Below are 71,389 nucleotides of genomic sequence, written 5' to 3' on the forward strand. Positions count from 1 at the left end.
GGGGACACTGCTGCACACCCAGTTGAGGTGCTGAGCCTGTTTGGAGGCTGGTTGCACTGATGCAGCATCAGCATCTGTTTTTTATCACTTTTATAATATTCCCTGGCTGTGGTTTCTGCCTGTCCAGAGAAGGACAGCAGAGCTGGTGAGAAGGGTCTGGAGCACAAATGTGATGAGGAGCAGCTGAGGGATCTGGTGGTGTTTAACCTGGAGAAAAGGAGGCTCGGGGGGGAACTTCATCCCTCTACAACCACCTGAAAGGAGGATGCAGCCAGGCGGGGGTCTCTTCTCCCAAGTCACAAGTGACAGATGAAGACAGAGCCTCGTGTTGCACCTGAAGAGGTTTAAATTGGATATTAGGAGAAAAAATTCTACACTGAAAGGGTCGTCAGGCATTGGGATAGGCTGTTCAGGGAAGTTGTGGAATTGCTGTCTCTGGAAGTGTTCAAATAAACATGTGGCTGCAGCACTTAGGGTTATGGTTTAGTGGTGAACATGGTGAATGGGTAAACGATTAGATCCCATGATCTTAGAGGTCTTTTCCAACCATAACTTGTAATTCCGTGTTCCACAAAGCCGTGCCCGCTGCGAAGCTTTTTTCCAGGCACTTCCCTGCAGGAGCCGTGCCCGGCAGCGCAGAGAGGCCGCGGGATAACCAAGGGCCCAGGTACGCTCGGCAGCCCACAAACAAACCCGGGCAGCCCAGCCGAGCCGCGGGTGTCCCAGAGGCAGCACAAGGACCGGCTGCTTCCCTCTTCTTTCCCAAAATAAACTTCGGAACACGCAGCCGCTCCGAGGCGTGTGGCCGGGCTGCTGCGGGGGTGGCCGTGCCTCGCACCCGGCTGGCGCTGCCTCGGGAAGCAGCGCCGTCCCCATTGTGTCAGCGGGAGTGCGTGCGAGCTGTTTCCCGTGACGAGGAAGAGAAGTGCCCGGGCATTCACCGAGGTTTGGGGGAAATTGCGGGAAGTTCGGGTCCAGGAGGAAAAGGAATGGCGGGGTGAGTTAGTGGGGCTCACGTGGCAGCACTCTTGCCCGTCGGTGTAGTCGTGGCCGAGTGGTTAAGGCGATGGACTAGAAATCCATTGGGGTCTCCCCGCGCAGGTTCGAATCCTGCCGACTACGAGCCGCGCTCCTCTTTTCCTCCCCGTGCTGGACGTTTTTTTCTTTCATCCCCCCCGCTCCGTTTTGCACCGGAGCCGGCGGCGCCTGACATCCGGCAGGACGCGGGTCCGGCCCCGGGAAGAGAGGCGGGACCTCCTCCCGCGGCCATGGAGCAGCGCCGCGCGGCGCCCGCCGTGCTGGCCACCACCAGGTACCGTGAGGGGACGGGCCGGGCAGCGCCCCGCGCCCCCATCGGCCGCGGCGGGGCAGCCCGGGGGGAGCGGGCAAGGAGAAAGGGAAGGGGAAGCAAAGGAAGGAGCGGCGGAGGCTGAGAGGAAGCCGGGTGGTGCTGTGTGGATTTGCCCCGGGGCACGTCAGATGTTCACCAGTTTTCCTGCATTCCACAGCCGAGGGGATCCCTGGCCCGTCCTGTGTGCCCTCCCTCTCCTTTTGTGACTGCTCCGCGTCCTTTGCCGTCCGCTCCGGCGCAGCTTTGGGTGCTGTCGCCCACCGGACACATCCTTGCCTTGTCGGGGTTCGGAGATGGGTGGGCAGGAATAAGAATTTATCCTGCGGTGTGCGGCGGTGTCACAGTGCTTTGGCTGGTGCCCATGCCCGCTGCTGTGCCCTGTATTCCTGTATCCCCTCCCCGTGTCCCCGCTGGCCGGCAGCCCAGGGACGGGCAGAAAAAGAGTTTATTCTCCTTTCCCACCTCCTAGAAGCTGTCCCTGCGTGGTGCAGGGGCGCTCTCCTCCTTTGCGTTAAGTGTTTAAGCCCTGTTTCTTCCTAGGTGTGGTAAAGGAATCCGGATGAGAAATACCTCAAGAAGAAAATGCTTATGGCAATCTTTTATAGGGAAATTGATGGATCTCTTTCTCTCTCTCTTTTTTTTTTTTTTTTAATCTCTATGAGATATTTGAGACCACATGAAAGCAGTTTCCTATCAGATGAGACATGAGAAGCAGAAGTGTTGATTCAGCAAGGTCCTTACCTCCTAGGACATAAATAATGATTATTTCAGTCGATTTAACTTCAAAGTAATTATTTTAATCCTGAAATATTTGGCTGTATCAGCGATGGACTTTCCTTGAAGCAGTGGCCTTGAACCTTCAAATGTATCTAATGTGACTAACAGATGTTTTGTAGGACTGACTTTATATTAAAGTTTAGCCTTGGAAATGGAAATTGGAACACCTGGATTAATTTTACAGTTGTTAGATTGAAAGACTCACTTGCAAATTGTCCCACCGAAGTTGGAATGCTTTCAGTGATAAAATTGGGCATATATACGTGTGGGATTAAGACTTTAGCAAGTGGACATACTTTTTAGCTTCTGTGGTGAAATAGCTGTATAGTTATGACGTTTTCCACTATTTTTTCCACATACTTGTTTTGGGAATAGGATTCCTAGTTGCTGTGGTAATATAAATCATGGAATCACAGACAATGCTGAGTTGGATCATGGAGTCCAATTCCTGGCTCGGCTCAGGACATCCCAAGGATCACACCATGTGCCTGAGAGCATTGTCCAAACACTTCTTGAACCCTGTCAGGCTTGGTGCTGTGATCACTTCTCTGGGGAGCCTATAAAATCTGTGTGCTTGTAATTAGACCAGACAGAGAAATAAACTATTTGGTGAGTACTTTCCCTTCACCTAATAAATAAAACTAGTTGTACATTTTTTTTTCTCCTTCTGTGATGACCAGGAATGTCACAATTTGGTCCCCTCTGGAGAGAGGTTTTTGGAGCTGGGTGCTGCTGGCAAAGCTGAGTTTATCAAGGCAGGAAGCACACTCTGCTCTCCTGGCCATACAGATGCTGGAATAAATGTTTCTCTGGTCACAGCACTTGCATCTCTTGTTTTACTTTCTTTCTGGAGGTACCTATTAGCTATCCCCCATGTTGGCCTTTCAGCACAGAAAGCAGATTAATTAAAATACAATTAAATAATTATATGCAAATCAAAAATCCAGGAGTGAACACCCAGCTCTTCCATGGGCTGTGGAAGCTGCTCAGTTCAGCTGACCTTTGTAGTCTGCACTTCCTCTGTTCTGGGCCAGTCCTGCATGGTCTGATTGTGCAGTGCTCTGATTCACAGCAGTGCTGCTGGTATGAATGGCCTCCTTGTATTTGGGTGAAGTGATTCCTGTTAGGATGGTTATCCATGTGCCCAGGTCTCTGGTGAACTGTCTGTTTTGTAGACAGAAGTGTACACTGGAGATAAGCTAGATTCAAATCAAGAGTAGAAGCAATAAACCTGTGTGTCCAAGTTAAACAACCAGTTTTCTCCATTTGCTGCCTTTTTTTTTTTTAAGATACAAGTGCAAAAATAATTGATTTTATGTGAAAGATGCAGTGAAACTATATTCTGTCTTGGGGTTTGCAGGTGCTGATTCTGTTTGAATAACAATAACAGTATTTAATTAGTTAAAACATTAGGCTGCTTATTTTGAAGGCATTACAAGAACTAGGGAGCACTTTGGATAGTATGCTCTGTTTGTCTCAGCCTCCCTGATGGTTTCTGTTTGTTTAGAATCAGTTTTATATTTACAAAGAAATCCCATTGCTATAGAAGATAATAGGGTTGGGTTTCCTGTAGGAGATGATAATAAAAATGATCATAAAGCCTAAAGCAAACAAAAACTTAGCTATTCCCCTTCCCTCTAATAATTTTTCATGACATTTTAGCACAGACTTCTAACAACTTTAAAAGAAAAACCCTGGGTATAGATGAAGTACTTAGTTCATTGCAGTTTCAGAACTCTCTAATACAGCAGCTCTTGCAGTGAAGTTGTCATTGTGTCATCTCAGAACATCTGTACATGGTTGCTAAATGCCATTGAGGATGGTTCACTGGTCATTACTCCTTTTATTTATATTAGAGGTGAAAAGCAGGTTAATTAGTCATTTATACTCTGTGTTAACAGAAGTAGAATCACAGACCCATTTGAGATTGAAAAGACCTTTAACATCATCAACTCCAAGCAGTAACCCAGCACTGCCAGGTCCACACTAAACCCTGTTCCCAGGTGCCACATCCACACATGCTTTCAAGGACTGGTAATCACACACTTCCCTCAGTTTGTGGGTCATTTTTAGTATGAGTGACAGACCTTTGGCTGCCATAGCTGCAGTCACAACCTGAGTGACTGCACATCTGGAGAGCTGTTAAGATCTGATTATTGTGATTATTAGAGAGATACTTTACCCAAATTAACGTGCAAATGAGATCATATGCTAAAAACCAACAATGCAGATTTTATTAAGTGAAATGTGTGAGAGACAAAGACACAGGGTGGGGGGAAAGGCAGAGAGCGAACAATTAAGTAGAAAGATCATCACTAGCCTTGTGGATCCAGCGTTGTTTTGTTGGTCCTTCTTCACCCTTTTTGGTGGTAAGGGTCCCACAAAACATACAGTTTAATGGAATGGGTTAATATACATTCAGGTATAAATAGGTATGCCCAGGCACCTCCCCTTCAGGGTGAGGTTTTGCACTGTCTTTTGCTACACTGTGAATCATGTACAGTCCTCTGATGGAAAGACCCAGAAATAAATCTAGAGGTGCTTTGGGTGACTTTGCTGGTTTATGACACCTTTTAAGACATGGCAGCTGCCTCTCATGCCTGTGTAGTTGAGCCTGTTATGCCCCATCAGAAGAGATAAAAACCCTCAGGCCTCAGAGTGTGAGTGCTCTGTGCTCAGTGTGTCTCTTCTTTGGAGTCATTGGACTATGGTCTCCTGCAGTCCAGAGCTGACCTTCAGCACAGTTCTAGGCTGGCCTTCTCCATGGACTCCCTGCAGCATTACATTCTTCTCCCCCACTCTTGTTTACCTCTCCTTAGGTTTGAGATAACTTGGACAACAGTACTCCCTTTATCTTATCTCAAGTCTCCATCATGTGGCTTAATTTACTGTCCATATTTCCAGGAACTCACAGGGGCAGATTTGGGGTGGAGGCATTGGTGGTTGCACATGAGGAGTTGCTTCTTTGTTCAGTCTGCCAGAGCGGGCAAAGTCCTTTGGTGATCTTAATAGTGTTTAGGGCTACTGTGAGCTGTAAATCTCTTCTAAGAGCATATCCTCTGCTGCAGGTATATTCCAAAAAAGTCCAGATCCAGCTGATGTTACTGGCAGGTGCCCTTAGAGTAAGCATTTTGGCTGCTACTGAAAGAGGCAGAGTTCCAGCTGATGGTTGTTACTCCCAGGTCCCACGGGCTGCTGTGTGAAAGCCAGGCACCTGTGTATTCACACATGGTCCTGTGTTTTAGAGCCAACCACCTGTAACTGAGAACAGAGTTTGTCTGGATGTGTAGAGTGAAGTCCTTGACTGGCAGAGCATGGGAACAGAATCAGAGCAGACAGAATAGCATCATCAAATCACTGGAGATGGTAGATCTGTTGTTAAAGCCCTAATTCTTTAAATATGGCTTGCAAAGAGGGTTGGGTACAAAAGTGAGTCTGTGTCCTTTTTTATTGTTATCCTATTTATCAGGAGCTCTCAAGATATTCTCTTTAAAAGGCTTTTTATTCAAGCTTTGGATTAGAGATTCAGAGATTGTCTTGGGGAAACTCAAGTTTCATAAGAACTGATCAAGTTTTGACATGATGAGAGGAATCTTTTGAAATATTGTTTGAAACTGGATTGTTTAAGCCTCTTGAAAGTGTATATTAAGTTCTGTGCATTGTGTATCCTTAGGTGAAAGGGCACTTGTGTTAATGATTCTAAACTTCCTGTAGGAGTTTAACCTCCTCCTGTAGGAGGAGGTTAAGAATTCCACAAGAGTTCTGCAGTCTGCAGGAAATGCAGGGAAGATGGAACTTGATAATCCTTATGGTTAAAGTTTAAAAAGGCAGAAAAAATGTTTAATAATCCTAGTTCAGTTTTCTTTTAAGTGGTCCCTTCTTTTTTCTCTAAAAAACACTCACACATAGGAAGAATGTACTCAGAGATGTGTTCAGAGTGCTGTGGACAGTGAACTTCTGATTCTGGCAGAATACCCAGCGACAGCAAGTGGTCTGTGGCTTGGCATGGGGTAACTTTGGGGAAGGGATCTTTGATCAGTTTTGCTTTTCAGGCTGTTGAACCAGACTGTTTATTTCATTAAATGTACCGACCAATGCTCCAACAGCAACTGCTTGGTCTTACTCTTGATGTGTGAGCACTCTAATATGACCTGGCATTCCTCTTGAAAAACATGTTATAAATATTTTCAGGTGGTGCTCCAGGGGGAAGGTGGCACCACAGTTCTGTGGATCTGAAGTGGTCAGGAGGAAAAAAAAATGCATTGAGTAAACTGCAGCAGCAGCTCCCCTGTTGCATTTTCCTCCAGGAGAAGCCATGGGTGGTTATGACTGCTGGCAGCTCTCAGAGGTTAATGCTGTGGTTGTCTACTTTAACTGGGTATGAAAGGACTGGTAGTTTTCCTCAAAGACCTTCACAAGTGGAAACTGTGTTTGGCCCATCAGTCTGCTCCAGCACTTCCTTTGTATTCTGGCTTTAATCCATTTCCCTGGTTGGCTCTTCACAAACCTCAGGTTGTCTCTGTGCTCCACGGAGCTCCTTGTTTCTTTCGTGGCACTTTCAGGTATTTTCTCTGTCATTTCTAGGAATGTCCTTAGATAAAGGAGAGGTGGGTAGGACTCAGCATGAGTCACTATGAACAGACCTTTGTCTCAAAAAAACTTGATGAGAGATCAGGTTGATCCAATGATGAGAGATCACTCGGTCTTCTCACCTGCCATGCTGGGCTGAGAGCACTTTCAGCTCCTGCAGGTAAAGTCCCATCCTGAATGAATCCACATCTCTTCACAGAAATGTTGTGTTCCTGGCATGTTGCCTGCATGGCAGGTGCTTTGGGATGGAATATAGGAAACAGGCCATGTCCCAGTTAGTCTTGTTACAGAGTAGGAGGTGTTGAGGGCAGGGTCTGTGTGATGTCCTGTTCCAGTGAGAGCTTTTGCATTGATTTTCTTGGGATTGTAACTGGGAGAGGGACAGCTGAAAGTCTTTGTGCCAGTGCCTGAACTCTGTGTGTTTTCTCCCCTAGGCCAATACAGAATACACACACGGGGCTGGATTTGTCCGTGCCGGAATACCAGGAAATCCGTGGGAAGATGATGTCTGGCCATGTCGAATATCACATTGTCGTTGTTACCCGACTGGCTGCCTTCAAATCAGCAAAGCACAAGCCTGAAGATGTGGTTCAATTTATGGTAAATATTTCATCAGACCTGTGTTAGTGATCACTTTCTTAACCAGCTTTGGTTATTTCTGCCATGATGCGGCAGATACTTCATCATCAATCCCAGCCTCTCCAGGTCAAGGTCCTTGGTAGGACAACACTGTCTGTACCATTTCTGCAATTCCTATTCCATTTTGCATATTACATTATCCACACAGTAATTGAACTTTTTATTCCAGGAGCTAAAAGTGATGATGGCGGTTGTTGCCTTTAAGGCATTTTTCATTATGGATCAACAAATAGAAACCAATTAAACTTTTTGTAAGTTCTGCTACAAATTAGTTTCTCTGATATATGTATCAGTACTAGACTTTGTAGACAAACATGAAATAAATATATAGTAGCTCATTTGAATGGGTCTATTACCTGGACACAGATTTTAAAATCCTTTGTAAGAGAGGTTTACAAGGAAGCATCCATATAAAACATTATTTAGCTGGATTGTCTTTTTCACTGTACCTGCAGAGTAAAGGTTTGAAAGCACAGCACGTGACTTAAACCAGGTGAAATTAATCTCATCTGTGGCATGTGCACATCCACTTAAGCTGTTGCCCCTGGGACTGTCTGTCACGCTGATGGGAAAAGGTGCATTTAGGGTGTTCTGTTTGATCTTCTTTAGCTGCTTGCTGAAGCACTCCCAAGAAGTGCATTTCTCTGTCCATTGACTGTAAGGGGACACACCTTGTTGCATGCTGTGACCATCTGCTCTTTTCAGATGTTTTGGCAATAACTGTAATGTCAGAGTGATGTGAGTGTGTGGTTACCTTGTAGACCATGACCCTGTAGTGTAACTCACACTTCATGGAAGATAGCTGATAAAAGCCTGTTTAAACAGTCTGATTTGCAGATAAATATCTGGCAGTGTTGTAAAGAAATGCTTTACAACAAATGAGATCTCCTGCATTTATTCCACACCTTGTGCTATGTATAACCATGGTAAAAGCAGCAATGCTGGCATAGGAGTCTGTTCTGCTCACCTTGCTCATCCCTGACTGCTTGTTCTCACTCCTGCAGTGTTTCCTTTTGTGTGCCAGTGTTATGTGGCTATTCCATAATGTCAGCTGAGGAGCTGCTCCTGGCTAAAAATGGGTACTTTGGGGCTTGTTATTCAGTACTGATTTACACCTATTCCTTGAGCCTGTGACTTGGACAGTATCATTATAGTTTGTTTTAGGGCAGGGAAGGGCCAGACAGGGGCAGATAAGAGACAGGGATGTGCAGTTGCTTTTTTTCATGCAGCAGTGCCTGCTTATATTATGTAATTTTTCCACAAAGCTCTGTGGAAGAAAGACTCTGGCTACACCTGAGGTGTTAAACTGGGCTGTCGTCATCTAACTTCATTTTGTATCATTTCAGAAGAAGTTGATAAAATCAGCTTGTCTGTAAAGAGGAGAAACAGACTTTGTACTGCAACCCCTCTGCTTGCTGAGGTTGTCTGTTCCCATGTCTCTCTGGGAGGATTTTCAGCACTCAGTTGCTCTTCTCAAGTGAAATGAACCTTCCTGATTTCTCCTCTGGTGAAGTCTCCTGACATTTCATTCTTCATGAAGAAGATAACTGGTGGAGCCTGACGAGAATAATATTTATCTCATCAGTTACATTTTTTTCAGCTGACTAAATGTGATATATTATATAGTTTGTTGTGTGAGAGTAATTTAAAACTGTGAGCTGGGAGGTTGAGGATGGATGCTTTCCATCGATTCATTCCGATGAGTCTTGTCTGTGTGTATTACTGGAGGGAACAGAGGCATTCACCTGTCGTAACTTATCTCTCTGGAAGTTGGATATTTTAATCTGAGTCTGTCCATGCTTATATGGTCAGTGGGGAGGAGGGGAGTGATGTGACTCATCCTCTGGAAATGTCTCTCTTCTTTGACCATAAAGGGAAAGTATCTACATTGTAGACAGCTGCAGTGGGGGGCTTAAACTCCAGGCTGAAATGTGTGAGGGTCAGTAGAGTTGCACACAAATCACTGTGCACTTGGGCGTGCCCTGGCATTTTCCACCTGGCCTTCAGAAATTATGGGTTTCCTGTAAAATCTTCTGTGGTATTAGCCTGCTGCACACAAGCTCTTTGGATACTCCAGAGCATCTCAGATAGCATGGGATGCCTTTTTCTGGGCAGAACAGTCTGCAGATGTCTGTGTTTGGTTTTCTAAACTCCCATCCCCATCAGTGCAGTGCTGCTGAAAAGGATATAGGTGAGCATCTGTGGGGTGGGGGAACCCACTTTGCATAACATAAATGTCTTGCCCCATTTGAGAAACCCTAAATTACCGTAGGTGTGTGCTCAGGGCTGGCAGGAGTGACAGAGGACATAAAGGCATTGGCACTGCCCTGAAACAGCCAGGAGAATACATGCAGCATCCAAGGTGCCACTGGCTGCCTGTGTTCAGGCAAGTTGAGCTTCAGTCACATTTCACCAAAATGTCATTTTACAATGACTGTCATGGGAGCTGAGATAACTCATGCATGTAGGCAGATGGCTTAACCTGGAGAGGAGTGCCAGTCCTGTGGCTGCTGGGGAAGGCAGGTTGCACCCAGAGTGCCTGTGCAGTGCCCTGTTGTGCTGGATGCTGGAGCAGCAGGAACAAGAGCTGTCACCCTTCCCCAGAGTTGCAGGGAAGTGTAAGAGAGGTGGTACCTGAGGAGCAGCAGAGGAGAACGAGGCTGCAATGGGCAGCAGATCTAACACATCAAATTTGTACACAAAGCAGAGTGAGATGAGACATCTGAAGGAGGAAGAGGAAACTACTGTGTGCCTGTTCTGGAGCAGAATGGGAGAGGGGCATCTTTTTTTGCTTTTTTTGAAACTGCCAAATTGGAGGAAGGAGTCAGTGTCACGGCGCTGAGGTGACACGTAGTTTAGAGAAGGCAGGCAGGTGTGGCAGGATTTTCCTTGTCTCTGGATGCTGGTTTTTGGATTGTGTCTGTTTTGGCCAGCTGGGGAGCCAGGTCTGTGTTTTGTGGCTCCTTCTTACCCTGTTGCTGTCCCTGAGGCCTCAGAGGAGTGGCTGCTCCCACCCTGCCCTCGGGGCCTGCACCTGAGCGCTGGTCAGTGGGACCAGCGGCTCCAGCAGCTTCTCTTTTCCCTGGGAAAGGCTGGTGAGCAAGGCAGAAGCGTCCTCTAAGCTGGCTGTGGTCTCCAGGATCGAACCATGGGATCATTTGGGTGGGAAACAGCCTTTAAGGTCCTTGATCCAGCTTTTGACAGATCACCACCTTGTCAGCTACGCTGGAGCACCAAGTGCCATGTCCAGATGTTTCTTGAACACCTCCAGGAATGGTAACTCCAGCACTTCCCTGGGTAGTCCATTCCAATGTTTAATGACCATTTCCATGAAGAAATTATTTCTGATGTCCAACCTGGACCTCCCCTGGTGCAGCTTGAGGCTCTGTCCTCTCATGCTGTTAAGATCGAGAGATGTGTTAAGGGAATGACAAAAACCAGATGAACATCAGAAAGAGACTTCAGATCTGACCTGTGAGGCCTTTACTGTGGGGCTAAGCAATCCAGAGTGCCCTCTTCCCCAGCCTTAACAGGACTATGCAAAATCAGCATTGTGGCATCTCTAATTCAAATGTCTGTGAAGAATTAACAGAATAAGAAATTGACTTCTCTGATGACATTCTAAATTATTAGAAAGTGGAGGGATTTTTTAATTTCTAAAAAATGCTAATTGTAAAATAGGGCAAATGGGTTTTAGAACTGCATAACCTTAAGGTTATATTTGGTAATTAAAGGAAAAGTCAGTTGCATTTCTTTCAAAGGTCAGAATACTCTTGTACTATCGAAAGAGGGAAATTGGTTTTCTCTTTGGTACTGCTACCAAGGTGATGTTTAATTATTGCCTGTAGATTTGCCATTTTCTGTGATAAAAAGAAAAGGCTTTGCTTTTCTTAAAGGCATTTCTTCTAGCCACACCTTAGCTTTTTCAGCAATTAACTTCTCCCTTCCCAGCCTAATTAAAAATCCACCCAGCCTTTAGTGCCTTCTCTTTGTATCTGCATCCAGTTAGATTCTTCTGTACAAGTTATTTGTTAGTCAAGTTTTTTCCTTTTCAAAGCTGAACAAATAACTACTGGTGTTTGACAGGCATAGCACAATTTAGGGAGGCATTTACTATAGAACTGTCTTCCTCTCTTAAAATGAGGGAGTGTATGAATATGTGGGTGTGTATTCATTTATGTTTTCATCATTGCCTTTTTGCATATGTTGGCCTTCTTTTTTTTCTTTTTGGGCCTCAAAATCTGTGCATTGGGTTGCATTTTCCTGACTGTGCAGGTACGTTGTGAAGATAAATTCCTTCACCTTATGGCTTCTGTGATGTGAGAGGAGGGGAAAAAATTCATGCTCAGTGTAGTAATAGGTTTAGGAGCCACTAAGAATTCATGCTGATTAAAAAGAAATATTAGAGTTCTTGCTCTTCTGCTGGGCAAAACAGATGAGGCGAACAGCATGTGGTCATGTAATTAAAATCTACCATAATGCACACCCACGGGGTCACCAAGCAACATTAATTCTGGTATGACTTGAATTGGGAGTTTCCAAGCAAAAGCTTGGGTTGTGCTGCCTGGGAGAAGGGGTTTTGATTCCTGTACCCAAAGCTAGTGGTTGTTTAAAAGGACAGAGATGCTGGGTCTCCCTTTTCTGACAGTGTTAAGATGTGGGCTTTATAAGAAGAAAGTCACTGTAGCCCTGGTTTTCATGAAATACTGTAAAATCAAGTGTGCTCTTTGTTGGTGTGCTCTGGCTGGCAGAGGGCTCCAGTTAGCTCTGAGATCTCCATTTTGTTGAAATCCTTGCAGTAGATATAAAGCATATGAAGACAAGTTTGAGGTCACAAATGGGGCAGTAAAAGGAGCTTTGAAGGGAAAGGAGGCATTAAATAGCATTAATACTGAGCGAGATCAAATTCTGCACACAACTGCGAGTGCCAGGCTCGTATCTCACAGCCATTCTCATGTGTACTTTCCTGTGTGAGGCCCTTGGGAAGAGGGGGCAAGGCACATGCATGAGATTTGAAGGATTAGTAGCAAACTTCAGACTTTCACTTTGAACTTCATGGTGGTTTTCTTAACCTTCTAGCTATACTTGATCACATTCAACTTATTTATTTGTTCCCAGTGGGGAAAAAAAAAAATTCAACCTATCCCTGTCTGTCTTTTAAGTTCTGTGTTGGATGTTAATTGTTACAGGCAAATAAGGTCTTGACCTGGCAAATGTGCACATGCTTTGCTGTATTTGCATGATTAACTCTTTTGAAGTGAAGCAGATTGAGCCTTTGATATTGTGACTTGACAGAACTCCTTGAAGTGTGTGCACTCAGGCTGACTTACAGGTGGTGGGGTTTAGCTCCACAGTGTTCACAGAGTTCAGTTAGAGACATGAAGGGGGAGAGGAAAACTGCAGGATCAACACCTGGAAGAATTATAGGCACCAGAAGAAAAATATTTGAATATTAATCAAATCAGATTTTGTTTACTTAATAGGATTGGTAAAATGGGGTTTATAGCAGTGCTTATTTTCTATCCTGACATTTTGGGCCATAGGATCCGTTAAGGATTTTCAAAGCACTGTAAGTGATAACCAGGAAAGGCAAGATTTAATTTTTTTACATGCTGATACAGCTTTCTCCTGGAAGATTAACAGAGGATGTCAAATGGAAAGGGTCCAGAATTGTTGCAGCAGAGCAGTCCTTTCTAACTAGAAAGATGTGATAATGCTCTGCATCATGTCTGGGATTTGCTTGAAAAAATACACTCTGTGGAACCTGTCTGGCACTTGTGTAAGGCTTCTGTGCTGCTGCATCCAGCTCTGGGGTCCCAGGTACAGGAAAGACATGGACCTGTTGGAGCAGATCCAGAGGAAGGGTACAGAAGTGGTCATAGAGGTGGGACAGTGAGGACACAGGGAGGGGACAGCTGTTCAGCCTGGAGAAGGCTCCAGGGTGGCACTGGATTCCTTCCAGTACCTGAAGGGGCTGTAAGAAAGCAGGAGAGGGACTGGCTACAAGGGCCTGGAAGGGGGGCAAGGGGGAATGGCCTTAAGCTGAAGGAGGGAAGGTTTAGATTAGATGCAAGGAAAAACTCTTGACTGTGAGGCTGCTGAGCCACTGGCATAGGTTGCCCAGAGAGGCTGTGGCTGCCCCATCCCTGGAATTGTTCAAGGCCAGGGTGGATGGGGCTCTGAGCAGCCTGGTCCAGGGGAAAGTGTCCCTCCCATATTGAACAGGATGATCTTTAGGGTCCCTTCTAACCCAAACTATTTGGTGATTCTCAGCACACCAGTCTGGGGCTGCTGGGCTCAGCCAGCCTTACCACTGCATTTCCAGCACCAAACCCCAGGTAAACCTGGCAGCAGAGCTGAGTGAGGGGCTGGAGGCACAGGGACAGTGGGCAAGGAGCCTGGCTGGCAGTGGCCAGCACTGGGCTTGGGTAAGTGGGGAATGGTTCTGGCTGGAGGGCTGAGACCTCTCTGGTCAGCAGGGTGTTCTGCAGGGCTGACACTCTCTGGTATGGCTGGGTGTTCTGAAGAGCTGACACTCTCTGGTATAGCTGGGTGTTCTGCAGGGCTGACACCTCTCTGGTATGGCCGGCTGTTCCAGCAGAGGGCCGACACCTTGCTGGTAGAACAGGGTGTTCTGGGGGCTGACACCTCGCTGGTCAGCAGGGTTTTCTGGAGGGTTGACACCTCTGTTCTGCAGAGCTGACACCTCTCTGTACGGCACAGTGTTCTGCAGGGCTGACACCTCTCTGGTACAGCTGGGTGTTCTGGAGAGCTGACACTCTCTGGTACGGCCGGCTGTTCCAGCAGAGGGCATCCCGGCACCGCAGGATATCCATGGGCCGGCACGCTGTGCTGCGGGCGCTGGGAAGCACATTAGTATGCTTTGGGGACAGTGCTGTCACACTTGGTATTCCGTGTCGCCTGCGCGTTCCCGGCGTTGTTGTTCAAAGCTCACGCAGATCCACAAAGGCGCAATTAGCGATGGGATGCGAGGGTGTGCGTTTGCTTTAGGTTCAGTGTGTAATTAGACATAAATTGAGATTTATGAATAATTTACAGGCTTTGATAGAGGAGGAATGAAAATTAAGCGGGGAAAGAAATAAGTTCGTGTATCTCAGTTCAGTGTTGGAGTATTTTTAAGAAACTGTTTTGGCATAATCTTGATTGGCTGCTGTCTTGTAATGCTTTCAGAAATTAATTTGGTAGTTATTATTGAAATTAATTAGATGTTAAATGTTTTTTGCAAATCAGGTTTAATTTTTTTTCCTGGGTAGAGGGTAATGATGTTTATTTTTTTGAAAGAGCCCCAGTGAATTCCTTACTGCCCTTACATTTGTGCTTACATAGTGTTTTTGGGAGGGGCTCAGGCATTGTATCCTGCTCAGAGTGCTACTGGGACCTAGCAAATTAAAAATGTACAGCAGTTCAGAAGCTCTGGAATTGCTTTCCCCTCTCTCTTTGGGGGCTCTTTCAGAAGATTGTGATGTTCTGGAACATCTCTATTGCCCTCGCTTTAGTGCCTGGTTGCTGAATGTCATTTCAGACCCAGCATGTGGAGCACAGTGTTACGCACACTTTACCTTTGTTACTTTCACAAGACAAGTCTAAAATTCTTGGTTTTCATTCCCCTGTCGACTCAGGTTGGGTGTTGTGTTTCAGATCTTTGTTACAAAGCTGCTTGCCTTTTGTGCCTGGGCGCTGAACCCACAGTGAACATTGTACAGCTGAAATGCAAATGCTTTTCCAAATCATCTGGCTAGGTTGATAATTACTGCGAAAGGCAGGGAAGCGTGAAGCTGAGGTGGTTATTGCTCTTTGTGCCCACATCTGAATCAGTGAACTGGCTGAGGTGTGCCTGTTACTGCCAGGGCCTGTTCCCTGGCCTGGAGGGCAGCTCACACAGTCTGGCTGCATGCACAGCATTAAACTTCCTTACCATCTGCAGTGGGCCTCAGTGCCCAAACTGGCTGCTCTGGGGTCTCTCCACTGGGCCAGATTTTGGGCTGACGAGTTATCTGGGAGCATGGCAGCTGCCCAGATTGTAGAAACTTTGCCAGACATTGTCAGGTTCCAGTAGACACTGTAAATGAGATTTCTAGTAGGTGCTCTCAGGTTCCAGTGGCTGGGAATATGCCTGATACTGTTTAGTTTGCCTGCATAGATGCAGTGTAGGGATTCTGCATTGATCTATAACTCATTTCCCTTTTGTGCTTTTTGTTAGGTTGACTTTCTTTATCACTGTGTTGATGGGAGAACTCTGCATTACTCCACTCCAAGATGTGGTGCTTGAGTCTCTCCTTCTTCTATATCCATCTCAGTGTGTGCAATACTGCACATACTGCAGTGTTAATTACAATTCACTCCTCTAGACTTCAGCAACACATATTACAGGAGGATGAGAGCTGGACCCTAAAAGAGTATCTGTGCCCTATGCACTCCACTAGCACTGGTTTTGGAGTAGATTTTTATCTCTGTATTAATTGAAACAGTTTGGTAGATTATGGATCCACGGAGGGCCTTGACAAATATATTATCTGTATAACACCTGTCAGGATCCGTCCTAGTGGACAGATGACCTGATGATTTGTAGGAATGATCTCAGAGTGCAAAAACTAACACAGTACAAGGGGGTTTGCCGTGATAATGAAATCAAATGCAATTTTATTGAAATAACCACGGCAAAAATGTGATAGAGGGATTAAGGGAGTGAAAAAGATAGAGAGAGAGAGGGGGGATATAGCTACCAATGCAGAGACGAAGTCCTTTGGTCCAGTCCAGCTGAGGGTCCGCCTGCTATGCTGGGGAGATCTCAAAGGCTCTGGCTAACTCAGAGGATTTTATTACTGGAAATTGTGAGGGGGGGGAAACAGATACAATAGGGAACAGATGTAACAGGTAGTCTGTTCTCAGCAGTAAATGAGAGCCATTGTTTTCTTGCTCCAGTGGTCACAACCTGCAGGCAAACATCTCTCTTCGGTCAGCTTGCCTCCCCACACACCTCCCCCGGGCTGGGGGTTTCAGTCCCAGTCCTTGGAAGGAGCAGAGGGGCCTTTTAGGAGTTTTATGTCTCAGTCCTTAGTGGAGAGGCTTCTTACATCTCAGTCTGTCTGTCACGGTGGTTGTAAAACAGGCGAGGGTCTTCTGTGGGAGACCACCTGAAACTCAGGAGAAGTCCAGCCAGGCTGAGAGGTGGGACAGCTTCCAGAGCGGCTATTGTTGCACGGTGCCCCTTCTCAGCATACAGCAAACACACTTGTGAAAACAATAGCTTAACACTGAGCTTTCAGGTCTCAGGGCCTGTGGTGTGTGACTTTTCCTTCAGAGCCAGATATAGACGGCGGGGGTCTTCTCTTCAGTGGTCTCCCAGGGACGATCGTGAGGCAGATGAGGGAAAATTCTGACAGACTCTCACAACACCACAGAGCAGGGAAGTCACCCTCATTGCATCTGTAACATCACTTAGAGATAGTGTTTTGTTTGTGTGTGGGTTTTGTGTATTGGTTTAAGGTACTGAATTCAATACTTAATGTGGCGTAAAAGCCACACCTTTTCTAACCAACATTCCCATAGCTATTGCTTTCCTTGTAATATCTTGAGCCTTATTTCTTCTCAGGCTTCCTGTCTTTGTCCACAGAAGGAATGACTCCATTCACTGCTGGCATCTTCTCCCTGTATGAGAACCTTTTAGGCCATGGCCAAGTTGTTGATTTTTATTTTCTCATGGATGAACTGAATAGTCAGGGGTCAGCTGAGGTCTTTGCCCTCTAGGTTTTTTTGTCGTGTGCTCTTCAGGGCAGAAAACGTGACAGTTTTTTAGGCCTAAGCAGCCAAAGGGCACTGAAGCCACCAGGAGTGAGGAGTGGGACAGTGGTGCACAGATATGGGCAGCTTTCTCCACCATGTACCTACCAGGCAGGGCTTTTCTTCCCTCCTGTCTCTCAGGACTGGGCATCACTTCCAGTGGACAAGGATTCCTGCTGTCAGAAAAGTATCTGCAGCAGTGACCTTCCCAGTATTTCATTAGCTGATGAGTCAGACAAATGGATTCTGGCAATGAACTTTAATTCCATTAAGCAGTGGATTTTTAATAACAGAATTAGAAGACTAGCAACAATGCTTAAGGATTCACTGGGTACATACAGGCTTTTGCTATGTTATATGTAAAGCTCCTTGCTAATACATGGTTTTCCACTTCCACAGTTAATGTTTCACTGCTGCTTTGCTGCTCCTGTCTCACCTGTAAAGAAATGAGCCCAGACAATACATTTTCATTGCAGGTTTCCAAGAAGTACAGCGAGATCGAGGAGCTCTACCAGAGACTGACAGCACGGTATCCACAGGTGTCTCTGCCACTCCTGCCTAGAAAAGTTCTCTTTGTGGGAGAATCTGACATCTGTGAGCGAAGAGCTATGTTCAATGACATCATGAAATTCATCTCCAAAGATGAGGATCTAGCAACGAGTCCTGAGTTACTGGAATTTTTAGGTAACTAAAAGATGTGAGTGTCCCCTCTCCCAGGAATGTCTTTTATGGAAGTGTTAAGTTCTTGACTTGGGCAGCCAAAACCTAGAGAGTGCCAGAATAAAGGCTGTCCCTGAAAATGTCCTCATGTGCATTTATAGAGCTGCACAGTTGTGTTTGCTGGTGTTTCTCCCTCCTCTCAGTGGACACCTGCCTCATTTAGAGATGTTGATAGGTACATTCAAAGGAAGCATTGTGCTAGCCTGTCCCTGATTTCCTGCTGTACTTCAGAACATGTACATTTAGAAGGCTTAATAGTCATATGTTGTCAGTGGGGAGATGGACCCTAAAGGGACAGTGCAGGGTCTCCCTTAGTGAGCAACTCTTCCATGTTTTGTCTGATTTTCCTGCAAATTATTTACTCTGAGAAAGATTTAAATGGAAGACAGATTCTTTGTTAGTTAAACACATTCTATGGCTAGCTTTTTTTTCCTTTTTAGTTTAATTTTTTTTCTTAGTTTTCCTTAGCTTTATGTCCAGCTCTTGTTGTCTTGTCTAGTGATTCTTACAGTTCTTTTCTGCTGTCTCTTGGGCAAAGCAGCGAGTTACTGAATGAGTGGAACAAATGAGTTCTCTGCTTTTAATTCAGCTGACTGCTGCTGGGCAGGGAGTACTCCAGCCTGGTGCTGTGCAGGATTCTTAGTGGAGGGTTACTTTTAAGTGAAGTTGCAAGAAGCTAACAAGTGTAGACAGGCCATTTTGCAGAAGTTTCAGGTGTGTGCTAGATAAATTCTGTGAAATTGGGAGCTTCCTGAAGTCAAAGGGGGCAAAGCTGCTTAAATGCATGGCAAAATCCAGATAGTTAGGCTTTTGTTTAGGCTTTTTTTCCCTGGGCAGTATTCTCTTGGAAGCAGATCCCTTGCACAGAAAATCCAGAATTCATGTTGATTGATCTTTGCTTGCTGGTTAACCTAACCATGGTGCACATCTGTAGCTAAACTAGTCTGGACTCCATTCTGTGGGCAGTTTGGGTGCAAGTAATGTGAAATCAGAATTTGCATTAGAATAATGTCAGTCTTACCCTGATTTGGCAGATGCAGGCATGAAAAGCTAGGTGAGATGAGTCTCCCATGCCATGTTACTTCAATAGTCAAAGTGGTGTAGCCATGACTTTTATTCATCACAGTTTTCAGCAGCCTTTTTTTAGCTGATCTCATTATTTTAAATTGCTTCCCTGTACATTCAGAAACTCACCAACAAGGAACCATTTTCTCCTCATTCTGCTGCCCTTTGCATGAACAAGTGTGGTGTTAGTTTTATTTTTCAGTTGGCTGAATTTGCTGAGCTGATGCATCTTGCATACTGAAGGGTGTTAGAACTTCAGGCTTCATTTTTCAGTGTAAACTGAGGAGCTGTTGTAGAAACATGCTGTCCAATGCTCTAATTTTAACCCAAGTTAATTAAACTGTATCAAAAAGAAGATTTTATCTCTACTAGCTATGTGAAAGTTAGCTACCTACATCTGTGCAGAGTATTTACAGTGTCTCTGTAGCCGGCAGAAGAGAAATAGGCACTTCAAAGAGAAACTCACATGACTTTATTTGGATGGGATGAATCACCACGTGGAAATTCTATTGTTTCTGTTGACTGTAGAAGGAACACAAATAAGCAGATTTGACATGTGCTGCTGTGTCTCAGATAAAGTTCATTTCCTTTATCTTTCTCTACTTAACTACTTTGAATCAGTAAACAGATCAGACACATCATGACACATAGTGAATAACGGGAACAGTGGGAGTATTTTGAAAGAGTTTCACAAAAGCTAATCATGTCCTTCGTTCCTCACACAAAACTCTCAGCAACAAGTGCAAGGTACAAAAAACCTGTAGTTTTTATCTTGTACACTCAGTTTTGCCTCCATTACTATGTTTTGCAGGAACAAAATCTTCCAGTGCTGTTGACTTCAAGGGTAAAAACTTACCTGATGAAAGGGAGAAAGAAGATGAAGAAAATGAGACATTGGATTTTTTCAAAGAGGAGAAGACACCTGACTTAATTTCACAGCTTTTATCAGTGGAAGATGCCAACAAAGGGGAGAAAAAAGAAGGGGGAGATGAGGAAGAAGAAGAAGAAGAAATTTTAGACCCTCTTGGTATAATCAGGTATGGCTAAAATCCTGTAAATTAGGTATTTAGAATTCAGCCCTTCTGAATAAAGCTGTTGTAGGTCACTGTCCCCACACTGCTAAATTTCACAGAGGAGGAGCCTCTGCACTTTATGAATGAGGTGCTTTGATAGAGGGAAGAGACTTGGTGGTGCCTTTTCAGTGCATTCCTCAGGACATTGAAGTGACAGGGACATGATGAGTGCCTTGGTAGCAGTCCCACCTACAGAAGGTATTTGCTGAGCACTGCAGGGTTCCACCACAGAGCATCAGCCCTCCAGCATCCAGTGGATGTGCCTTCTGGAGTACACAGGACACTGATGACAGTGTCTGGAACTGCTTTTGAGCTCACTTGTGCCTTTTCTTTCCTTGTTCCTTTGTCTGAAGATGTCAGATGCTAAATGCCACTAAGGCATATGCAGTAATAGCTTGAGAAACAGTAATTGGGTCAAAGCTTCCTGATACTGGTATCTGTGTGTCCAGTAATTTTCAGCCAGTTACTTTCCTCCCTTCAAGGTGGAATTTCTCACTGAATCCCAAACTGATTTCTACTAAACTCTGGAAGCAAATTAAGCTTTTCTGTGCTGGGATCATGAGTATCAACTACTTTTTAGGGTGTCTCAGGCTTTAGATGTCCAAGTGAAGAAGGTGTAGCTGTTCGTGATCTTCAGTAAGCACTGACTGACCCAGTTGGATGGTTCCAGCCACCCAGAGTCCCAGCCACTGCTGAGTGTTGTCTTGGATCTAGACTGTGCTTTCAAAATATTTCTGCATAGCAATAGGCAGTAACTGAGAGTAACAACCCAGACCCCTCTCTTGGTGTTTCCCATTAAATCATTTCTGGGGGATCATTCACTCTAGATCTAAGCTGGAGTCTCCTACACTAAGTTTGGTCAAATAAGATGAAAAATACTGGAAGCACTATTTGGACTTTCCTCCTGCTATTGTAATCATGTAATTGTGGATGCCCAGATATTTTCCTTTTTACTTGAAGTATTTAATCCTTCAAATCAGAAAAGATTCACCAGAAAAACATTAACTATTACTCTCTTGATAAAATATGGTGAATTACTCAGCATCAAAATTATTCTTTTGTTTAAGGAGAATTTAAAAATTTAAATAACTATTTACAACAAGAAGTTAGATAAAGCAATACTTCCCACAACATGGTTCTTAGTTTGTATTTTTACAAAAGCAGCTGTCCTTTTTTGGATAGGAAAATGATCTATTGGGTTAGCAAATGCAATGTTATATTTTCCAACTTATAACAAACAGAAGCTGTAAAAAGCTTGCTATGCCAAAACAAGCAAGAAGTTTGCTTTTCTCCTCTGCACAGCTTGACATAGCATTTGAAAATCTTGATTATTTTGGTCTTCTAATGCACTGAAGGATGACAAGACCTGGTATTTAATCCTCATTTAGTTTATTGCTTCCATTCCTTCCAAGTACAGAATTCTTACTGAATCAAAATAACTTCATTTATATAAGAAGTATGGTCTTCACTTGGACAGAGCTGCAACTCTGGTGTTTTTCACTCTAATGCAGTGGCTGGCTATCTATAAAAGACATCTCCATATCTGTTTATTACTGTTTCTGTGATTCTCACATATGCAGTGTTGGGGCAGAAACATGAAAGTAGAAACAAGAGTTCTGAAGTGGATTTTTCATTGTCTCTGTTCTCCTGCAACTCATCCTGCTTCCATGGAAGTTGTTTTCAGCTCACATCAATGGAGATCAGATTGTACATCAGCATTGTATTCTGGCTCTGTGCCATCTAGTAAGAGGTGTCTAGGTGAGAGGCCAAAGGCAGGAGCTTAGTGGTCAGTGGATAGGCAGTTCTCAGGGGACATTTTAGGGTGTCTTCTATGCCTGTTAAAATGCTTGGTGCTTGCATGCTTTGAAGAGGGAGCTGAAGCCTCACAGCTTTAGTGCTTCACGTGTGCTTGAAGTTACTTTGGCATGGGAATGAATAAACAGGAGGTGAAGCAGATAGATAAATGTGTTTAGTAGTAAATTGTCCCCTAGTGCCTAATAAATTCAGGTTAAAAAGGAAAAAAATAATCCATGCTCCTTTCCTCTCTGAAAAACCTTTGGAAAGCAGTAGAGTCAGCACTGAAACAAGCCAGTGCATTTTGTGAAGTAGTGGTGTCCAGAGTGCTTTGAGCAGCAGAGCTCCAGCCTAAATTGAATCATGTGTTTGGCATAATCTTACAGGTTTTTTGCTTTCTGGATGAGGATGAAACTGCTCCAGTAGCACAGGCCTCCATATGCTGTCAGCATGCTTCATTTGGTAACAACTTCTCCTGGGCCAGAAGGCTGTGAATTGGATTTGGCCCAGCACTGCTGCTGTGCTGCTGAACCACCCAGTATCCAGTTAAATATCAGGCCTTGGGGGTAAAATGCTAAGCTAGGGCATTTTTTTTTCTGGTTTTGTATTGCTGGTGTCCATCCAGGTGGAAGCTCATCATGTCTGGTTCCTTTTGCCTGGAGGAGACATCCCAGTGGTGCTGATTGTCTGCCTCGCTTTCAGGGCTGTGTCTGAGCTGCTCTTTGATGTCAGGGGGGCAAACTCGCTTGCCAGTTCAGCTCCCCATCTTCTGTGGGCATTAATGATGATCTACAAACATTATGTTTCTTGTTGTATGGTTGTTTTGCCTCAAAGCTTTCTCTCTGTGTTAGCAGGGTGATTCTAGGACTCTTACTCTTAACAGGATTTTGCTCCTCTTAACAAGAGGAGGACTTGGGGTTTTGCTCTTTTTCCAAACCAGGAACATGTCAAAAACAATAGATATTTCTGATTAAGTTTTCATCTTTTAACGTGCCTCCTCCTTTATATTTTTTTTTTTTTACCCCAGAAACCAGGTTCTTCCTGGAGTAAAAGGTGCTCAATATTAACTTATATTTGTGGGATGCAGTGGTGTTGAAATTCATTGAAGCATGTTTTCTTCTCTTCACCCTCTGCCTTTCTTGATAGTTTGGAGTACTGATATTCCAGTGTATTGTCAGCAATTACTCTGCAAGTTTTCCTGGACATTTGTAGAAATCTTTTTAGCCTTGGACAGAATATACAGGTCCTGTAGGAAAAATCACTCCTAATACAGAGTAAGGCTGTCCTTTGATATCAGCTGTGCATAAGGGAATGAATTGTAGTATTCTCACTTTTGTAGCAGTGGCACACTTATAGCTCTATTTCACTCTTCTTAGCACTTTAGGTATGCAGTGACTTGTAAGTCATTGTAAAGCTCTCATAGCATTTTTAAAGGTGTATTTCTTGGGTTTGGGGTTTTTTAAATTTTTTTTTCTCTTGAGCCAAAATCACTATAATATTCCTTTGTTAAAATGTTTTATTTCCCTGAGAAGCAGGAAATCAGATACATAATTAACTTCCCATTGTAGGGACAATATTAGGTATATTGACTTAGCTTTGTCACCACTCTTTGTCACTCTTCTTTAAATCCATAGAGCTCACCATTTGCAGATACATATTTTTAAATCCTTAGTAGGCTACCATGGTGCTTTGGTATTGGAGTTTTTAAAGGTGCAGTATTTTTAAAAAATGTTTTAAAGGATTTTCCTCGTAAATTGCAAAATAATATCATGTGGCTAGTCTCAGTTGCAGGGAGTTCTCCAACTGGCATGCCTTTAGGAATGAAAGAAACACGAGCAATGAATCTGAAAGAGGCTAATACCTCTGAAGGACAAGGCCTGGAAGAGAAGCACAAGGTGGATGAACTATTCACCTGAACTTGATGGTACTGTTGAAAATTCTGCAATGGAAGAAGGTGTGATGTGCCAGTGGTTTGAGGGCAGGTTGGCAGGGAGTGAGGGGAGCTGTGTGCAGCAGGATCCAGATCAGCAGCAGTGCTCAGCCAGGGCTGACTGGGCAGTGTCTGGCTGTGGCTGTACCGTGACATTCTCTGTCCTCTCTGTGAGGTTGGCTGTGTCCAGAATGCTAGTGCCTGCTGGCCTGGGCTGCCTCCTGGGCTGTGATTGGGATGCTTTGGGAGAAGGCAGGTTGTCCCAAGCCAGGGTGTACCAGGGGCTGTTCTGTGCTTGAATTGTTGAACTGAGCTCCTGTGCTCAGGCCCAGGCTGTGAGGGAATTACTCAAAAAATCAATATGGCCCCTCTTCTTCTACCCACAGAGCTTTCTGCCTGCTGCCATCTTTGCTCCACTCTGCCCTCAAGCTACCCTAGGGTTTGGCTTTCTGTAGAGAGGTCAGGCATCCAGTTTGGATGCTTAATCCAGGCAAGACCAAGTTCACATTTCCAGGTATTCTTCTTAAAGCTAGTTTAAAACACATCAGAGTAACTGAATTGGGTTTTGTGTTCTTCCTCTGTGGGTGAAATACAGAGTTCCACTGTTTATATTTTGAAGCCAAGAGCTTTAGCATCCCTCTCCTCCCACTTTGTAGTCAAAACAACTGAATTTAGTACTTGTATTCTGTTCATTCCAAAAAACCTCAGAAGCAGCTGATTAAAATGACTGTGAACCAGCTCCTCTGAACAAAGCAGCAGCAATTCTGCAAAAGAAGCGTGGCTGCCTTGTGAGTTAAATCATGCAGCAGCCCTTTCAGTGCATGCATTTCTTCAGCTGCAATTACCTCCTGAGGTAATATTTGTTCACCACTTTGGGAGAACCCACCTTTTCCTGAGTTTTTTTTCCTGTCTTCATCAGCTCTCTGCAGCCCTTGTAGGAGCCTCTCCTCCACACAGGGTTCCTCCCTTCCGTGCTTTTTCCTTTACCTCCCTAAATCTTTCAGTGACAGCATGTATTTCCCCAGGCATAGGTTTTTCCTGGCAAACTGCACAGAGGTGAGTATTCCCTAGGCAAGAGTTCTTCTGTCTCATCATGGCTCCTGAAGAGTTTCTGTCTTGACTCTGTGCCTTTACTATTGTTTCAGAGGATTTCCTTATGACTTCTCCTCATCCAAATTTGTGCCTCTCCTGAGGAATACAGACACGTGGGTAGGTGGGAGCTTTGCATCTGTTGTGTTTAAACAAAGATACAGCTGAGTCCTGACAATAGTTAGGGAGGGATGGGGCTGGTGAGGGCTGACCTTTTGGGTGTCTTCTGCCAGGGGTTTTCTAAGTCTTTTTGTAGCTGGTTGTTGCTGGGGTCAAGCCCAAGCCCCTCCAGTGCTAGAGGTTTGCTGTTGCTGGGTTAGTTGGTAAGGAGATTATTAAGGCACTCAGTGCTTTTCCTGGCTGCAGATGAAGCAGGTGATGGCTTGGAGCAGCAGATTGGCAGGGAATGAGCAGCCAGGAGCCAGCCCTGGCCTTGCCAGAGCCTGTAGAGCCAGGCAGGCTGCAGGAGGAGAGTGGGTTGGCACACAAGCCAGCAGTTGTTTCTGGGTTGCATCCTACACCTTTGTGTTTCCCAGCCCCTTAGTGGCAGTCAGGCTACAGCTTGACTCCTGAGTTGTTGATCCCAGTGCTCCCTTTCCTCTCCTCTTCCCTGTTGTGGCAGAAGAGCTGAGAACATCCTCAGCCTGCTGGCTTTGGGGAAGAAAAGAGTGGCAACATTTGATCTTGCTTCCTCTGCCAGAACCATTGGGCAGCTGAGAGTGGCTGATGGAGAGGCAGAAATCAGTTTAAGGGGAATCCTGCATTCAGCATCTTTCCAAGTGGTTTTATTGATAGAGTGCCCAGAGCTGTAATAGGTAAGGGCAGTGTACTTGCTGGATTTTCCCCTCCAAGGAAGAAAATTTCTGCAGGCTGGAGTGGTGTTGCAGCACAGCTGCTGTCTGCTGGACAGATGGTCTGGAGCAAACTTGTCAAAATGTGTGTTCAGCTGCTATGCCTTCTGGTCCTTGGCTGGCAGGGTTGTATTGCTGCCACTCCTCAGGCATCCTGCTCCTCAGCCACTCACAAATCCACAGCTGCCCTTTGGGCCAGCCAGGTACGTGTTTGTCTCCCCTCTGAATCCAGTAGGATTTATACACAGCATAAAAACAACTTGTCTGTTTGTCCTGGTCAGCTAAAAGAGAGTGAAGGTGTCCAAACATCAAAGAGTGAAGATACAGGTTATTTTTTTCTTTAACAAAATTCAGATAGTCAAAACAATGAATGGGAAAATAGAGCTTTGTTTTCCTAGCAGTGTCTGTATCTGTGCTCACAGCTGTGAGGCCTTCAGAAATTTAAACAGGCAGATCTCTATTTTCTGTCAGTTGTTGAGTCACAAGCTTAGGTTGCAAGGCATGCTTGACCATCACTTTGCCAAGTGACACAAGTATTTGTCACAATTCCAATCCAGCTGCTGTCAGATTGGCAACTCACCACATCCCAGTAAACAACCCTGTTGGTCTTCTACTGACAAATGAAATTTTTCTGAAAACCAAAGATAATGAGTCTGGTATAGTGTTCTTCTTCATCAAAGAGAGAAGGAGAAAAGGGAGCAAAAATTCTGTATTACCTACCCAGTTAGAGGATAAGCCTGGTCTCAGCCTTTTTTAGGGGCAACCTTGGATTGTTTTAACCGAGTGTCTAGGGAGTAAAGCAGGTTGGCAGGAGTGCTCTCCTTGCAGGAATTCCATCCCTCCAGTTTATCTCCTGAATATTTTTGGTTTTTTCGATGCTTTAAGAGTGGTGTTTCCTATGCAGAGGGCTTTCCTTTCTTTTCTGCCACCAATCCCATCTCCTGGGAACAGCTTCCAATGTGTTTCCTTACTGAAAATCTTACTGTGCCCCCACAAATGGGAGGTTGAGGGAGATTGAAAGAAAACATTGGGAAATGAAACCATGTTTAGCTGCTGGATCTCACAGAATCATCTATATTCATTCTGTTTAAAGTCTTCTGAGTGGCAGAAACCTGTTCTCTTGAGATAACTCTACCAAGGCTTCTTTGGCTCCAAGTGGTGGAACTGAGACCTTTTCCTAGCTGTACTTCCCAGCCAAGGAAATCAAGTTGGATGTGTGAAGAACTTGACCCTCTTCTCTCATGGCTTTTCTTTGGGAGGGCAGACTGAATGGAATTATGCTCAGGAAAACTGAGATTTTTGGGTACTCCTGGGACTTGTAGGTGACATATATTCTATCCATAAGCACTCCTTCAGGAGAGTGTGTTGCACAGGTGGTTGCTGCTCTGTCTGCACCTGGCAGTCAGAAAAAGAACTGTACCTTGGGATCAGAGCTAGGGCACTCACACTGCCAGAGGTATGGGAGTGCATACACAAGCCACAGCTCTAAAGTTGGCTGCTCTGTGTTTTCTTTTCTTTTGGAAATAGTCATTTCCCTGACCTAAGGAAAAGTTGTGAGTCCTCTCTGTGCCAGCATTGTCCTTATCTGCATTCATATTTCCCTGTCTAGTGTTGGATTTTTGGTCCCATGAGATTATGCAGTCATTATTTCCCCAGGTTTTTAAGCAATTGCCTGGCTTAAAGTTCAGTGATGAGTTTCTGTCATGACTGGCTTGAGTGATTCCAGTACATCCACAGCTGGAACATGAGAATCCTCTGGGAAAGAGTTTAAGTAATTATTTTAATGTGCTTCATTTTCTTTCTGATTAGAACACTGAATATACTTTAATGGGTTTTATAAATAGTTAATTTGTGTTTATGCCATCATCCTAAGCCCAAAAGGCTGAAAATAGCTCTCTAGTCTGTGTAGTGTTACAGCTGTGTACCATCCAGTGGTGTTTCCAAGCAGAACACAAATGAGACTTCACCTGGGGTAAAATGCAGCAAGGACTTAATTGCTTCATGCAACACTGCATTGCAGTACCATAAATGAAGAACACTTAATTCAACTGGAAATGCAGAGAGAATTGCACCCATGTAAATGCAAATACCCAGCTTGGAATTTGACCAGATTGCTAAAGTATATTGTCTCCTTTTAATAAAGATTTCACAGGATTTTTAACAGACCTGGTTCATTGTTTACAATGTACTAAAGGAATAAAACTTAATGTGCACTTTTCTATATACAGAACTGTAGAGTGGAATGAAGTGCCATTGCCACTGGCTGGTACCAGCTTTCAAATAACTCCCATGGTCCTCTAAGTGAACTCCTGGCTTTTGGTTTCCCCCTCCTGTTTGGCAGGACGTGCAGGCATTTGTAGCAGAGCTAGGCAGCACTGAAGGTGTGCAGGAGCTGCTGTGAGCATATCCAGCAAGTCCTCACTTAACTGAGAAAGAGAGGAGCAGGAGATCTTTTAGAGAGGCTACAGCATAAATTTGTGACTGCACAGAATCAAAAGTGTCTTTTTTTTTTTTTTTTACTTCTCCTTTGGAAGAGGATTGAACATGATGTAATTGGGCAGATTTAAGCATGTTTTGTTTCATGGACTTTACAATAATAGGATGACTCAAGTCCTTAATTAGAATAAAAAAGCATTACCTCATCGATGAGCCTGCTCCTTTCACCAAGGCAGGGGAAATCTTTAATCAACAGATGCAGGGAACTGCTCATAGATGAGACAGACTGCTAATGAGGGATGGATTCAGAGCTGCCCTACTGCTTTGCTGTGCACTGAAGAAGCTGTCTGTGGGGTGAATGTGGGCTCAGTTTAAGTCGAGATGGGAGACTTGTTTTTCCTTTCATCTGATGCTGTTAGGTTCCTAATTCAGCAGACTTAATAAAACCATTGTTCATTTTCCCCATGGACCTGCTGCAGACATTTCTGTCTTCATTTCAAAGGATCAAAGAATCAGCTTTTGGAAAACCATTTTTGAAAGCAATCTGTAAAACTTTGCCAAAAATGCATGATTTAGCTATATAACTATAGGTTGGTACTAATTAACACACCTGGGGATCACATCTTTTACTGCTGCCCCTTGCAGCATTTGGCCAGGTCTGGTATCATCTGAAGTGTCAATTAAAAAGGAATGGCCCTAAGGACAGATGCATCTGGGACTCAGCAGCTCTTCATTCTGCACTAGAATTTCTTGGGTCACATCACAGTACTTAAAAATTAGATTTCTCCATTATCCCTTTAGTAAAAAGAATAAAACTGATTTTATAGATCTGCCTGGGGAAAACTTTGCCTTTGCACAGAATTATGGCATTCAGATAGTTAATGACATTGTTGTTGAAGCAAAATAAATGCTTTCCATTACCTTCTGTACATTTTGGGTAAGAGTCAAACCCTTTCTTTCCATATTACCTGCTATGCCCAGTCATGTCCAGATCATAGAGGAAGTAAAATTCGTTATCAAAGTGAAATACACAGCTGTGGTAGGTGGTTTGACTGTGGCTAAACTAGTAAATAAAAACAGTCAGGAACTGTAGTGTTGCTTTTGCCAGCTAGAATAAAGTAGCTTCTGTCCAACAGTTGAATCCTTCCACTCCTCAGAGCAAGCTGGCCATGTCCAAAACAGGAAAGGCCCTTAGCTTGTGCTGATCCCTAAACTTTGTGCAGCCATCATTTGGGTAAGCGATAATTGGCCTGGGCCAAATTCATGCTGGAGAGCATGCTAAAAGCTCACAGGGCAGTTACTGTACACCATTATCCCAGCCCATGCACTCACCACATTTATTTGCTGTTGTTGGCCTTTTGTTGCCCTCAGGGCAGCCTGAGGAGTGTGCATGTTTAGGAATGAAGATTGGAGTTGTTGGGGCCCTGTAAGGAGGTGCATGCAGTACTGAGTGTATGCCTGGCACCTGAGGATGCTCCCTGCCATAACCCCCAGCAAGGATGGGTCTGGCTGCTGGCTCCTCTCAGCTGGCACTCTCTTGGGTGGTGGCACAGCTCAGGAGCTAGCCTGGAGCTGGACAGGTGCAGCCTGCCTCTTTGGGGCTGTAACAGAGGTCAGCCCTGTGGGTGTGAGCTGTGGTGTATCACATGGCTTGGAAAAGGTCTTGATTGTGATTTTCACTAGTATAGGTGATTTTCTGAGGTCTGCTCTCTGAACCACAATTTTCTGTAATAACTGCTCTTTATTTGTCACAATACACAAATGGATTGGAGTGGCTTGAATGGAAAACTTCGAAGCTTCTCTGGTCTTTGCTTTATTGCTTTTTGTCTGTAATAGCATCTGAGGTGTACTTGATGGCATCATCAAACACAAAACACTGTCATGCCCTCAAAACCATCTTACAGAATCACTAGGTTGGAAGAGATCTTCAAGATCATTGGCTCCAACCCATGCCCTACACCTCAACTAACCATGGCACTGAGTGCCACATCCAGTCTTTTTTTAAACACATCCAGGGATGGTGACTCCACCACCTCCCTGGGAAGACCATTCCAGAACTTCATAACTCTTTCAGTAAAAACTTTTTCCTAATATCCAACCTCTGTTTCCCTAAATGCAACTTAAAACTGTGTCCTCTTGTTCTGTCAATAAGTGCCTGGAGAAAGAGACCAACCCCACCTGACTACAACCACCTTTCAGGAAGCTGTAGAGTGATACGGTCACCCCTGAGTCTCCTTTTCCCCAGGCTGAACACCCCCACTTGTTCCTCACAGGGTTTGTGTTCCCAGCCCCTCTCGCGCCTCGTTGCCTCCTCTGGACACGTTCGAGTGTCTCAATGTCCTTCCCAAACTGAGGGCACAGAGCTGGACACAGCACTCAAGGTGCGGCCTCACCAGTGCTGGGTACAGGGGAGGGATGAGCTCCCTGCTCCTGATGGCCACACTGCTCCTGATCCAGGCCAGGAGCCATTGGCCTTCTTGGCCACCTGGGCACACTGCTGGCTCATGTTCAGGCGGCTGTCACCAGCACCCCCAGGTCCCTTTCTGCCTGAGCACTGTCCAGCCACACTATCCCCAGACTATAACTTTGGGTTATCATGGCCAAAATGCAGGACTTGGCACTTGTATTTATTAAAGTTGATCCTGTTGGACTCTGCCCATCCATCCAACCTTCCAGGTCTCTCTACAGAGCCCTCCTACCTTCCAACAAATGGACACATGATCCCAGCTTAGTGTCTTCTGCAGATTTACTAATGAAAGACTTAATCCCCTCATCCATGTCATCAATGAAGATATTAAACAGAGCTGGCCCCAGCACAGAGCCCTGAGGGACACCTCTGGTGACTGGCCACCAGCTGGATGCAGCACCATTCACCACCACCCTCTGGCCCGGCCATGCAGCCACTTCCTAACCCAGCACAGAGAGCTCCTGTCCAGGCCGTGGGCTGCAGCTTTTCCAGGAGTGTGCTGTGGGAGACAGTGTCAAAGGCCTTGCTAAAGTCCAGGTACACAACACCAACAGCCCTTCCCATATCCAGCAGACAGGTCTGATGGTCATAAAGGGAGACCAGGTTGGTCAAACACAACCTGTCCCTCCTAAACCCCTGCTGGCTGGGTCTGGTACCTCAGCCATCCTGTAAGTGCTGCGTGATGACACTCAGTATAAACTGTTCCATCACCTTACCAGGCACTGAGGTCAGGCTGACTGGCCTATAATTACCAGGATCCTCCTTCCCACCCTTTCTGTGAACAGGCATCACATTGGGCAGTTTCCAGTTATCTGGAACCTCACCAGTGAGCCAGGACTGCTGGTAAATGATGGAGAGTGGCTTCACAAGCTCATCTGCCAGCTCCCTCATCACCCTGGGATGGATTCCATCTGGTCCCATAGATTTATCAACATCCAAGCAGCTCAGCAGTTCTCTGACTGCCTCCTCCTGGATATTCTGCTTCCTGACACCATCTACCAGCCCAGGAGGACAGCTCTCCTGAGGACAAGCCGTCTTCCCACTAAAAACTGAGGCAAAGAAGGTGTTAAGCACTTCCACCTTCTTTTCATCTGCAGTTACTAAGTTCCCTCCCACATCCAGTAGAGAACAAAGGTTGGTCTCACCCTTCCTTTTGCCATTAATATATTCGTAAAAACATCTTCTGTTATCCTTTACAAAAGTTGCTAAATTAAGTTCAAACTGAGCTTTGACCTCCCTATTTTTTTTCCTACATGCTCTAGCAACTCCCTTAAATACTTCCTGAGAGACCTGAACCTCCTTCCAAAGATGATACACCTTTTTTGTTCCTAAGTTCCTCCAAAACCTCATTGCCCATCCAGACTGGAGATTTGCCTTGTTGACTCATCTTTTGGCAAACAGGGACAGCCTATTCCTGTGCCCTCAAGAGCTCTGTTTTGAAGCTCGTCCACTTTTCCTGAACTGCTTTGTTTTTAAGGGCTGCTTCCCAAGGAACTCTCTGAATAAATCTCCTAAATAGGGTAAAGTCAGCCCTCCAGAAGTCCAATGTGAAAGTCTTATTGATGTTCCTCCTGATTTCACCAAATATCAAGAACTCTTTAATTTCATGATCACTGTGCCCCAAGCAGCCCCCAACCACCACATCTCCCACCAACACATCTCTATTTGCAAACAACAGATCTAACATAGTCCCTCCCCTGGTGGGCTCACTCACGTGAGCTGTGACAAAAAGTCATCCTCCACACACTCTAAGAACTTCCTGGACTGCCTCTTTTCTGCTGTGTTAAGTTCCCAGCAGATGTCTGGTAGGTTAAAGTCACCTACAAGACCAAGGGCTGGTGATCCTGAAACCTTCAGCTGCTTGTAGAATAAGTTGTCCACTTCTTCTTCGTGGTTGGGTGGGTGCTAACAGACTCCCAGTAGGATGTCAGCCTTGTTGGCCTTCCCCTTAATTCTTACCCACAGGCATTCAACATTAGTTTCAATACCCATGGCGTCAAAAGCCTCCCTAATATAAAGGGCCACCCCTCCACCTCTTCTTGCTTTCCTGTCTCTCCTGAAGAACTTGTAGCCATCCAGTGCAGCACTCCAGACATGTGAGTCGTTCCACTACGTTTCCCTGATGGCAACTACATCACAGCTCTGCAGTTGCACCATGGCCTCCAGCTCTTCTCATTTGTTGCCCATGCTGCACACATTGGTATACATGCACTTCAGCTGGGCTGCTGATTTCAGCCCTAACTCACCCCTTACCAGCCTTGGGCCTGCTTCCAGACAGCCCAGCTGCATCCCCCTCTCCCTTCAAACCTAGTTTAAAGCCCTCTCCATGAGTTCCACCTGTTCATGAGCTAAAATCCTTCTGCCCTTAACAGAGAGAAGGGGCCCATCCAGTTCCAGCAGACCAGGTGCTGTAGAAGTGGCCCCATGATCAAAGAACCCAAAATTCTGCTGATGACACCAGCCCTTGGGCCACTTGCTGAGAATGTGGCCTCTCCTATTCATTTCATCATTTTTCTCTGCCACTAAAGGGACTAAGCAAAACACTGTCTGTGCTCCTGCCCTATCAACCACTTGACCCAGTGCCCTAAAGTCCATTTTAATTGCCCTGGCACTCCTCTTTTCAATCTCATCACTGCCAGCCTGGAGGATCAGCAGTGGGTAATAATCAGAGGGCTGAATGAGCCCAGGGAGTCTCTCAGTGATAACCTGTACCTGGGCCCCAGGGTGGCTGCTCTCTGTGGGATGGATCATGGGGCCCTCTGTTCCCCTCAGAAGGGAGTCACCCACCATGATTACCCTTCTTTTCTTTTTAATGTTAGAGGAGGTGATCTGTCTGACAGATGAAGCATAATTGGGAGGCTCACTGGGCAGATCATTTTCTTCTACATCATCTGGCTGACCCTCTAGATTCAGGCCCCCATACTTATTCTGAAGTGGCACCTCAATAGGTGATGGGGGTTGGGAGGAATTTTTATTGCTTCCCTGAGTAGGGACCCATTTCCACTCTCCTGGTGGATGCCAGGTGTCCTCCTATTGCCTGACAGTGGGAGGCATGGGAGTCCTCTGACTCCTGGTGGGCCTCCCTCAAGGATGGAAGGGCAGAACCCCACCAGTCCATTTCCTTTCACTTTCCCTGATACTCCTTAGTCTTTCACCTTCCTCCCTAAGCTTGGCCACCATCAAAAAGAGATTGTTCACCCGTTCACACTGCAGTCAGGCTTCTGTAATGCCCCTTGGTACCACTGATAGCTCAAACACTCTGCACAGGAAGGGGTCTGGACAGATGCATCCTTTTTAGAGGGTTCTGTTTGGCTACAAAAACTTTCACTAATTGCAGTTTTTGATCATGTAAAAGCCATTACTAGCAAAAAAACTCAAAACCAACCAATGAAAACACAACAAACAAACTGCAAACCCCACTAGCAGGAGGAAACCTGCAGCCCTGCCTGTGCAGAGCCCTCTTTCAGTCACCGTGCTGCTGGCCGGAGGAAAGCCGTGCCCTATGCCTCCATGGCTAACTAGAACTCACTACATTATCCAGACCTGTTTGCAGCAGACATCTCGTTTTTCATCTGTGTGATGGGTTCTCTGCTGTCATTGTGTATTAACAGTCTTGTCCTGGAAATTCGTTCCTGAATCATCCTTTTTTCTCCTCTTGGCTATAAGTGACAAAGCCATGGCCCCAGCTGTAATATGGAAAAAAGCAAATGTGTTCTCAAGAGACTCCTGAGGGTTAACCCTCACTTCATCCCTCAGGGGCTGTTACACCAAACCCTGACCTCACTGGAGTTGTTTTTGTTTGTTCAGCGATGCTGCCAAGAGAAAAGGGCAGTGCCACACAATGCAGGATGCTGGAACAGGAAGGAGAAGCACATGGTCTAGAACTGTGCACCAAAGTCTCAGGAGAATTAGTTTCAATTTTTCATTTCAAAGACATCCTGTTTAGGCTGCAGATACCTCACTTCTGGTTTTCCAAACCAGATTTCATTCCTGATGTGTAAAGGGACAATGCTGGCATGTCCTGACATGCAGGAGTGCAATGACACTGAATTCAGAAAGGCTGTGAGGTGTTTTGGGGCTATCCAAATATTGTGGTTTGTTTTCAGTAAACATTGGTTTAGCTACCCTTGGGAGGTGGTGCTGGGGATGTTACCCAGCCCATTGTATCCCTTACTCTCTTGGAAGAGCTTCCTTGGTCTGCCAGTCCTTTTCCAGCTGCTGGCAGCCCAGCACCATTGCTCACAGGAGGGATGCTGCCATGGTGCTGTTCTGTGTTGCTGGTGGATATTATGAAAGATGCTGAGGTGTCCTTAGCCCTATAGCTGAATGGGCAACATGGCAGAGGACAGCAGTCTCCTTTCTGCTCTCTGCTTATCAGTTCTTCCTTGAAGGGGCTGATACCCAGGGCCCCTCACAAAGACCCTTTCTAGAAGGTTGTTGTCATTATTGTGCAAGAGTTCTATTGTCAGTACATTGCAAGGGCTCCATATTGCCAGAGTTTCACACCTCCTTGATGTTTCTTGCAGGCAGCTCCTCCAGGCACTGACTCTTCCTTGTCCTCACAGCAGCCACTGACTCCAGTTCCCCTCAGCCAACCAATCCACTCTTTTATAACACTCTGCTGATTGGCTGCAGCTGCAGCCTGTTAACATCAGGCCTGCTCCTAACCCTTAGTAATTGGCTCACCTGCAACTCTTTGGGGTATAAGATTGCATTTTATACCACCTTTATTTACCCATACTGTATCCCCCTACAGAAGGTGACAGGGACATCAAGCTCCCCTCCATATACAGTCCTGTTGCAGTATCACACCAGCCTTTGCTCCTTCAAACACCCCCGTGTGCCTTTGTTCTGTGCCCAAAGCATGTCATTAGCACCAGTTCAGGCTATGACTTTGCAGAGCTCTAGCACAACCCTCATGTCATTTCAAGCACTTTGAACTTAAAAACAGTTGCAGAATAAACAGTAATTCCAGAATGCCACAGAGAGCAAGGGAAAACCAAAGCCAAGTGTTTCAAAGTATGTATACAGTCCTGCACCAGCCCTCTTGTTCAGCAAGGTAGGTGTGTGTGCTGCCTCCTGTGCTCATGGCACCTCTGCTGTGGAATTCAGTATCAAAATCTTTCCAAAGCCACTCCATCACTGCTCCCCTCAGCTGTGCGTGGAAGAGAAATTATAATGACAGAACTCATGGGGTGAGGTAAGGACAGGGTGAGATTATTCACCAGTGACTGTCGCAGGCAAAACAGGCTCTACTTGGGGAAATGAACTGAATTTATTACCAGACAAATCAGAGCAGGACAATGAGAAATAAAATTGAATTATAAAATGCATTCCCCTCACCCCTCCCATCCTGAACTCAGCTTCACTCCTGCTTTTCTCTGCCTCCCTACCAGCAGTGCAGGGGATGGGGAATGGGGGCTGGGGTCACTTCATCACACGTTGTCTCTGCTGTTCCTTCTCCTCAGGGGGAGGACTCCTCACATTCTTCTCCCTTGGGGGTCACAAGCCCTGCCAGCAAACCTGCTCCAGCATGGGCTCCTCTGTCCATGGGCCACAGGTCCTGCCAGAAGCCTGCTCCAGTGGGGTCTCCACAAGGTCACAGCCTCCTTCTGGCATCCCTCTGATCTGGGTTGGGATCCTCCACAGGCTGCAGGTGGATCTCTGCTCCCCCATGGGCTGCAGGAGCACAGCTGCCTCACCAGGGGCTGCAGGGGAACCTCTGCTCTGGCACTGGAGCCTCTTCTCTGCCTTCTTCACTGCCCTGGGCATCTGCAGGACAGTTTCTCTCTCATTCTCATTCTCTCCTGGCTGCAGTTGCAGAATAGCTTTTCCCCCTTATCTATGCCATCACAGAGGCACTACCACCGTGGCTGATGGCCTTGGCCTTGGCCACTGAGGCATGCCTGTAGGAGCTGGCTGGCATTGGCTCTGTCAGACATGGGGAAGCTTCCAGCAGTTTCTCACAGAAGCCACCCCTGTAGCCCCTGCCTGCTACCAAAACATTGCCATGCAAACCCAGCACAGGTACCAATGTCCCTTCTTGGAAGAGCAAAGGAAGATGAAGAGAGACAGGGTGAGGCCAGGAGCTGGGTGGGCAGCATGAAGGGGCTGGCTGCAGGAAGAAGTCAGCCCTGTGAATCAGCATTTTGACCATATCTGATGTCAAAATGTAACTCTGTGGTGTTCTCTGTCCTTGCTGTGTGGCATGTGAAAGTTCTGCTGTAGCACTTCTGCTTATGGATCCAAATCCTGAAGTGCCCTGGGTCTGTGTTTTCTGTCTGTAATGATCATTCTTCCTCCAACACTGCCATAGCCACTGTAACACGAGGGAGTAAAAGCTCAAAACATTGTGCAGTTATTTGTAATTGCTACTCCCCTGCTCTCATCAGCAGCATTTCAGCACTTTTCCAGCCCTCCCTTTTACTGACAGAGATCAGTGATACAATTTGTGTTCCCACTCTGTGTTCAACCAAAGATCCTCCTTTACCAAACCTCAGGTAATTTCTCACATCTCCAACTTACTAGATGGTACAAGATTCTTCACAGTGTAGAGCTTTAATGTTCTTTGCATGAATTGAGGATTTGTGAGTCAGCAAACTGACCCAAAGGATCAAGTTAGCTCACAGGTGAGTGATCAGTAGCTAAACCTGGCTCACACTTTGAGTGACCAGTAGCTAAGCCTGGAAAGAGCTCTCCTTGGCTGTTGGAGCTCTATGTTTGCTGATTTTTGTCCCCACACAAGCCTGAGATCTCATGTCATCTGGGATATGAGAGCCTGAGATGTTTATCAGCATTTCTACCCACAGTAGATGTTTATCTCATTTCTACCCACATTTCACAGTGGGTAGAAATGTTCCCTGATCAATTTTTCCTGCTGCACTCTTCAGCACAGGAATCTTCAGGGTTTAATACAGCCATCTCAAGGGGCCGGAGCAGATCATCAGGTGGCTGAGCAGGAGTGGGGTCTGCAGGGAGTCACTTGTGTGGATCTACAGGCTCAAGTTGTTGTGTCAAGTGATAATCCTCTGAGGATGTGAGATGCTAGCTGGAGGCCTGAGATCATCTATCTGCCAGCTCTGAAGAGTGCTGTGGGAATACCAAGTGTCCTCTGGCTGGGCTGAGCTCAGAGATTTTTTTTGCCAGTAGGAGGGGAGTGAATTTTGTTAAGATTTTGGAATATTGTCATGGCTGCCAAATAACACCAGCACTGAGTTGGATCACATGGATGAGCAGAGCACTTGTGAAGACTGCTCACGTCTTCTTTCAGTCACGTGCTGTGGCTGCTGGCACTGAGCAGGTTCCAGTGATTCAGTGCCTGGCCCCACTGTGCTCCCCAAAGGGTTTGTGGTGCTTCCCCACTGGAGCCCCCTCCAGCCTGACAGCCAGCTGCTGGCACACTGAGCTCAGTGCCAGCCCCTGGAATTACTGACCTTGCAAAAACTTCTCTGCTGAGGAATCAAGCTAGTTAGCAATAAAATCATAAATAGGAATCCGATTTAAAAAATGTAAGAATTTAGTCGGCTGTTTTTTACTTACAGCAGAAAGCAGCTCCTGGGCAGCTGTCGCTGTAGAGCCTCAGTCTCTGGCTTAGGAGGGAGGGATTGTGTCTGGGGTGCTCCCTAGTGTGACTGTTCCTGCAGTCTGATCTCCAGCAGTGTCTGCAACATCACAAGTGGAATTGCTTCATGCAATAGGTATATCCATGGCCTAGGCAATATTTCACCCAGAGCAATTTTATCTTACCTCTGATTAAAAAAAAAAAAATCATCACAAGAAACCTGTAGGCAGGAAAGCAGTGTTCTCTTTTCATGGAAGCTGTGTTGGTGTCATGATCAGCAGGAGAGGCAGAAGCCAGAGCAACAGCAGTGCCACTTACCTCTGACAATGTCTCACTGTGTCCTTCTCTCTTGTAGCTCCTCTGGAGCCATCTCTGAGTTGTGGTGATAGGTCTGCTTTACCCATGGCACAGCCAGGAGGAAAAAGTGACCTCTGTGAACAGCAAGATGTGGGGGGGGAAGGCAGTGGGGAGCCAGGCTCAGCCCCATTATCCCTCCTGGAGTTGATGCAAATCCTGCTTGGCCTTGCTGGAATCTGCTCACTGCTTTGGTAACTGGAGCTTCTCCTGAGCTCTTTAGATGTGCTGTGGCAGGTATGTCAGACAAAGTGTTACACTCGAGGTTTTCTGTAGGCTGGGGGTTGGTCTGTGCAGGTACCAAGCAAGGAAAAGGAAAGGTACCCTTCAGACTGAGTTTTATGTGGAGTGTCTGGGATTAGAGGCCATGTGGGATCTCAGCACCTCAGGACTGATGTGCAGAGTGACCGAGACCACCCTTGGGGGGCTCGGGAGTCCTGGAATGTTGCCAGAAGTGTCTGGTGGCAGGACTTTGATCCTACACGAGAGACGACACCTGTATGAGGATGGGAGGATTTCACTGGGGTGAATGGTGAAGGGATAAGTTAATTAGTGTGAAACACAGGGTTTAAGATTTCTGTACAGGGGGGTCTAAAGAAGTAAGATGGAGGAATTGGGGGGTGTCCTGTTCTTCTTCTTCTTCTTCTTCTTGGCCTCCATCTTCTGTGGTGATGGTGGCACTTTGGGATTGGTTATTACTAAAAGTGCACTGGTTAATAAGGGTAAAAAGTATTGGGGGAAAATGATAAATATTGTATATGTAATTTTGAGTATAAAGATAGGTGACCGCCCCGGGGGCTCTCAGTGTGCTCATGGCTGGCTTGCTGTGCAGAACTCTGTTGGGCCGAGATAAAATCTTTTAGATAAACAATTAATAAACACCGAGACTGAGAAAAGATCTGAAGCCTCTTCTCATCCTTTGAAGCGCGGGCTGTCCAAGGCCACCCCGGGCCTTTCCAGATCACCTAAACAGCTGGGAAACCGACAAGCCCAGAAGTTTTTTATGCAAACATCCTCTATCCTATTTGAAGCTTTTCTGTTCACAGACAGAAAAATTAAGAGTTGAGTCTGCAGTCTGGGCTCTTGTGCCCCCTATGCTGTAGGATGTGATGAGGAGGGAATTCAGGTGAGGCAGCAGCAAAGTGGAAATTACCTCCTCCTGAGGAGCACAGTGTGAGTCCGGGGGCTGGACTGCATTCTATTGTGAGGAGGTAAAGATTAAACAACCCCAAATTAAAACTTTATTAAGAAGATGTAGCAGTTGCAAACAGGCTGCCTGTCCTTGGAAGCAAACAGTTGCTGATGAGACCTTGCCAAGGCCTGTAGTGAGATGACACTTTATAAAACTTCAGGTGTTAAGCTGAAAAGGCATAGGTTTAGGTGAGATATAAGCACAATAAAGGTGGTGAGACACTGGCCCAGAGAAGCTGTGGATGCCCCACCCCTGGAAATGTGCAAGGCCAGGTTGGATGGGGCTCTGAGCAGCCTGATGGCATGTATCCATGTACACTGCAGGGGAGTTGGAATAGGTGATGTTAATGTCCCTTCCAACCCAAACCATTTTGTGACTCAGCTGTTCCATGAGGTGTGAGTGCCCAACACATCTGAAAATGAGGTATCAGGTATTCACATGTTCAGTGCTTTTTCAGAGAACAGATCTAACAAGAAGCTACAGTAGTGTGTTCATGTCAGGAGGGGAGCAGGTTTCACCATTTCAGTGTAGAAGAAACATCACCTCTCCAAAATGGTTGCTATTTGCATTTGTCACTTATAGCTGCTACTTGTAAGAATTCTCAACATGACATTGCATACTTTTAGTACCTTTAACTCCTTTTTTGTGAGACCTTCTTTTTAAGTGTTTGCTCCCAAATCTGTTGAGAGTGTGGCAGAAAACATGCTTACTAGCAAGTTTTTTTCACACGCTGTTTCAGCTGGGGTGACTTGGATTGTGAAGCTTCTCAGGATGTTTGTGAAGAATGTCTCATAAAGGGATGATGTTGGGAGGTTGATTTCATTACAGTGGTCAAATTTTAATTCTTGTGGCAGATTTTATTGCTGAGGTATACTGCATATAGACATCACTTTACAGGCAACACAGTACTTACTCAAGAATTTGTTCGTTTTGGAGCCACAGACCTGCAGCAATCATTAATTAATGTAAGAGAATGGATTTTTTTTTTCTAAGAGTGCAATTTTTATAGGGTTGAAAGAAAGTTTCCTGAGAAGTAGCTCCTGAAATGTAACTGTTCCTGAAAGTAACTCCTTTAGCTTTAATTTTACCTGAAAGGAAATAAACCAAGGGATAATGTCTTGCAGAATTTTTTAAGTGCAAACTGTTCTCCCTCATTTTATTTCCTGATGAAGCTTTGTTTCTTCAGAAGGATTTTGCATTTCTTTAAGATTTGACATGACTTTCGCCTTTTATTGAAAATTGACTAGTAAATGTTGTTTATTTTTAGGGACTAGCAGTTACAGCTAGTTATCATTTGTGATCAGCTTCAGCCTCTCCCCTTTCTCTTGTTTTGGCTGCTGTTACCTCTGCTTAGTTCTATCTTTTTTTTTTTTCCCCTTTCCTTTTCTCATCTGCATTTTCCCACTTTCTGAGTAAAGTTTCTTGTTTTTCCTTCAGTTACTGCCTGGGGTCTTTTTCAGAAGTGTAATTTGACCAATGATAATAATCTTTAGGGTTAAAGCAGAAAAAGAAGAGTCCAGAACAGAGGTCTGGAGAGTAAGAGGTACATGATGTGAAGAAGGGAGTTCAAGAAGACAAGGAGGCCTTATTGTCAGTCTGGAGGGTAAGGCAGCACTGCAGATTCTGCAGGTGGAGCAGGAAAATGTCTGATACTGGCCAAAAACATTGGGAAAATGAGGAGGAGGGATGAAAAGGGGGAAAAGGATGGAATTGGGCAGAAATTGTAAAGGCTGGACATAAGGGAAAAAAAGGTGCACCAGAAGAGGGAAGCAGAGCAAAAATCAATGCTTCTCTCCTTTTATCAATTTAAAATCAAGTTCTGCCAGACATACAGATAGAGAATCAAGGGCATGATAAAAGCTGATGTGCACCAAGCCCTGATTCCCTCCTCATCATCATTTTTGCCTTGTAGCTCTTTTACTCATTCATAGACAGACATAATATTCTCGTGTCCTTGTCTTGCCAAAGAGTGTTGTGGTTTTATCCCCTCTTGCTTGTGGCATCTGAGTGTCCGAGTTAATGCAGAGATAGCTCAGGATCTCCACAGAGAAGCAGATTCCTGCAGTGGTGCAGTGAGATCACTGTCTGCAGGATCCAGAGGAGAGAAACTTCCCTTGTCCTGCTCCTGCTTTAGAAAGAATTGGTGGGAACTTTCAGGATTGCTATGTCACACTTGGGGTAAGATACCATTATTAATCAAGGCTGTAGGTTGATGAAAAGAAGATAACATGACTCTGAACAGATTTTAGTAATGAATGCTCTTTTAATTACCAACTGGTTATATCTGATAATCTGCCTTTCTATAATTTTACTGAGCATCAAGGCAATGCTCACTGGGCCATGCTTATGTTTGACTTTTTAAACTTTTCTGATTTCTAAAATAGCTTTATTTTTAGCTCTGTGTAACTTCCTTGGAGTTCTACGCTGTGTTGAGTAATTAGATCCAGGGTGCAGAAAATGCCTGACCAATTTTTTCCAAAACATCTTAGTTCATGTTATCTGGTATTGCATATCTGAAAATGTTCATCATTAGCATGAGTATTAGGATAATAAAAATTTCACTGCTGTCAGAAACCCTGGAAGTACCATTTTGCTGCTTTGCAGATGAAACCCAAAATACTAATGAGTATTTTTGGCTTTTTCACATCATTATTGACAACTTTATTATGCTTCTCTTGTTCTGGACCACTGTGGTTTAATTTAGTCATGATTATGTTTTGAAACTTTTCTTTTGTTGTTCCTTAACTTGTTTCAGCAAGTCTTACACTCTTTAGTCTAGAAAATCAGAGGAAAATTATAAAGAAATTTCCTTTATGGTAATTTTCCTTCTTTGCAATCTAGTCTCTAACCCTAGTTCCCTTGCCAGGCTTATGAGTGCTCAAGTGTTTTATTAGTTATTTAGTTGAAAACATTTTAGGAAATGTTTCTCTATTATGATTATTGCTAATGAGCTGTGTTCTAAACAAAAGTTGTCCATCTGTGGTCTTCTCATCTGCTTTCAAATTACATTGGAAAAGGATATAATCAGAAAACTTGAGGACAGATTATAAACACAGCTTGCCTTTGTATAGGAAGAACAGATACTCTTGAGTTCTGAGCCCTTCAGAAAAATCTTTCCACACAAGCAGGTCCCTGGATGGGAGCTGAACTTGAAAACCTGTTCCTTCAGGATTTCTTTCCATCTGTTGCTCTGCTGGAACAATAATCCAAGGCTGACCTCATCTCAGAGCAGCAGCAGACAAACTTTGCAACTGGATACTCTTGTTCCAAATGATATCTAATTGCAGATTTATTCCATCAATTACACATTATCTTACTTTGAGTCATGCCAAAGCCATTTAAAATCCTGTAAATTAGCATGATGTCCACAAAAAAAAGATTGCTGTGTGAGATACAGTATCCCTGCAGCCAGCACTTGTGGTGGCAGCTTAATGCTTAGGAGTGAGGCTGTGTGAGCTGATGGGCTTTGAGTTTCTATTGGGCATCCCTTGGCCAGAGCAATTGAGAATGACCCCTTTTGTCCTGTCTGTTATTATCAGGCAGCTCTGGAAAACGAGCACTGTTGAGTGAAAAGAAAGCAGCAGATGACATTTTGTTTTCTGCACAAACTAGTGTATAGGATCTTTGTTTTTCAGACGTGGTTTTCAAGAAGATGTGCAAATATTGCTGCTATTCTGGCTGTAGCTCTTTTGTTCAAGCCTGAACATAGATCTGTGGGAAGTGAGGATATCCATTTATATTAGTGAGCTCTTCCCTTGTAAAATTCCATGGATGCCTAATGTAGAAGTATTTATATTCTGAATAAGCCTTTTTTTTAATATTACTGTAGCACTCCTTTTCTGAAGCATAATTTTACTTCTGTAAAAAATACATGATGATATTTTCAGAATAATAACACCTGCAGACTTTTGCCTGTGTGCTGAGATTACTCGTGCTCTTGATTACAACTCTCACTGTTTTAATCCAGCAGTGAGCACAGGGCAGGGACTCCTCTGTATAGAGCACAGTGGACATACTGTGATTTAAACCAGTGTCACCCAGCATTGGATCTGCAGTTCCAGTGTTTCACAAACAGCTGTCACACACAGGTCTGGAAATCTTCTGAGTTTGAAGTGTCTTAGTCATCCTCATTGCTGTTTTCCGCAGCTGACCAGAAAGCTCTTGTGCATTGCTGCTGTGCCAGGGAGACCTGGAGGCTGCCAGATGAGTGACCTACATTGTGTCAGTAAACAGTAGCAGGAGAACTGTGCTCACAAAGTGAGTGGGGTTTGAAAGTGTCTGCATACAGGGTTTTGTTGACATTTTCATGGGTGATTTGAGGATCACATGGGAGGCAGGATTCTCAGCTGGACTTCCAAGTGTTCCAACAGCCTGACTAGGTGGATTCATGTACTCTAATTTCATGTACTCTAATCATCCAGTTTTGATCCATGTCAGTTAGAAGGCCAGTCTTTATGTACAGTCACTTAGCAGGCTCCTTTTTAGAGAAGGAGACAGGAGTGTTATTTGAGTTATTCTCATAGTGTAGACATCAGTAGGCTCAACTGGGTAAATAGTTTCTGCTGAACAAAGGATCACGTCATCTTTAGGGCTGGTTTGGTTTTTGTTAAGGTTTAAAAGTCACTAGAGTGATGCTCCAAAAGTTCACTTGTTTCATAAATGAATAAATAGCAGTAACACAGGTCATCTTCTGCCAGCTGGATGCTGGTAGTTTCAAAATGTCAGATGCCAAGGTTGTGAGCGTGATGTATGAAGAAGGTGCTAATGAAGTGCAGGGTTTGAATACTTTGGAAGACTTAATGTTCCTTCATTTCTGTCTTCTCTAAAGACTCTACATTCCTGCACAAGTTTACTGCACCCTGGTACATCATGATCATGGAATTAGCTGTTCTTGCAGCTTCTCCTCTGCATGCCTGCCAGCTTGGGGCTTCACAATCAGCTTGGCTCCAGCACAGTCCCTGGGCCCTGCTTATGGGGAGGTAGCACCAATATACAGAGAGGGCATGGGTGGGCAGGCAGATGCAGCCTCAGGCCAGCTGCAGAACCTCAGACAGTCTCCTAAACTTCCCACACCCCCTTCTCATCTGTTAACCTCTGCTCAGCACTGCAGTCTGGACTGGCACAGCTAAATAGAGAACCGTGGGAATCCTGTTTCCCACTTAGGGACTGACCTCAACAGTGGCCCTGTATGGATATGCTGGAATTACTTGGCAGTCCAACAGTGGCTTCCTTAGAAGGGCAGTGAGGGGAAACAATTTGCAGGCAGAAAAACAATTTCCTCCTGTTCCTCCCGGTACCAGTCAAGCCCAGTGGGTCTGGCCCTGTGCCCTGTAGCTGCCAGTGAAGTCCCCTAGCCAAACAGAAAGTGAGTCCGTGTCAGTGGGCTGGTTTGGTGGCCAGACCACACAAAAGGTCATTACCAGTACATTTCACTTCCATTATTTCTGTTTTACATGCTGTTCTGTATGATGCTCTTTATGATTCTTCCCTTTCTTTGGTGCTTCCCGCTATTCTGGTATTGTTTACTGCAAAAACTTGAGCTAATTAATAATAAATTCCTTGCTAACTTCACTGGGGTGGAGACCTGTTGCTTGGCAAAGTACTGGCTCCTGTATATAATTACCTGTGCCATGATGGTCTCTTGGGCATCAGGAAAGCTGTTGTAACTCCAAATGGACAAGAGGTCTTGTCAAAGACTTTTGGCATTCTGTAGGTTGGCAAGTCCTCACCTATATTGTCTTTCACCTCTCAAAGAATACTTTGTGAGGCGTGAATTATGCAAATAAAGGTTGCTTCTTCCATAGTAGATTGGATTTATTTGTGTTTGCTAAATCTTTTTTAATGGGTTTTTCAGCTCTGAATGACTCTGTCCTACTGTTTTTCCAGTTTTGTTGTTTGCTTTACCTTTACCTTTAATACTTAGGGTCATTTGAGTGATAGATCCCTTACTACAGTTGATAAAGCAATGAATTTGAGTTTGTGTAGGTATCCTGGGTGAAAGCTGCCTGTATGTTATAAATTTAGATTTTGACAGGTTTTGGAAGAAGGGTCTTCTGCAAATGCTTCAGTTTGAAGCAGTTCCTTGGAGCCATGCTTTCAAAAGTAGCTCAGATTCAGAAGTTACTTGAGGCATATCCCTAATGAATATGAATACCAAAAAAAAATCATTAAAGTTCTTGCTGCTTTAAAATGAAAGTTTTTGTTATGAATAGTAGTTGTTGACACCTGCAGATACCTTTAGAGTATCAAATAGGGTATATTTCCAAATAAAGCAATATTTAGGTTCTGCATGATGCTTGGTCTTAGGCTGCATTTGCCACAAAGTGGTGGCAGCAAGGTAATACCATCTGTGACTTCCAGTTTGTTGATAATAAACTTGTGAAAATAACTGGAAGTAACTAGGCTCTGCTTTTGTGTGCAGCTGTAATTGGAAGAGGATTTTACAAGACTCTTTAATGTAGTTGGAATGTGTGTGTAATCTTTTGACCTTGTTCTTAGTTTTTGATGAGTATGGCATGTTAAGTGCTGATAATTGGGTTTGCTCTAGGCTGAAACCTGACCTGCTCTCTGCAGAGAAGATCAGATCTTCTACTGGAAGGGGCACTCAAAGGGGCTACCTAAGAAATTGCAATGCCAGTGAAGATCTCTGAAATATGGCAATTACTTTGGAAGGGCATCTTGTCCTAGGGACTGCTTCTCTTTCAGCCTAGTTTAAATTGGACTTTTCACCCAAAGGTTATTGTCCTCTAAATTTTCTTTTCTGTACCATCTGGTTTGCCTCATGACTCAAGCTCAATTATTGTGAGAGCTGCCTTGTAGCCTCAGCTGGTGGAATGTCAGTCCTGGGTACGAGAGCAAGAGGCAGGTACTTTTCCCTTTGCTCTTGGGAGGGGAGTCAACTCTCTTTGTTTAAGCCATGTGCAAATGAGGGGAGTGTCTAATACCTTTGTGAAAGGAGCATGCAGCAATCATAAACAGCAGCAGGAGTGGCCAGGAAATGGAGCCAAACGGATTCTTTGAAACTTGTCCACAGGGATCAGTGCAATGGACCAACCTGCACTTTGCATTTCAAGCCATCCTTTTCTGTCTGTCTCAAACAGTGTTGATGGATCCTTCTTATTTTAAGCCTTCTGTGTGGGAGGAGTAAAACTGCTTAAATGTTTCTGAGTAGTAGTTTGCACAGTGCAGCATTGTTAGCTCTGTCTTTCCCATTCCCATTGGACTCCTTGACATATATTAAGAATACACAACATGGGTCCAGCTAGAAAATGCCTGTCCCTCCAGGTCAGTATCCCATTCCTGCCAGCAATTAACAGATGCCTCTGCACCTTTGTCTAAACCTTTCCTAGTCTCCCACCATTTATTTTCAGCTTATGAGACTTTCTAGCCATAAATCTTGCTTGTTAAAGGAAGAGTTGCAGCTAACTTTCTTTTCTCTTGTGTTTCAGAACTAAAAAAGCAAAGAAGACAGCTGCTCCTCCAGCCAAGGAAGAGAAGCCCAAATTAACCATTTTTGAAGAGGAGGTGGATCCAAATGAAGGACTCTTTGGCCCAGAAAAAGATTTTTCATCAATCAGTCCCAGAAGAAATATTAAAGAGAGTAAGTCTGTTCTATATTTGTATATTCACAGATTGTTTTATCTAAAGCATGTGTATAACTGAGCCTTTAAATTACAGTGATGCATAGTATACAGGCTAAATAATGTCTTGGAAATATCAAGGCAAATCTTCAGCTGAGCAGAATCATCTAGAATCATTCAGAAAGAACAAATGAAACCTGTAGCTCTCATAGCTGTTCTCTGTAAACATTTTGAACTGGGATATCAAGGTCTGTGGGAGCTGGCTGTCCCATTCATGCCACACTAACAGGAGTAATGTGACCTACTTTTGAGTGCAAGGAAAAAGCAGATTTACCAAGTCCTTAGAGTGCAGAGTATCACTGCACTTTATGGACTGGAAGTCTTTGGCAAAAAAGAATTGTCTGCATGATCTGTTTTTGCAACCCACCTAGCCAGATTTACTAGTTAGTGTTAGTGCAGGCCTTGTGTTACATAGCATGGTTTAAATACAGCAGCTTCTGATTCCCCTTTCTAGGTCTGAAGTTATTTGAAGACCCAGACCTCGGTGGGGTGGTGAGACTGGGTGACTCACTCCTGCTGCCAGCTGCCTGTGAGCACAGCGAGGATGGGCTGAGCAGGGAGCCTGAGGAGGACACTGAGGAGCTGCTGAGGTACTCATCTCTAATCTGCCATGTGGGATGAAGGTGGTCTGATCTATTCTCATCTATTTAGGTCTTGAAAGAGATGAATCTGGGGACAAAGCTTAAATACTCAGAATGCAAACTGAATCAATACTTGTATCAACAAGTAAAATGTATTGAGTGTCATGGAGCTTGGACATCAAACACATTGCAAAGGAAATTAGGAAGACCCTTTGAGAGAGGTGGGGTGCAAGGAGTTGTTATGTGACTCCAAAGGAAGAGCCTTGAAGGCCCAGTGTGTGCTATCTGGTTCTTGTTTTCTGCTTTCTGCATTACACTTCTGCTTTCTGCAAATGATCCACAGAGAACCTGACCTCCACTGTGAAAAGTGGGCAACAAAGCCCAGAGATAAAGAGTATTTCAGCTTCAGGGCCCCGAAATCAGGGGCTCTTGCAACAGGAGGAATGATTTTCATGCTGATGGCTCACAGACTTCTGGGCACGTTGCCAGGAGGGATCCTGTGCATACCTGCACAGCTGTAAAGGACCCTTTGTCACCCTGTGTTTCATTTTTAATCTAGTGGGAAGGAGGGCTGGAGCTCAGTTGCAGGAGGGTATAATATATTGCTTCTCCCTTTGTAATGCAGCACTGGAACACATCAGCACACCATGCATTTATCCCTGACACTTCCCTCACAGGGCTGGTGCTGATAATCCTCCAGAGATGGAGCAGGGAACCAGGGCTTGGAGACACACAGGGAATCTGTGCTGCAGTAATGAGTCAAATTCCTTCCTTCTGGGTCTCCAGCTGGCATCTGAATGATGAGGCCAGCCTGCTTCCAGTGCTAATTTGTGTCAACCAGCTCCTGTTAGGATGTATGATTTCCACAGCAGGTACTAAACCCAGGAGAGACACTCTGTGTGTGGTTTCAAAGCTTTCCTGAAGCAGGTAATTCTGCAGCTGTTGCTTTCCACACATGGAAATGTGCTGGCTATCTCAGCAGTAATACCTGACTGACTTTAGACAAAGGTTAAATTGGGCTGGGTGCCATCTTGCATTAGACCCTGACAGCCCACCTGATGTTTATAGAAGCTGATGGGGCAGGACATGATTTCATGCTGTGGTATACTGAGAGCAAACACACGTGTGCTTGCAATATTTTCTTGTCTGCTAGTGATCTCAGCATACAGCACTGCATCCAGAGTGTTCATATGACTACAGGAGAAGGGCCTGTTCCACTGCAGTCCTTGCATTTTTATGCACAAGAGAGAACTTCTCCATCTGTTGTGTTAGCATCTTTTGGATTATATATGTTCAGAGAGAGGTCTCTGAAGTCTGCTCTGAGACCAATAGACCATGTTTCAGATCAGTTTGGGATCATCAGCAACAGCAGCACACCCAGATGGTTATGGGAACCCATGGGAAAAGATGTAATTTCTTTTAAATTCCAGTAGTTTTTGTTTATTCCTGATTTGTCTCAGTGCTTCCAATAGTTGATAAGTCATCAAGGTCCAGCTGGAATTGAATACATGCAGTGAAGCAGAAAACCATGCAAATGGTCCAATGGGAAAGTTGCTATGGGAATCCAGAGGCAACTCCTGGCTGTGCAAGAGGTTTTGGCAGATAAGTCAGGATCTATTGACCTGTTCAGTTGCCTAACACTGAAATTCCCCTGGTAAACCCAGTTCATGGTGTTACCTGCACATCATAGAGGGCTGGTGAACCCAGTGCAGGGCATTTGAGGGTAAAGGAGAAGCTGCTGTCCAAGAGGAGAGGAGGAGTGGCAGTACTGTTTTAACTTAGTGCAACACTTCACCTCCCCCTGTGCAAATTCACTGCAGTCACCTGAAATCCAGTGGTAGGGCAAAATGCACTTTGTTTTCTGTTCAGCTGGGAGCCTCAGCAGAACAGTCAGGTCTCAGAAATGCAGAGGCAGCATTTGAATCCTCTCCCACCTTCCCTTCCCACCCAACTGGTGTTGAATGTTCTTGCAGGGCAGTAGCACAGGCTCTTTTCCAGGCAGTGACCCTTTGTAGTGACAAAATGTTTAGTATAAGCTGCACTCTGCAATCTCCCTGCATGGGAACTTGAGCTTATTTTGAGGCCTAAGAATAAGTCTTGCCTTTGCCATGTATGTGTTGACAATTACTCTCCTTTCCCAAAAAGGACTGAAGAAATCTCTCTGCAGCCCTCAGATCAAAGTAGGGCCTGTGACAACCCATGCCTTTAGCAGGCTAGAGCTGGATATGCCACTAGAAATGGAAATGGAAACTCTTGGTCTCTTGGACATAATCGGTTCTGTCATACAAATGTGGACATGATTGGTTCTATCATACCAAAAGTTTATGTGGACACATTTTGTTGAGATCTAGGACTGTCCTGAGCCATGATGCACCAGCAGGTCTGTGGTAGGTCCAGAAAGCTGGACATGTTCACTGCACTCCAGTGGAGTAGCTGAATAATGCAGATGTGGAAGCTCTCCACTGGTGCAGTGAACATTCACGTGTACCTGAGGGTCTGCTCTCATGTGTGTGGTAGATCTGAGAAGTGTCTGACTCACTCTGAATCATGGGCAGAGTTAGAAGAGAGCTGCCTAAGGCAGAGGAGGGCAGAACCTTCTTCCAGAGGGGGATGGCAAGAAGATAATATCCAGAGCAGAACAGAGGAGCAACCAAATCCTTTGTGATCTTTATGGTACCTGAGTGGTTTGAGCAGCAGTAGCCCAGAGCAGTGTCAGCACAGCAGTGAATCCCCAGCAGTGGCTGTAACTCATGAGGCAGAGGCTGTTAAGGAGACAAATGAGTCTGCAAAATGTGCGTGGGCTGGGTTTGTCACAACATGAGGGAGAAGAGAATCTGATAAACATTCTCACTGCAAACTGAAGACTGTGCTCTCGGTGGATACTTGCTCATATGCAATGAGAATTACTGTTTTAAATAGAATCACCAACTTGACATTAGCAAGTGCTGAGCATTGAGAAGAACCACTTTTGCATTCTAAGTGCAGTGGGAGATTTCATGGGCTTTATCCGTTGGGACTCTACAAAGCAGATCCCTGAAGAGGCCACAGTTTGCTCTCCTGAAATCCAGGGTTTGCTGAGCATCCACTTCACTGCCATGAGAGATTCAAACTCCACCATTTCATGGTCTCTGCAGCCCAGCTGCCCTGGAGCTTTACATTCCCCACCAGCCCCTCCTCATTGGTGAGAATGAGGTCCAGCCTAGCACCTCTCCTTGTTGGCTCCTTTGGTACTTGGAGAAGGAAATTGGCCTCAATTCATTTGACGGACCTCCTGAAATGCTTAAGCCCTGCTGCTGTCCTTCCAACAGATAATGGGGTGGTTGATGTTCTCCATGACGACCAAGGTTTGTGAATGTGAAGCTGCTCCTGTCTGTAGAGTACCTTATCCCCTCACTCTTCCTGGTCTGCTGGCCTGTAGCAAACCCCCACAATAATGTCACCTGTCCCTGCTTTCCCTTTGGTCCTGACCCCGGAGTTCTTGGGTGGCTCCTCAGCTGAGGCTCATGGCTGAGCTCTGTGCACTCCATGGTCATTGGCATAGAGGGTGACAGTCCCTCCTCATGTCCCCTGAAGAGCCTGTATCCTTCCATCCCAACACTCCAGTCCCACCATGTCTCCATGATGCCAGTGAGGTCACAGGCCTGCAGGCATGAACTCTTCTGCCTCATTAATCTCAATCATGCCTGCCTGCTGTGATGGATCAGGTTTTTGTGGAAAACCAATGCTGGAATTGATCCTGTGAATGTTGCAGCAGCTCTGTGTGCCTGCAGAATTACATAAATTACCACACATCCTAGCCTGAAATAATTATCACAGCTGTCTGAGCAGCCTTTCAGGAGAGATTTAATTAGCTTCACCTTTGATAATTAATAGGAAGCTGAGATGGAAGGAAGCAGCTGTGAGCACATTTGTCTTTTTCCAGTGTTGAAAAAAAATGTCAGCAGCAGGATCCCAGTTCTCCTGCCCTGTGATGGCAGATCTGGTGTGTTCCTTCTTAGGATTGCACTGATGATAACCCTTTCAGGAGCATTACACTTTTTCAGGCTGAGGCTGTTTGTGACACTGCACCCCAGACATCGTTCAGCCCATTGAGCTTCTTGAGCAGGTTCATCAGCTTCAGGTTTGCCAAGGAACTGTTGCCACCCTTGAAGCAGAAAATGTTTGTGTGTTCTTTCAGCAGGCATTAGCAGATGCTGAATTCAGAGAGTAACACATCTTCAACCCATCCAGGAGTCATGTGGAGCAGCATTTCCAGCTTCAATGCTCACTGTCCTGAGAGTATGAGAACAACACTATAGCTGGGAAAAGAGCTTTGAGAAACTCCAGAGGGTTTATATGTAGATCCTTTGGGGAGAGGATTATTTGGGCTATGTACAGGTGGAAGAGAAGGTTGCAATAACTGAGTCAGAAATTTTCTGTCCACTCCAGGGCAGTTTCTCTTGACCACTCTAAGGCAATTTCTCTTGCTTGCTATGACAGAACTGTGGGGAAAGGTCTTTGATTTGGCTGCAGTAGGTTACAGAAAAACAAATTTTTCTGTGATGTTTTTCAAGAATTTATTTCATTCCTGTGATGTATCAGGATGCTACTTACAACCATTAGAAAAGCTATAAAGTAAACTTGCCAACAAAACAAACAGTTTTTTGCTAGACCAGAAATATTAATCCTTGCTCCACCCCTTGGAACATGTATGGGTTGAGACCCACCAGATTTCAACCATCGTGCCCCAGGTTGTTTGCATTTTGTCAGACATCATCAGCTCAAGGGCAAAAGTTGCCTGCTCTCCCCTGCCCCAGCTGTGCTTTTGGCTGGTGATTGGGGAACTTTCTAGAGAGGCAGGAGAGAAAGGGTTTTAACTTTTTCAGACTGGAAAAATTGAGTTTTCTCATTTCCAAGGTGAGTGATGTAACCAGCAGGCTGATTTCCTCAGAGGGCTTCTTGTGGGACTTACCTGCACTAATGAGCCTGTTCTCTGGCACTCAGCCAGGCAGCACCCCAGGCTGCCTGCATCCATCCTCATCCTCTTGGACTCTGCAGCTGCAGGACAAGGGCACTGTGTGCAGCTGCTCCAGGGAATGGTCACTGTCCCACTCCAGCTTCAGTTGTGCCAGAGAGGTTTTTGGAGGAGGGCTGATCTCTCCCAGCCCAAAGCCATGCCAGTGGTTCTTGTAGCATTTAAACAATACAGACTGTTACATTCCAGTGTCCAGACATATTTCCTAGCCCTGGTTAAAATATCATTGTGAATTTACTTGTAATGGATTGCAGGGGAAAGCTGAAGCAGGAGGAGAGAGATCTTCACGGCCCCCAGTGCTTGGCATTCCTGGGATTAGCTCCAGCCTGCATCTTTCCCTGGGCCTTGGTGGACATCACACTGTCTCTCCTGACCATAGCAGATGTGATGGGCAACAGATACTTTGAAGTCTCCTGCCTATTTTTGGGCACAAGTCTTTTCCCAAGTTGTAGATGTGATGTTACAGCACTCCCCAAGGCTTCACCAAGGTACCTCTGGTACTTGGAATTAACACCAGACAAAATAAAGAACATAAGATAGCAAAAGATGAAAGTCTGTTCTGCAAGAACTGCAGTTAGTTACACAACTGAGCTTCAAGCATGAGCATTTTGGATTCTTAGCAAATTATGGGGGTCTTTGTCTCTTGCTTTCATTACAGATTCTCCTCATTAAAGCATTCCCAGCAAGCAGAGGTCACTGTCCCCATCTGCATGTTGTACATGCAGACAGTCATTCCTGTCCCAAAGATCTGGTCCAGAGAGAAGGAACAAAGTCCAGAGAAATGGCATCTAAAATGTTGATCTTCTTGTGACAGCTGCATCTGTCTCCAAGTCAGAACTCATTTACTCTCTGGAAGTCCACATGCCAGCAGTCATGAAGGCTTTGTGACAGCCTTTCTTCAGTAAGGGTTTTGATTGCTTTCTTTTGGAATTCTGATAGAATTTCCACCAATACATTCGGTGAATCAGCACAACAATATGGCAAGAATTTTAAATAATGTGGTGCTGCTTTTCTTTTACAGAAATAGAAAGAGACTAATTAAAGAATGATTAATTACATGGACTGTCTGTCTGATTGTCTATAAAAAGATGGGGTGGGAAGGTTCTTCCTTTAATCTTGTTTCAGAATAATTGCTTGATTTTTTTCTTCCTCCTCCTGGCCTGGAGTTAAATATGGTGGTAGTTATGCACTGTAACAATTCATTTGCTTTCAAGAAATAGAAGTCCTTGTTTCTATCTCTGCCTGAGGCGTTTTGCATTTTACCTCTTTAGTTTTGCAAAGACAGTTGTGTCTCACATGATCAAACAGCAGTGGATCAAAGAGCTTGCCTAGCACTGCAGTGCTGAAAAGCAGGTTTTGAGACAAAGACCACATATTATCTGCTGTGTTCTCTCTAAGAGACTTCTGTCTAACCAAGGTCTTGAAAAAATCTAGGACAGAAAAAGGAAATTACATCATCAGCTTCCAGACTTTCTTCTGCAGAATCTTTGGCTTAAAAGCAGAACACCAAACCCCCACCCCCTAAAGACCCCCACAAGCTACTGGACTGGATCTTTTGGGGGTATATTTTTGGCTGTGCTGAGTGGTTTTGTTGCTGTGATTAGCACAGAAACTGGAGTAGAGAATTCAGGAAGTTGTATCGTCATACCAGGTTAGTGAGCTGGATTTACTGCTGCCCTTTCTGGGTAGTGCACCTAGTTCAAAATCCTGCTTCCTCCATATGGTCTCTATGTATTGTGCATTGTTCCTCTGCTTATTATGTTTTCTGTTATTTAAGAACAAAACTTTATGACATGGACACTGATTCATTCACCATTTGTTTATGCCAAGAAGGGAGCCTTCAGAAATACCAGCCTTAACAAGTTTTGTTTATTACCCAGCACAGAGAACAAGAACATGTCTTGGCAATGTGATCACAGGTGTGATACCTCTTGGATATCAGAGTTTGCAACAAACACAAAGGCCTGGGCTTAAATGAAATTCATTTCTTTGTAGATGAGGAATTCAGAAATACATTGAGTGTGTTTTGTAAGTTAAGTAGGATATGTCACCCACAAAGAATGATGGAAAATAAAAAAACATCAAAAGTCCTATCTAAATAAAAGAGAATTTAATCTCCAGAGTTACTCAGAGGATGAAGTTTGAGGTGCTGCTTGCTGTAATACCAGAGGTAGAGTTCAAGGTGCAGAACTGTGGGGCAGTGAATGGCTCTGTCCATCAGCAGATCTGTTCAGGTGCTCCCTACTTTTAGATAGCAGTGTTCATGCTATTGATTTTACAAGAGCAGCCTTGGTTAAAAGGTTAAAAGGAAACTTTAAAGGATTCTTTTAAGTTTCCCTTTGGGAGTCACAAGAAGATCTGTCTGACTTGAGGAATGGTTTTACCTTAAAGAGTTCTGACTGTCTCTACACCAGAAAATTTAGGCTAATCCTCATTAACTTCATGGCTGGTTCATGGTGGGTGTAGTTTGTCTCAGCCTGGGCAGTAGTGTTGTAAGTTCCTCTCAGGTTTTAATGAGGGTGAGCAGGAAAGAGAAACCCTTGAAATCATGCAGTTTATCTTATTAATAGTGGGATCCTTAGCTTGAGGGGGCTGTAGCTCTTGAAATACCTATGGTCTTAACATTTAAACAGTTTCACTGGGGATGGAGGAGTAAAGTGTCTCAGAGATGCTGGTTCTTTGATCATGCTCCTGGTCGTCCCAGACAGTTGCCTCATCAGTTGCTTCCCAAATTATGGAAAATCTGAGCTTTACTTTTAACTGTCTGCAGAAAGCCCCACCAGTTGTACTGCTGTGTGTTCAGGCATTTACAGCACCTCTCCTGAGGCAACTGGTGAACAAAGAGAGGAAGGGAGGAATCACTGTCCCATTTAGGAAACAGAAATTATCCCAGGGGTTTCACAGGCATCTGGGTAACCCCTCAAGATGCCTCATTGCCTGGCTGTGAAGGAGTTATACACTGGATATTAGGACAGGTTTTTTACCCAGAGGGTGCCTGGGCACTGGAGCAGCTCCCACTGCTCCAGGGCAGTGGTCACAGCACCAGCCTGACAGAGCTCAAGGAGCCTTTGGACAACTCTCTCAGGCACATGGTGTGACCCTTGGGATGTCCTGTGCAGGTCCAGGAGCTGGACTTGATGATCCTGATGGGTCCCTTCCAGATAAGGATATTCAATGGTCCCATGATTCTAACTACAAAGGGTAAATGAGAGGAAGAACCAAAAAATACATGACTTGAAATGATTTATTCATGCTCCAGGGACTGCCTACCTAAAGGTAATGGAGAAGAAGAAACTAAAAAGCATCTTCCTTAGACTCTAGTACCATATCATGTTCCAGTGAGTGGAGCTGCTGAAGAGAATCCTTCTTTTTCTTTACTCCATATTTTGACTTTCCAAAGGCACACAGTTCTTGGAGTCACCAGATAATCTATGATAAGGGCTCTCTTGAAATCTTTTAGCAGCTCATGTGGGAACAGAGTTGAGCATGCACAGTCTGCTGCATATCTGATAAGGTCAAACAATGCAAGTAGAAAAAACCTTGAACTGTTTGAGGTGTTCTGGGTTATTTCAGTAGGAATCAGCAGCAAATTATCATCAGAAAGAGTTGTTGTAAGTGGTCATAGATTGCAAAACTTCTTCAGTGTCCCAGAACTAAATATGAACATGGAATTTTAAAATCCATTAGGGTTTACAGTTTCTCATGATTGAGCATGGGGATGCTCAATCTCAGTTTTGGGTGATGAGGATGAAGAGGAAACAGAGTTGAATGTAGATAATTTTACTTTCCCATGAAAATTTATGGGGAAGCAAAGCCTCCTGTCAAATACAGTTTTTTTCCCAAACTAAAATAAAGTTTGGTGGTTTTAGTAATTGCTAATTGCCTTTAATTTAGACATTTGAAAACGTGCTGTAAAATTAACTTGTATAACCACATTATAAAAAGGATGGTTCTTATAGAAACTTCTGTGGAGAGAGAAATTTATCAGAGTAGATCCTTTCCTGCAGAAAGTTTTGTTTTGAAAGATTGCATTTTCTTACAGAACAAAAAGCAGTTCAGAAATTCCCAGGATGTTACTGATGTTTTTTTTTCATTGCAGAGTGGAAGATGATTTTGAGAAACTCTTAGAGGTTACCTCCAAACCAAAACCTAAGGTCCCACCAAAGCCACCTCTGCCTCAGAAACCTGAAGTTGCCCCCAGGAGCACTAACTCACCTTCACTGGCAAAGCAAAAGGAAAACAGGATTCAGACAATGAATGAAGTGGACATTCTCCAGTATATCCAGGAAAATGAATCGATCAACAACCAGGATACCAGTCTTTTTTGAACATATGTATTTTAAAATATCCTGATGGCTTCTTGGCCCCTCCTCCCAGTGAGCTGCAGTGACAGCAGCAAGAACTGCCCAGGTGTTTCTGCTGTCACAGGGCTCGTTTGTGTACCAGCATACAGAGAGCAGCAGGTTTGAGCAGCAGAACCTCCCTGTGAGGTTTGCAGAACACTGCAGCTGCGATCTAATGTTGCCTTACATTTTCAGGGTTTCACAGGGAATGTGAACAAGGATGCAGCACTACAGATTGTCTACTGCTATTTTAGTATCAACATTGTACAGTTTTGGCCAGTTGATTGAAAATGGTGAGGTTGTTGTACACATGGCAACTGTGAGTAATGTCCAACAAATTGTCTGAGGCATGGTAGGATGCTGTTCCTGTCATTTTTAGATAGTGTTTTTCAGCTCAGTGGAAAGGCCATTTCCCTTTTATCCAGTGTGGTTTTGTAGCAGCCTCTTCCTCCCTGTCTGGTATTTTGGTAATTTTTAACAGGAACTGCTAAATGTAGTTAACAGTTCCTCTGTTTTCCCACGGAACATTGAAATCCCAGCTAACCCTGACAATCTGCTGCCTTAATTGCTGCACAAATGCCAACTTGTAAGAGAACTTTAGGCCTGCAAAGACCATGTTATGCATCTCTGATTCCCAGGGAGAATAGCAGATGACTGGGGGTGGCTAAGAACACTCTCCAGACATAGATGGAGGCTGCAGTGCCCAGGAGGTTTGGATGCTGTAGGACTCCTCTGAACTCCAGATTCACAAGGGCTGATTTTTTCCAGCCAAGTCTTCCTGGGTTTCCACTGTAGTTAGTGGAAAGAGAGGGGGGCTTCTCCAGGAGGTCATTCAGTGCAGGTGTGTTAATGGAGGAAATCTGAATCGCTCTCTGGAGTCACTCTTTCTCTCCTATTCCTTCACTTCTCCCAGAATTTTTAAGAACCAGCCATGGTGATTAATTCCACTAAGCTGAATTTGTGTGATGAGATGGTGATCTGTTCTGTACCATGTGATGGTTGAAGCAAGGGAAGACAAACTTGGCATTATCTAGAGGGAAAAAAATAGGAAGAAAATATACTGGAGAAATTTTAATATGCAAGAGAAGAAAAACATTGTAGAGTAGGTATCCAAGACTTTCCCCCTTCTTGTCAAACTCAGGCACTCTGGTTGAAGATACTAAATTTACACCTAATGTGGGTTTATACCTGCTGTCATGGAGTTTCCTGAACTCATTCCATGTGTGGTCTAGCTAGAGATGAAGACAAGCTCCCCAGAGGGAAAATATTAATATATTTAAGCCATATCATCATCTCAATATTTGCCTTTCTAATATAGAACAAAATAAATAGAAAACATTATCTATTTTTAATAATGAAATTATTTCTATCAGCATTTCCTTTTTAAGCCAGTGGGAAATATTATAAAGGTATTTTGCTTTGATGGGACAGATAAAATATAGCCATTGGTTCTCCTCTGTGTATGGTATGTTTTACTATAATAAAACATTTTGCTAACCTGCAGGTGTTACTGTTGTTGCTGTTGTTCTCTGGGTTGTACAGTAGCAGCAAAGAATCGATTCCATTTAGCTCAGGAGTGCTGTGTGGTGTTAAAGTGTAAATAACTATGAAACTGAAAATATAGCTGTGCTCATATTTCCTTGAGAGCAGCTAAAGGCAGAACTAAAGGTATTACCTGGTCCTGTCTGTCCCACCAGTGTCCTGGTGCAATTAGGAATAAAAAAGGTGAATAAAAGCAGCCAGGAGAAAATAAATGCCTTGCCTAAGAACAGGCAGGGAATAGCAGGTAGGAAAAATTAATTCAGGGCAGCCTTGCTGTTGCACTCCCTGCTGTCATGAACAACCACTATATTTAACTGAGGGCTCAGGGAGCATCATCTCCATTTTACTCAGCCCTGTTTGGGAACTCTGCCTGCATTTCTGTATTTTTGGGCCACAGCCCACCCATCTCATAGCCTGAACACTGCTAAAACTTCCCAACTGCAGGCCATGGATTTAATGATCAGTACAGTGAGTGCAGTTCTTCATCCTCCTTAAATAGCCAAGGAATATTTTTCCCCCCAGCTCTCCCTAAAATTGTAAAATTACCTAAGCACAGGGAAGGAAGAGCTGTTAATTGTTTCCTGTGCTAGATTTTTAAGCTTATTTTGAGGTCAGTATTTTACTTCAGAAAAAAAAATAATCTAGCATTCCTGTCAAGAAACTAATATAAAAGGATCCTTCATAAACCCTGGTGTTATGCTTTTGTTTTACAATGCAAATGCCTAGCTGCAGTCATATTTTTGGGCACTAAGAGGTGAGTTACAGTCATTGAATACATTATATATAATGAATCATTATTATACAAGAGAAGAATGACAAAGGTAGCTGTGAAAAATTGAACATACTATTAGAAATGACATAGGGAAACTATACAACATACTTTGCATCCTGCCAGAAGAGAACTTTAATTTTTTTCTCTCTTTAATATTTTACTTCTAGTAGCAGCTATTTGATTAGCCTGCTCTTAACAACTCTTGAAATTCAATTATGGACTCTAATGTAGTTCTTGGCTGACAGTCATCACCTTCCAACATCAGTAATAGAGTTCATCAAAAGATTTGACAAGAGTGATATTTAAATCCTTAAAAAAGATGGGGAGGTTAGTTAGAACTCATAATAGATACCTCTATTGCCTTATAAGCAGCTTCCTGTTTTGCATAACATTCTGCTTGCTCTGTGGTACAGCACTAATTGACAACTAACACTGTATACTTCATTATTTGGGTCACAGTTAAACAAATTATTTCCCCAAGCTGAGTATTTCACAGATGAGTTGTGGGTCATCTGCTCAGGTCTCTTCAGTTGCTGAATTTTTAGGAAAGCTAATTCCCATGTAGCACTTAAGGCCTAGTTCTGTCAGTGACAATTTGGGTTGAGTTGTAAAACAAAATATTAATTGAAACTGATATTTCTGCTAATTTTTGCCCAGATGTTAGCTTCTGCAAAGAAGCTGAGCTGGGTGCAGCAGAATACACAAGTTAACCTCTGATTTAAGGCCATGAAAATCCAGCATGCTCAAGGGCATTACCTACTGTAAATGAGCAATCCCTGAGGTTGTTAGATTTAATACTGAGTACCAGAAAGCACTGATGTTTCACTTAAAAATGTGACTGTCACTAATTCACCAAGGAGCCTTGAATCTTTGTGTGAGCATGCATCAACCACATTTCATCTCAATTGAAGTGATCACACGTTTGTGACAGTTTAAAAGTCTGTGGGTCAAGAAGATAGAAGGCTTTTACTATGAAGTTTTATCTTTATTTTTTATCTGTATTCTTACTTTTCATCTCGAAATCAAAAACTAGAGTAAATTAAATCACTTGCTTTCTGTATTGTGCCCATTTCTTGCTTTATTTATCTTTAAACCCTCCTGATCCAATTGTTTTCAGCCCTCACCATATCACTGATCTTCCTTTAAAGCCTCCTGCATTTTGTTATTTCATGTCATGCATTGAACCTAGTGAAGAATTCAAGTGATCGGGAAATCTTTTGCACTGCTTTCAGTAAAGATACTAGGACTGGAAGGTGGTAAATTAAATTAATTTTCAAATTAAGTGCTGCTGTGAGAGTTCAGAAGTCAATAAAGCTGCTTAAAGGATTGATTAGTTCTAGATATTTAGGGACTAAGTTTTATTCACACCGAGATGTTATGGATGCCTAAAATTTAAATGGGGTCAAGGAGACACCAGTTAGACTCATGGAAGAGAAATCAATTGATGGTTATGCCACTCAGAGCTTGGAAAGTCCTTCAGCTACAAGTTACTGGAAACAAGGAGAACACTCAACAGCCAAATATTGTCATATTTCCCTAAAGTGGTTTTCTCTTGGCTGTTTAAGGAATACTGTTCTGGGCTAACCCAAAACTCTCATGGAATGAGTCACTCAGGGAGGATTTGATGACTGAGGGAACAGAACATATTCAGTGCTTTATCACCCTGCTTCCCAGGACCCTCCCAAAGATCCCTCCACTGACCTTACAACAACAAAGCAGGTTCTCCCATTTACTCAGGAGAAAGTCCTGGAGCCAGTGGAAATTCTGGTTTCCAATCTATACTTTTTCAAAAGCCGTTTTTGACCTTTAGTGAGCAGTAAAAGTTCAGATGGTATCAGAGGAAGATTCCAACAATTCTTGAATGCCCTTGAATTCCAGATCCAGATCCTCTGCTCTAGTGAGGATTCTTCATCTGGAATATGACAACAGTTCCGGTGCCCCTGATAGAAGAAAGACACGGAGCTGTTGGACTAAGTCCAGAGGATGCTATGAAGTTGGTGAGGGCACTGGAGCACCTCCCCTGTGAAGACAGACTGAGAGAGTTGGGGTTGTTCAGCCCAGAGAAGAGAAGGTTGTGTCCAGGCCTCAGAGCAGCCTCCCAGTGTCTGTAGGGGGCTACAGGGAAGATGGAGAGGGGAATCTTTTCAGGAACTGTAGTGATAGGACAGGGGAAGGGGCTTCAGAGTAGAGGCAGGGTTAGATTAGAAATTAGACAGGTATTATTTACTGTAGTCATGCCCAGACACTGGAACAGGTTCCCCAGAGAAGCTGTGGATGTCCCTGGAAGTGTTCAAGTTGGATGGAGCTCTGAGCAACCTGGTCTACTGGAAGGTGTCCCTGCCCATGGCAGGGGGGTTGGAAATGGATGGTCTTTAAGGTCCCTTCCACCCAAACTGTTCTGAGACTCTGATGCCAGCCTGGATGGGAAGGTCAGGATACACTACAGTTTGCTTAGGATGTCACACACAGGAGGTTTAGCAGAGTAACCTGGCAATAAATGGGCATCATCATCACAACACCATCAAATGGCAGTGGAATACCCCCTCAACAGAGCACCTGATGTTATTTATGATCTTTTTCAGTGAGGTGTTCAGGAACCTCAGAGTCTGAAGTCATCAGCAAATACAAAAAGACGTGTCCTAGATTGAAAAGGAAGTGAGTTTTTGGGGAGTTTGGTGGTCACAGCCCACTGCCCCTGCTGCATTAATAGCTACCATGGTTTCTTACCCTCAGATATATTGTTTTTATTATCAAGTACGAAGGAATCACAGTATTAAACTGGAGATGTGGAGCTGTTAAAGCCAAGGGGAAGCATTATGGTCAGTGTGACATCCTCCTTGTGGTCCTTCAGTCACCAGAAAATCCTAACAATGTATGAAAACCTATCATTTTGTTGGGTTTTGGTAAAAGAAATGCAAGCCAGTCTCTCTTTGAACTCATTAAATACTCCCAGAATGCAGTTTAGCTATTTTCTACCAAAGGCAGTGTTTCTGATATCATCAAAATGTTGCTTCCTGTGACTGCTGTGAGGGTCATGCTCTCAATCTAAGCTGTCAAAACCTGGTGCAGATCAGAGGAAGCCTGGTTGTGCTGATGCTGGAGAGAGGAGGTAAAGGAATGGGATGTGACACCATTGACAGGCTTGGAGGGCACCACTGAGAAACAGGAGAGACAGGGCAAAATGAAAGGAGGCATCTGCCTGATTTATACACACAGCTCCAGAGCCATTCAATTCCCCTGAAATATCACAGCTGTAGGACTGGAATCAGCAATTAGCTTAGTGATTCTGTGGTGAGAGGAGCTCCATAATTTTTCAAATGAACATAAAAGAAAACAAAATTACAAAATTCCTGGGGTATTTACAGAGCACTTTTCTTACTTCTCTGGTAATCCATCTGCCTTTTAAGTCCTCCCAGAGATTTTGTCTAACACTCATAAACTTCTCTGATTTTTCTTTGGTAATAATGGTTTAATGATACTGATTGTACTCCAGAAGAGCTTAATGAAACAGTCAATTTGGTAATGTCTGGGTATGTTAACAAGTTCTTACTGTGAAAAAACCAATCATTTATTTACATTGGATGCTGAGAACAAAACTACCTAATGCTTCCCTCCTGTCTTAAGCAAACAAATCTGCAGGCTACTATGATTTGTTTTCCTGTTTATGTCTACCCCATCTCTACTTTTTATAGCTTACTTATTTAATCTTGTGTACAGTCCCCAAAAGGATTCTTTATGTCCAGAACTACATTCTAATTATAGCTGCAATGCCTACTTAAAAAAAAAAAAAAAAAAAAAAAAAAAAAAAAAAAAAAAAAAAAAACCAAAAAAAAAAAAACCTAATTTACGTGGAATTGTGTGGAAAATTAATCTTTTTCATGAGGAATGAGAAAAGAAATCTGAGCCTGTCTTCATCAGTGGTTTAGTTTAGCTCAAGGGAGCATTTTCATAGCACATCTGGCTGGCTCACCTAACCCTACTCTGGTTCCCATCACAGAACTGCCATGGCAGCAAACCAGACCCATGGGTCCAGAGACCCACCCAGAGGTGGAAATAACCTCCCCCAGGTGTGGGCACTGGGGACTCACCACCAGCTCTTCCACTCTGCACCTGGTGGTAAACTGAGCCCCAAATCCTCTGAACTCAGCCAGTTCCCTTCCAGCTTTGCAGTGAGGGATTGTCAGGAGGGAGCAAAGGGAGGAAGGGCAAAATCATAGGAATGTTCAGGTGTTCCATGGTCTGCAGGGGCTGGAGTGGGTTTCACAATTCCCAGCCAGGTCCCCTGCTGTAACAGCTTGGTCTCTGATCTTCTGTCTCTGCTGCCCAGGCTGTTTGTGAGTTTTGCATTAAGCAAACATTGGCTCAACTAAAGGAAAAAATTGTATTGTGTGGGGATGTCAGGAGAGAAAACAAACTCCTGCTCTCAAGGAGATATCCTGCTTGCTGTAAAATCCCTGTTTCTTCTTCTAGGAATCCTGTTTCTTTCCAGTTTCAGCTGGGAAGATAATGCATGATTTTGGCACTGCATTGATTCTTCGCAGGAGAAATGGAAATGAAAGTCCCTGTGGCTCAGAAGGGCAAAGGCCTGCATGTCTGCCCTCCTGGGTGAGCAGGCACTGCACCAGGGAAAGCCAGAAGAAATAAAAACTTCCTTTTTATTTAACAAGAGAGGAGACTCAGTCCCAGGCCTGGTTTAACAACCTGTCACTGGGGGTCACTATGAGATGCTGTTGCTTTCTCCCATTTCCAAGCTGGCACCACACAGGCTGGATGGGCTCTGGGTGCCAGCTCCCTGCCACCCTGAGGTGTGCCTTCAGCCAAGGCTGACAAGCAAAGGCTTTCTGAATAGTGCTGCATTTCCTCCTGTACCAGCTCCAGTTTGCCCATATTTCCAGGTGTGTGCATGATAACTGGGTTTTGTAGAGTAGCCATGAGCTGACCCATCTCCATTTGATGCAGTAATTAGCAGACTGACTGCCTTCCCCTTTGAGGTACTGACCTGCAGTGGCTCCTCCCCTAAATCACTGCAGGTGAAATCTAATGTCTTCATTTACCACAGTTTTTTTTTCCCTCCCACTTCTGTTGCTGTTTCTTTATTTTCCTTTATTTTTCTTTTCTTTTTTTCTCTTAATCTGCAGATTTTCCAGCTTTGTTTAAAAAAATCGTGGAGTTTCTTTTGTTCAGCCAGAGGATAAGAAGAGAAAGAAAAAAATGGGGAGTTTAGTGGAAAAAAGGAGAAGTTTCCCTAGAGCCATGTTTGAGTAATGAATTCCATGTACTTCTAGCAGAGATGCACACAGGGCAGCATTAGAATCCAGTAAGAGATCCCAGGAGATGGCAGGTGCCCCTGCTGCTTCCCCTGGCTGGGAGCACTCTGCTCCTTGCTAGTAACCCTCCAAAAGGTGCTGGGGAAGGGTGACAGCGCTGTGCCCTGCCCTGGGGTTTCAGCATCCACCCCTGTGACTGCCAGAGACCTGCTGCCCCCTTTCCTTTTCCTATGGCTATTTTAATAACATGAAAACAACTCCGTTATTTTCAACACTTCAGTAGAGACTGGGATTTAAGGCTTGGGAGTCATTTTTAGACCCTGTGTTCCTCTCTGTCTGACAATATGTAAAAATATATTACATATGAGAACATGGAAAAATCAGAGAGGCTCTTTAACCTTCCCACAAAGAGGGACTCTGTAGCAGACCCAGCAAAAGATTTGTCTGGTTTCATATCTTGGCCATGAACCTCAAGGCTAAAATAAAAATATAAACCAAACAATCCTGTGGGTTAAGGGATTTTCTGATTTGTTTTCACATTTTTGTGATATGCATAAGAATGACCTGAAATATTCACCCTCTGAAAAAAAAATTACCTGCCTTTTCTGTGTTTTCTTACAAATTTGGGGATATGTTTTGTCTGCTGGACAGACAGTGAACTGGTCCCATTGTGGCAGAAGAAAGGAGGGAAAACTATCTATTTTGGTGCTATAGGTTTTCATTTCTTTTCCAGTTGATTTTCTATTGAATTTTAAAATATGTAACAATATTTGTGAGAGAAACAATGCTTGTTAGGATTGCTAAAGAATTTTCCCAACACTAAGGGTGTGAGAATCTGGGTTTCCTCCTATTTTTCCCAATCAAATATAAAAAGGAAATGACTGACCTTTAAAAATGAAAGAGGAAAAGCTGAAGTGTTTTCTTTATTATGTCAGAAAAACAGGTCCAAACTCTAAATTACTTTAAAAATCATCTTTCCCCCATCAGTCTTAAGTCCTTGAACTAGTCATCATTCAGTCACCACAACCTTCCCAGAATCAGGACAAATAAAACTTCTACTGGATTGATGTCAGAACACTGTAAGACAAGACTTCTTTGTTGTCATTATAGTGCAAGAGTTCTATTGTCATTACATTGCAAGGGTTCCATATTGCCAGAGTTTCACACCTCCTTGATGTTTCTTGCAGGCAGCTCCTCCAGGCACTGACTCTCCCTTGCCCTCACAGCAGCCACTGACTCCAGTTCCCCTCAGCCAACCAATCCACTCTTTTATAACACTGCTGATTGGCTGCAGCTGCGGCCTGTTAGCATCAGGCCTGCTCCTAACCCTTAGTAATTGGCTCAGCTGCAACTCCTTAGGGGGTAAGATTACTTTCTATACTACCTTTATTACCTATATTCTATTCCCCTACACTTCTTAGTGAAACCCAGAGATGCCTGGAGAGGCACAGACACCAGAAAACTGCTGGTGTGGCTTTTCCCAGGATGAAGCACTGCAGACCTTGTGGTTTGTTAAAAGAACAGGTCTCGGGGCTTTAGCTGTGACTGTGACCCCGAGATGCGTTAGAAAGTCCCTTTTCCCAGCCTGGTGCTCGAAGAAGGAGTCAGAGCTCTTCATTTCTCATTCTCAAGTTTGTTTATTGTTTCTTATCTATAAAATTCTTTCTCCTGACCTGCGAGGTCCCCTCAGCAGGTCAGACAGAGGCACTCTGCCTGCCCCCGGCGCGGTGTTATCTTTTTATACTAAACACTACGTGTACAATATTTACAGTTACTTCCCAATACCTATCACCTATGTTAGACAGTGAGCTTCTACTCTAAACCAATCTAAAAGTGCCAACGTCACAGCAGAAGATGGAGGCCAAGAAGAAGAAGGAGAAAGGCTGGACACGCCCAGATTCCTCCATCTTGCGCCCTGAACCCTGATTCTAAAAGTCCCAAAAAAATCTATTTTTCCACCCCGTGACAAACTAATTATTATTCTACTTATACTTTCGTGGCTTGCAGATCCTCATATAAAGTTGGTAACTTGCTCCATGTGTCATGATTAAAGTCACAGGCATCTTGGGCTCTGTGCCAGGGTCTCTGAGCCCCCTGGCAGGGAACCTGGCAATCCAGGACAGCCAGAGGGACGTCCTGGGTTCCGACAAACAGGTACTGGCTATAGATAGGGGATAGGCCCCTTTCCCTAAAGTTTTGCAGTGTTGCAGGAGTGGCTGCCTGAGGAGAGGAGAGGAGAGGGGAGGAGAGGACACAGCACGCTTCCTGCTATTATTTCCCAGCTGATTACATGTCACAAATGAGACAATAATTCCATTTGGCACCTGGCTAAACCAATATGAACATGATCCTTATTAGAATTAAGTGGCAAATTATTCCTGATGCAGATAAATACATCTAGCCATTTCCTTGATGTTTTTCTTTCCTGTTTTCAGTTCCTTAAACTTTGCCAGGTTTTAATTGTTCAGGATAACATTTCACATGCTCCATTATTTGGCTCCACTTGAGATAGTAAGAATGCTTCAACTCAAACAGCTCATGAGTCTTCATATGAAGTAGTTGTAGGAAGTTCTAGTTGTATTTTTTCTTAAAACTGTGGATGAGAAGGCTTTATGGTCTCAAAGCTTGAGAGAATGGTTTGGGAATCAGCATAGAAATCACTTGGATGTCAGAGTTGTTCCTTTTGGTTTATTAATCAGAAGCAGACAAACACCACATCTTCTGAAATTTGTGTGTATGATAAGAGAAAAAAAAAAGGAAACAAGAAAAAAAAGGAAAAAGCCTGATGTATAAACTGCCAGTACTGAAATATTGTGGGCAATTCTGCATTTTGCCATGAACGTGGTCTCCCCTGTCAGTGCCCATCTGCAGCTGGTCACTGGGCACAGCATCTCTCCTCCAATAGCCCAGTGCAGGAGGATGCTGAGCAAGACCTGCACAACTCTCGGCCACCAGTGTCCTGCTCTGGAGGGGCTGTGGCACCTGGTGATCTGGGGACAAGACAGACCTGGGGGCCAGCAGCTGCAGGCCAAGCAGATATTAGACATCTGCGCTTAAGCAAAGGAACCTCAAGGATGGTGCATCTCATCCCAGAGCTGGCAGCTGAGACCCCTTTTATAGCCTGTGAAACAACTGGTGTTTCCAGGCTGCTTCATCTGACCTCTGTGTAACCCAGGGTGAGGTGACAGAGCCTCTGGAAATGCCTGATCTCCTCTCCAAGGGACCGTGGCCAGCTCGCTCAGCTGCAGGCTGGGAACATCTAAACTTGGGTGAAAGGGATCCTGCCCAAGGAGCCTTTCTCCAAGAGTCAGGCTGGGTGTCCTGGGCTGTAAGCAGAGGAGGCAGCTGGCTCTCAGGAGGCTGTTCCAGACTGGGACCCACCAGCTGGAATTGTGCCATGAGTGTTATTTTGTCCCTGTTCTGCACATGTGCTCGGGGTCGTTTGTTAACAGACGAGCCAGCCTAAGCATGTGCTGGCACTGGGTACACGAGGGGAAATGGAGAGACAATGGCTTGTTCCAGGAGGCACCTGGCTCCTCTCAAGCCGTGAAGGTTAATCTCCTGGGAAACAGAGGTCTGTCCCTCTCTGCCAGGTGCTGGCCTTGTGGCAAAAGTACATTTTTACAGGGAGTCTTTAAAAATTGCTTCATCAATTTTAACCCTGGGAGGGCTATAGAAGTGTTGAGGTGCACACTTGGAGCATCTACCCATTGAGAGGGAGGCACAGGTCTGTCTCCCCTAAGGGAGGCACAACTGTGCACATTTCCCCAGCAGCTGACCTGGAACATAAAACACAGCCCTGGACACATTCTCCCCAGACATGTGTTTAGCACAGTTTGTGCCACTGACCTGCAATAAGCAGCTGCTCGTGTGGCCATGTGGTGCTGGGCTGGGCTGGGCTGTGGGCAGCAGGAGCTCCTTGCCCTCTCTAGTTCAGCACACATGAGCTGCCACACTGATACTTAACTACTGCCTTTCTGACACCCCAGTGAAATAAATTCACCTGAACCTGAAACCTGTGCCTGGTTTAAAAAAAAATTTCCATGGATATTTTGATCTTAAAGGGATTACTACCCTGGGGCTTTTGTACCTCAAGTGATTATTTGACATTGCCTTCATGTATAGGAAGGATTGGCATTTAATTGAAGTCTTTGGGAATGTTGAGATATTTCTCATTACAGAAGCTGGGGGAACACCATAGTCCAGGTGCTGAGTTTCATGTGGACAGACACAATCCCTGTGTGATCTGCACTGTTGTGCAGTAAAAATGGCAGGGAGTGACTTGCTGGGTATTACTACTGCTCATTTGCTCCTACAGCCACCTTCCATTTTCCCACAGGAATAGCTAACAGTACAGAGTCTAATAGGTTTCCAAATGTTTCCCTGCTCTTCTGGGTAAAACTGCTGGGTTTAGAGTTAGGTTAAAAGACTCCAAAAATTGCTTCAATAAGCTGAAATTTCTCTTGATAATGAAACCTTGCAGAAACCTTTGCTTCAATCGGCCAATTAAGTTCCTAATCTGAGTAACTCCTCTGCCACTGGGATTTAAAAGACAAAAGGTCAGGCTGAGATGAACGTGCTAACAAAACCCTGACGCTATCAAAGCCCTGAGCTCCATGACTGGCCTGGGCCCACACATCAGCACAGAGCTGGGGAGCACTGGACAGCCAGGGTGCATCAGCACATCCCTGGGACAGCAAATGCCACTGCTGCCGTGTCCTGGAGACCATGGCAATGGGTGTATGGGTGTCCCAACAGAGGTGCTGGCACAGAGGGTGGCACCACCTAATCACCACCTAACAAATGTGTTCTCCTTCAACATCTCTGCTGTGATTCCTGCTTCCTGCCCCCTTTTCATGGCCACATTCTTCAGCAGGTCTGGTTGCCATCTCCCTGGGGAACATCATTCCAACACTACATTCTCTAGAACTCCCACCTGGGATGGTCAAATCTAAGCCTCGGTCTAGGAAAGCCTGACAGTGCTGTAAGGCTCAGACACGGTGTGGGAGGTACCTCCTGCCATGACAGGAATGATCCATTTTGCCCCCAGCAGTGCTGCCCAACCTCTTCTTGCCACAGCCTACTCACATTATTTCTCTGCTGGCCCAGGACATGCTCAGGTGTTTATTAAAAAGCTCTGACAACCCAATCACTGGTAGCTGATTCCTTGCAGGACCTCCAGCACTGAGACCAGTGGCACAGTGGAATCACACTGCTGTAGGAGTGGTCCATGGTGTGAGCTGGGCCCCAGACCAGGGGACACCATCAGGGCCAGATGTGTGCCAGGGACCACCAACCACCTCGGTGTCTGTGAGAGACTGAAATGTTAAGGGTTAATGACTCAAACAATCAACCATTTGTAAAAGCAGCAGGGAGGGTGTGCTTTGCTGAGCCCAGGTTTGCACTCCCAGCTGAAGGAGAGAAGGAGACCTGTTGGGTGTGTGGTGCTGAAACTTCTGATGTGCACAAGCACAGCCCAGGTGCAGGGGGTTGCACACTAACCACTGGAGGATGACCATGACAAACCAACCTTTGTTTAGCAACTCCCTGATTTTTGAGCCAAATAAGAGAAAAAGCTGGTAAGAAGCAGATCCACCCTCAATGGATCAAGACTGCAGCCATCACTTTGCAATAATCAAGTCTCATTGCTAGATCCTTGGGTTATGATACTCTTGTATTTTCAGAGACCCCCAACAAAGGCAGGAATGATGCATCTGACTGCATGTTCTTAGAAGGCTAATTTACTACTTTATGATACTATATTATATTAAAGAATACTATACTAAACTAAACTAAAGAATACAGAAAGGATACAGACAGAAGGCTAGAAAGGTACTAATGAATCTTGTGACTCTTTCTGGAGCCTTGACACGTAATGGAGCTTGGCCGTAATTGGCCAATGAGTGAAAACACTCACACCAGGAACCAATGAAACGATCACCTGTTGGATAAACAATCTCCAACTGCATTCCAAAGCAGCAAAACACAGGAGAAGCAAAAGAGATAATATTGTTTTCCTTTTACTCTGAGGCTTCTCAGCATCCCAGGAGAGAAATCCTGGGCAAAGGGATTTTTCCAGAAAATATGACTGCTGCATGGTACCTTTCGTCTCTACTGTCTACTCTTTTCCTTTTTTTCTCCATCTTATTTTCCTTATATATTTTCTTAAGTAATGCTTTTATACTTTTGTATTGTTATATTTGTAGAGAGAATAACAAAAATGGCTACACACCTCCTTTTCAATGCAACCAAATTGTTCAAAAATAACCCTTAAAAAATAGATATGTATATACCAGTCATTCAGTGTCATTTCAATCTAATCCACCCCAAGGGATCTACCAAAAAGGTCCATTATAGCATCACTGAAAAAGTCCTTCTGGTGCCTGGCACCCCAGGTCAGTGCAGGTTGACTTTTCTCAAAGGTCCAAGCCAAGCTTGGGGACTGCAGCTTTGCTGGAAGTCACAACATGAGGGAAGAGCATGGCAGTTCTCAGAACTCCCTCTTTTCTTGCTATGCAGCATGAGTTTTTTACACATACT

At 44.5% G+C, this 71,389-nt stretch overlaps 1 protein-coding gene and 1 non-coding gene across 2 annotated transcripts; both read left to right on the forward strand.

Moving 5' to 3' along the window:
• Positions 1-1,040: 1,040 nt before the first annotated feature.
• Positions 1,041-1,122, forward strand: TRNAS-AGA (transfer RNA serine (anticodon AGA)). The gene has a single exon. It is a non-coding gene; the product is annotated as a tRNA-Ser (tRNA).
• A 131-nt stretch (positions 1,123-1,253) lies between these two features.
• Positions 1,254-58,765, forward strand: HS1BP3 (HCLS1 binding protein 3). The gene is made up of 7 exons (XM_058020576.1): positions 1,254-1,312; positions 7,153-7,318; positions 17,635-17,842; positions 19,755-19,980; positions 47,139-47,290; positions 47,785-47,920; positions 57,025-58,765. The coding sequence occupies exons 1-7, from the start codon at positions 1,269-1,271 to the stop codon at positions 57,251-57,253; spliced, it is 1,161 nt and encodes a 386-aa protein (XP_057876559.1). The 5' UTR covers positions 1,254-1,268; the 3' UTR covers positions 57,254-58,765.
• The last annotated feature ends 12,624 nt before the right edge of the window (positions 58,766-71,389 follow it).

Source organism: Melospiza georgiana, chromosome 3 (genome assembly GCF_028018845.1).
Source record: "Melospiza georgiana isolate bMelGeo1 chromosome 3, bMelGeo1.pri, whole genome shotgun sequence".
In the NCBI taxonomy this organism is placed as follows: Eukaryota; Metazoa; Chordata; class Aves; order Passeriformes; family Passerellidae; genus Melospiza; species Melospiza georgiana.

Bases quoted from the DNA above. Each gene is read 5' to 3' on its own strand.
- HS1BP3 (XM_058020576.1), top strand. From the start codon at position 1,269: ATGGAGCAGCGCCGCGCGGCGCCCGCCGTGCTGGCCACCACCAG. The intron at 47,291-47,784 runs GTAAGTCTGTTC...TCCCCTTTCTAG, and splicing joins CAGAAGAAATATTAAAGAGA to GTCTGAAGTTATTTGAAGAC. The intron at 47,921-57,024 runs GTACTCATCTCT...TTTTCATTGCAG, and splicing joins GACACTGAGGAGCTGCTGAG to AGTGGAAGATGATTTTGAGA.